The sequence below is a fragment of the Fundulus heteroclitus genome, chromosome 5, assembly GCF_011125445.2.
Source record: "Fundulus heteroclitus isolate FHET01 chromosome 5, MU-UCD_Fhet_4.1, whole genome shotgun sequence".
NCBI classification, from domain to species: domain Eukaryota; kingdom Metazoa; phylum Chordata; class Actinopteri; order Cyprinodontiformes; family Fundulidae; genus Fundulus; species Fundulus heteroclitus.
In genome coordinates, this window is record NC_046365.1 from 14,407,513 (window position 1) to 14,479,601 (window position 72,089).

Sequence of the window (72,089 nt, forward strand, 5' to 3'; positions counted from 1 at the left end):
CATCACTCTATGTGTGAATGATTCTATACAATATGAGAAGCTCTTTCTGAGATGACTGGCAAAATATATTGCACTTTTACACAATATTCCAATTATTGAGCTGTATCTGCATGTATTTTACAGTAATTCTCTAAAATGGCAAACACTCGGTCGATCGTGGAAACATTGCTTTTATCTTGCAGGCTTAATTAATAAACTTGACTGCGTAGTCTTCATCATAACAGTGCTTGGATCATTTAAAAAAAAAAAAAAAAACATTTTTAATGAATGGTGCTGTCTTTGTTTAAAAACGATTATTTCCTAATATTGGAATTTGTATTGCCAATGAAAAAATATACTACAGCTAAAGGTTAGAATGAAACAAAAAAATGTCACTGTGAGGTTATGTTGCTGTAGAAGGAAGAAGAAAATATTTTTAAATAGATTTCCAGACATCTTTATCGGGGCGTGACTGAGGAGAGCCCAGTAGAAAAATCCGTGGGAAAAAAAAAAAGACTGACAAAGAAGCAATCAAACACCAGCTAATAAGAAATACATTTATGCAGACTTATTAGCACAGTTTCTAGCTTGAGAGGAGAAAAAAAATCTGCCTATAGATGCAAGAAGTGCTTGGTTTACGTTAACTGTCAGACTTAGACGTGTAACCCAAAGTAATGCCTGTGTTGCCCTGCAGGATCTGCCGTGAAGAACAACGTGACGGGAGTGGTGGAATACAAAATGCAGGGGCCTCTTCAGTACATGGTGTGGTATCATCTTGTCGGTCTCATCTGGATCAGCGAGTTCATCCTTGCTTTCCAGCAGATGACCATCGCTGGAGCTGTGGTCACCTATTATTTCACAAGGTACTCGGATTAATAGCACAACGTCTGTGTTTTCCATCTAATGTTTGTTTTTCCTCTTTATTTTTCATATTGCACCTGAAATTAGTCAACCTCCACTAATTGGGTTTGTCGGTAAAAGATACAAACTACAAGTTGTTTGCCATAAACACAACCAACAAGTACAACTTAAACAGCTCTGAACTACTTGAAGTACAATTATGCCCCCCCACCCCCCAAAATAAACACAAAAGGAACATTTTAACCGATATTGCAGTCTCAATAGTTAGTCAACCCATTCATGAAAAGGATCTTAGGTAGTTAGCAATGTCACAGCCGCAGAGCTTCACAGAGCCACCACCATGCTTCAGTGTAGGCATCATGTTCAGCAGATGCTTCAAAAGAGTAGCTAAAAGTTTAATTGTGTAAGAAGTGTTCTGCAACAAAAACCGCTACTTTTCCATGTTTGCTGACATATTCATATTTTTTTTTTTAGCTGATACTAATGTCACTTCAGCAGATCAGATGACAAGATGGCGTTCCTTTTATCAAGCCAACATCTGTTTTTTGTCCCTTCGTCAGCCTTTTTTTTTAGCAAACATTTGTGCTACCACAGTATGTCAGCTTCAACTTCTGCCTTCATTTTCTGTAATTACTTCCTTTTTGAAAAATGTGAAACAGCTTTTTCAATGACTTCAGCTTGTTATGCCAGTGTAGCTGTTTTCTGTTGATCAGCTGACAGAACAGCTGTTGTTAATATTTATGCTCATTTTTTATCTATCCATCGGTTTTCTATTTCAGCTTATTTGGGTGGGTTCAATGGGGAAGAGGCGTGGTACATATTTTTCATATTTCACCAAATTCTTTTTGCTGCTAACCTCAGCGTTTTTCTCTCATTTCTCTCATTCAGCTTACAGCATTCCCACTGCATTTTCACAAATTTTCCTAGTTAAACTTATTTGTTTCCCTACGGAATGGAATCCCAAAACTTCTTTGGCTTATTTGTATAATTGTAGACAGATTAGAGCTGATTTATTCTTGTGCTTTTCAGTAGTGATGTATGTCTTGAAGCTCAGGCAGGGAGGCCTTTAGCGTTTAGTATTCGCTTTACAGTTGAAAAAAAAAACCCTTCAGTGACTGCTGCCATCAAGCCTTTTGTTTGAGGGATTGTGACCACCTGCTTTCTCAGGAGTCAGTTTGATAGCTTCAGCTTTCTGCCACCTCCAGCTACTATTCTTCAACCTATACTTCCAACCGTACGTCCAGGAAAATGTCTTTTTGTGACCCTTTTCTTGTTTTTGCAAGGCAGTGATGTCTTTTCTAAACTTTCTAGACTTTCTAGTGAAATGTTTGTGTTTCTGAGGCGTCCTGTCTCAAGGAAACTTGATGCAACAATGAACACCATGATTGGTTACATCCGGTCTGCCTGAGACCAAACCTGATTTGCAAATTGTGCTATAATCAGGATTGAATAATATCGAGACTCCAGTCATCGAAAATATGGTTTAATATTGAATTTGGATAGAGTACTTGTAATTTTACTTTTGTTTTTCGTTTTTTTAACCATTGTTTTTCAAACTGCTTATCGTGAACAGCAAAATGACTTTAGATTTTGCCAGTGAACCTCCTTTGCAGTGCAGGTGGAATTATATTTTTGGAGCATCTGCATGCCACCTGATTTCATTAACGTCCCTTGTTCAACTGAATTCAGGAACAAGTCCCAGATGCCAGCAGCTCCAGTGGTTTGGTCTGCGATTCGTACCATCCGCTACCACCTGGGCACTCTGGCAAAGGGATCCTTCATCATCACGCTTGTTAAGATCCCTCGTCTCATCCTGACATACATCCACACCCAGCTCAAAGGAAAAGTGAGCCATAAACTTAGCTTAATTACATGTAAATCCAGATGATGTAACCTGCCATTATTGGCCTTTGTCATATCTCTAGGGAAGGTAAATGTTTTGTTTTGTTTTGCAGGAAAATGCTTGCGCTCGTTGCATGCTGAAAGCCTGCATCTGCTGTCTGTGGTGTCTTGAAAAGTGTTTAGCATTCCTAAACCAAGTAAGTAGCAACGTAGATGAAGACAGAAGGAGGACGAGCTGTTTTTTTGCTTTCGTACAAAACACGTTTCCAATCGTTTCAGAACGCCTACACTGCCACGGCCATCAACAGCACCAACTTCTGCACGTCGGCTCGCGAGGCTCTGGTCATCATGGTGGAGAACGCGCTCCGAGTGGCAGCCATTAACACAGTGGGCGACTTTGTCCTCTTCTTGGGAAAGGTACCACTCATATACACCGAACATTTTGTTTTAGTTCAGACAGATCCTTCTGTTAAATCTATAACGCATTTTAGAAGCAGTTTGACAATATGCCACACAGAGCTTCAATTTCTTTCTCTAAGTAATTATTTTTTTCAATTTTCCGGTCATTTTTCTAGTTTAAATACTTGTTTTTTTTGTCTAGCTGTGAAAAACCATACTCAATGACCCAGCTGGGTTTGTTATTGCCAGTGTATGTTTGTTAATGTAAAAAAAAAAATAGTTTACCTCACTAAATGCAAATTGAAGAAAGCCGTTTACTACCACTGCATTGGCCCACCGGCTGACTCCCATGGTGTGAGCTGAACAGCATATGCCGCCATCTAGTGGTTATAAATGGTATTTGTTCTGTCTCTGGTGAATAACCTCTGATCAAAACCTGCTCGTCAGGTTTTGATAGTCTCCTGCACAGCTTTTGCAGGCGTCCTGGCTCTGAATTACCATCGGGACTACACCGTCTGGGTGTTACCGCTCCTCATCGCCTGTCTGTTCGCCTTCCTCGTGGCCCACTGCTTCCTCTCTGTGTTTGAGAACGTGGTTGACGTCCTCTTCCTCTGCTTCGCTGTGGACACGAAGTACAACGACGGCAGCCCCGGGCGGGAGTACTACATGGACAAGGCATTGATGGTGAGGCAGCTTGTGGAGTGCCTGCGAGTCGTCTTCGTGATCATTGCAGGGTTTAGTAGTTGGCGCGTTTCAGCTTCAGCTCCCAATGAGTCACGATGGCCCAAGGGGCCCGTTTATGAAAATGCACTGATGAATATGTGACTTTCATTAGGACAAACTGTAATTGGAGCAATTTATTTTTCTTCTATACATTTGAGGCCATTTTGCCTCAGTTTCTCAGTCTTTCTTATACTTTTATTCTATGTACAGCAATGATAGTTAATATGTATGAGACTTAGAAAGAAATCTCAAAAATTAATTCTGGATGAGTGTGGAATTCTGAAATGGAGAGTTGGTATTGACCTTGATTTTATTAAACTGAATGTAATGTAAACATTTGCTTTAACATTTCAGGAGTATGTTGAGAATAGTAAGAAAATGGGTCAGTACAACCCGAACGAGGGATCTGGACGGGAACTGAAGCCCATGGTGAGTTAAAACGTCTCCGCATGTCTGCCTGGGTTGTTTCGTCGTGTTTCTTTCTGTCTATTAAGCAAATAAATTCATCTGTCTTTGTCCGCTTTGCAGACGCGTGGAGAGACTTCAGCTTGACCGAGCAGCTATAGCTACCATGTCATAAATACTACTAAGAAAGTTGCTGAGATGCGCACAGCGTGACCCTGGGTTATCGGTAACCAGCATCCACTACAGAAGCATCAGCAACGTTTATGATGCGTTTTGTACAGAAGCTCTGAACAGTTACAGCTTATAGATTTTACTGTATTTTACATTTATAAGACAGAGAGGGTTTTTTTTTTAGGTAACATTGAAAACTAATAGCATAAGAGCAATTCTCATCAGCGTTAAGTTTGCTGTCATTTGATGGCTGTTGGTTGATTTTTTTTTTTATCTTTTATTTTTATTTTTTTCCAGCCCAGGATTTGTTTTTATTGCTTTTTATAAAAAAAACATGCATTTCACTCCCATGTAACTTGTTTGTTTGTTCTAGCTTTTACATATTGAGGTAAACAGATGTTTTTTAATACTGCTGCCTATTAATGCATCGAGACTGTGTATGTTTTTTATGAGTTTCCTAAATAAATCTTTTTAATATAAAAACTTGTATTATTCTCTTCCACTGTCTTCCATCTGCACAACGGTGATTAAGTTTAGGATTTAAAAAAACAGACTATTTTGTGCAGGGGTGGTGTGTGATCTGCTGGCATCACTATCTCTAAGCGGTCAAAGTGACAAACCCACATAAAGCTTATCTGAACTGCTTGTTGAATTACTTCCTGAAAAGCGACATTTAATTATTGTTCTGAACCACTAGAGGGCAGCAAAGCTATTTAAATGTGACCATATTTTACCAACGGAACAACTTGGAGCTGAAACAATCTAAAGCAGAAACTTCATTTGTGGAAACTACATCTTGTCAGAACGTGGATTAGGAAATATAACACTAATAAAGATATTTCAAATAAGATATCCAAAAATCTCTAAATGTAACTTGGCAGATGTCTATTTTTCCATCTATTTAAATATTGTACATGTTCAAGAGTGTAAATGTACAACATTCTTATTCATAAAGATGAATTGCAACTCTGTGGATTAGACAGGTTGATGCAGGTAAAAGAGCGACTATTTGATCTCGGTCTGTGTCTCCTTGCTGTATTGATCTGTTGGACCCTGCCTCATCCTTTCTAGCTTGTTGAACAGCCAAGGACCAAACCACTGAGCAGTTAGCGGTTATTAATGGGGCAGCTGCCTTTGCACACAGCTGTCCACCTCCATAAAACACAGGAACCAGGAGGAAAACAGCTCGATGGCCAGCTGGTGACTCACCCTCAGCTGATTTCTGTAGAACAGCGCATTGACCGTTCGTGCAACTTCTTTCTCATATGGATGAAAAGGAGGTTGAAGTCAAGTAGCCAAGGCATTAAGTTAACTGCGTTTCATAACATCCAGAAATACATGTTACTGCAAGTGTAGATTGTCTGTGATTAGCACTTTTGGCCTTTAGTCTAATAATTATGTATCTGAATTCTTATGTCTCCTGGGTTTACAGTATAAAAGATGTTTCTTCACAGAAAATTACAATTTGGTTTTGGTAGTGCTGACCCAAGAAATAAAACGGACAAAGATCCTGGTGTCGCTTTTGTGAAAGTTTGACATGACCCACTAAGACTGAGCCTGTTTATCAACGCAAAGTTAATTTATTTCACAAATTCAATTACTCCTGTTGTATGCTATTTCTATCACACTTTTTCCTTCCACTCAACTTTCCATCCCACCGTCACTACATGCTTGCTCAGTATGAGGGATTGCTGCAAAGCCATACACAATGAAGATGACTCTCCCTGTGGCTCTACGCTCTTTCAGGAGGAGTGAATGCTGCCAGTCAAGACTTGAAGCAATCTGCTGGGTTTCCTTAGATTGGAAACTTTTTGACCAATCTGTATAATCTGATTGAATTTGACTTTGTAAAGTGCCTTGAGATGACATGTGTTGTGATGTGATGACATGAGATAAATCAAATAAATAGATTGCAAGTGAATTGAATTACTATGGTTGAATAAAGCAGTCAGTTCACAGCCAGCTTCTTATAAAAATGACTTATTGTGCCTTACACTTATTGTGGGGGATGCCACTTTAAGGGGGCTTTTTGAAGAGTTGCGCAATATCCATATGTGCAATAGCATAGGATATAATTCAACTGCCACGCTTGCAAATTCAGCATGATGGACGTTTCCTGTCCCCATGTCAACTCTGGATGTGAATAAAATGCTAAAGCTCTCAGAGAGAAACAGGGATATTGTTCTTAATGAAAAAAAAAGAAAAAAGAAAACAAAAGAAATAAATTAGTCAAGAAGATGTGGTTTAAGGGTAATATAGATTGTTATCAGAATAGTTTTGCAATATACTACAGAGCGAGGACTTCATGAATGGAACAAAAGGGACTCCAAATTATTTTTTGACAACAACAGAAAACAGTTTTGTCTGTTTCTAACAGGGATATGGTGAATGGATGTGTCACTCGCTGCTTGTTGATGGCACATAAAAGGATGATGTGTACACTAACATGTTCTTGAAAGATCCTCTATGCTGCAAAAAAGGGATTAGCTTAATAATAAAGTCTTTACCTTCCAAAAAGTGTCATTTTCAAAACAGATTGTGTTGCATGATTTTCTATTCAAGGCTTAACCCATTTTTTTTTTCACTCCAGATATAAAAGAAAGCTCCAGTTGGGTCAGCAGGTGAATGACTGAAACCACCACTGGGGCAAGTTTCACAGAAGTGTGAAATTACTTGGTTAAGACACGTGTTGTTTTACCATGGTTTTGCATTGACATGCATTTTGACATTTGCAGATCACATTATAAATAAACCAACAACCACTTTTTTTCACACTTTTCACCTGCATCGTTTTTCCTAGTGAGCCCTTTTTGGTCTGAGGTTTTGGAGGAAAGAGTTTCCCTGCAGCTGCTGTCTCATTAAATATCAGTATTTTAACATCTAACATCCACTTCATGAGTAGCATCAGCTTCAAGTGACTTTTTTTAGACTTTCCTTTGAATACTGTTTTGACTGCGACATTTTTTAGATTTGTGAAAGTGCGACTTTCAGCTGCTTCCATTCACTGTAGCTATGGTTTACGCAAATACTATGGCAATAATTGAATTCTAGAGACACAGGTTTCTGGGAGAAAAAAGGAGCATTGATATAATCCCTGTATGCATTAGCATAACAATGTGTGGTGGAACGCAGAGTGGACAACAAATAATAATGTATACAAGAACTTTTTTCAAGCTCTACGATAAATATTATTTTTATTTAACCAGGAAAGTCACCATTGAGATTAACAATCTCTTTTTCAAGGGAGACCTGGCAAAAAATAACTAAAAATGGTTACAAAACATTACATGCAAAACATATTTTATCAATAGTATCCATAAAAAAAACTATGAAAACAAAAAAAAAAAAACTGTAAAGTGTTACATCAGAGGGAATTAACACTGACAATTTAAAGAAGTCATCTCCAAGACCATGAATCTAGCTTTAAAATCACTCAGGGAGATCAAGCTGCAAGACATTTTACAGAGCGTTCCATATTGTGGGGCTGAGGTTGGCAAAAACCTTTTTTTCCAAGTTCGGTGTGAACATTCGGGACAGAGAGCAAGTGCCGATCACTGGAACGCAGAGTACCATGTAGTGCACTTTCGTATTATCAATTCACACAAATAGATTGGAAGAAGACCTAGAACTGCCTTGTATGTAAAAGTGTACCGATGCTGAAGCTCGCAGGAAGTGAAAGAAGGCCATTCGACCCGAGAATCTAACTCGCAGTGATGAGTCAAATTGTGTCAGTTGGTTATAAATCTTAGGGCAGAATGTTAAACTGTGTTGTTCTTGTGAAGACACTGGGAGGAAGCACACATAAACATAATCCAACACAGGCAAAAAGGTGGCAGCAACAATTCGCTTATTTGCATTAAAAGAAATTCACTGTTTACTGCAATGAAAAAAACAAAAAAACTGTTTCAGTCTCACCTTTTTTAATATAGGTGTATCACATGTGCTCTAATAGTGAGGGAGTCATCAATTAAGGTACCCAGGTATTTATTTTAATTTCTCCCTGCCGTGGAGTCTGAATAATCCCAGTTTAGACTTGGGAGGAAATTCTCAAGGGTGCACTCGTGCTAACAGCTCATTAGACTTTCTGGGGTCTGTTCGAGACCAGATTTCAGCCAACTGAGACAACTCAAATATTAAATATTGCCTATTCAAAGGCTACTGTGCAGGTTTCTTTTCCACTACATTACCTTTGGATTAGATAGTTACTCAGACTGCATATACTGATTGTGAGTAATTACAAAGGCGGAGGCAGGCTCTGGGTCTTTTCACAGCCTTGTTCTCTGATTGCCATCCAGAGTCTGAGGCCGGGAGGAGGAGGAAGCCATCTAGCCGGGGTCTGAGCTGGGGATAGGCATTGGGTCCTGGGGGTCGGCTGTGGCTAGCACTTCTGCTCTCCCCGGGAATAGGGTGTGGGATTCTGGTATGGAGAGTTGGGTTGGGTCGCATCCAGCCTCAGTGGGGAGGCCTGACCGGCCGGTCAGGTCCCCATCCCTGGTCTGGGGGCTGAATGCCCCTCTGGGGTTTTGGTACCTGGACCTAGGAGTATAGGATAAGTGCGAGTGAGAGTGTATTTTCTCATGTGTGGTTCTAAATATTTGCATGTGGGTGCATTAGGGTTGGAACATGTGAATGTGATTGCATACCTGTGTTTGTCTTTTGTCAGGTTGGGTTTGTAGTGCCCCCCCACCCGGGGCATCTCAGGTCTCCACTAAGTGTGAACCCCCCCACCCCCCCGTCCAGCTCCCCTCGATTGGCTGGCAACTTGACCAGCTGGTGAGTTGGAGGTCCTCGGTGTCCAAGGCTGGGTGTGTGCTGACTCACTCCTGGCGGCTGCTTCGCGGAGCCTAGGCTCCATGGCTGTGTTGGGGCCCTGCTGGGGGGGGGGGGGGTGCCCCTGTGTCCTGGGTCTCTGGGCCTATAGCTGGATCTGCTCTGGCATAGCTGGTTGCTGGCGGAGCCTGCGGGCTCGTCGCTGCAGCTCCCTGTAGCACTTTGGCTGCAGGGGGAGTTTCCTGGGGCTCTCCTGTGGGATGGGGGAGGCAGCTATTCCTGTGTTCATCCTTCTTGGGCTTCTTTGCTCTGGGGGCTCCTTCGGGCGTATGGGGTTCTGGTCTCCCCCGTGTCTGCCTCGGTGCTCTGGGGGGGGGGGGGGGGCTCAACCACTATTGAGCCTTTATTCTTATGGAGAAACTTTCCACACACAAGTGCACTCTCAAACACCCACACTGCTAACTAAATACGTCTTGTATTAAACAATCTGCATATTTTTTTCAGTGATGTTATCAAAGGCGTTGGTTGTTTGTGCTTGAGATACTTTTTCAATTGCTTTTGCTGTTGTCTTTATGTGTAGAAGCAGACTAAAGGGGATGTTTTCTTATTTTTTCCTCTCCTCTATTTTTGTCACTTTCTCTCCCTTTTAACATTTTGCCTTATATTATTCTCTTCTTTTCTTTCTCTTTGACCTTTCCGTTTCTATGCCCATTGAACTTGAAATAATCCCCAAATAATATCCAATAAAGTTTTTTGCATATATATTAAGCGGAGCACTATAGCGAAAGTGGTAATGCTCCACTTGTGAAAGTAAATGTGTTGGGCTCTCTTTGGTTTCAAACAAAATGTGCTGTGATGTATAGAATGTTTTTTTTTTCATACATTTCTGTGTATGGAAATAAAAACTTTAGAACTACCTTTAGATTAGATTAGCTTGTTTTTTCCCCGCTACTATAAACTGTTTACCTCTCTCTGTGTCTTTGTCACTGTCACACCCATAATTTCCCATTGTGGGACAATAAAGGATTTATCTGATAAGGATTTTGAGCTTTTCAGGCTTTTCCTAACACGCTGCAATTGTACCATCATTAAAAAAATTTTAACTATATATTAAAAACTGAGTTTTAGGGTGAGATTATTTATCTGTTAATCTCTTGTTTTTTTTTTCTATTAGTTACTAAACTAGAAAAAAAACCTCCAGGTAATTTAAGTAAATATGCAGACTGCATAGCTGGCCGAATGTCTTGGAACAACTAAACCTCATCATTTATCAGAGTAAAAGTGATAAAAGAGGCTGTTGCCACAAAGTTGCTTATCCAAAGAAACCCCATTTCCTGACACGGAAAGTGCTTCCTGCAATTCGAGGCATTTCCCATCAGCTCCTAGTCAGTCCGTCTCCCCCCCCCATCTGCAGGCCGGTCACATTTTATTGTTGTTGAACGGTCTCCAGCCTGCAGGTTCCGGTGTTTGGAAACGAGCCGCAGAGATGGTATCTGCCTTCATTTCTATGGTCAGCACACAAAAGGCCGAGGAAAAGGTGTGTGAAAATGAACGTTTGATATTTACTCAGAGACTTCCTTATCTGCGGCTCCAATGACAGGTCCCCTCTGCCGACACCTTCGCCCATGTGTTCGGCTGTCGTGCCGAGTTCCTGCGCCTCACTTAGGACAGGCAGCTCAGCATAGCCCACATGCAGTTTTCTTTCACATGGAGAATGGAAGTAAATGGGGTTTTCTCCTCATTTGGTTTATCCGGCTATTTTGATCTGCATGCGTTAGCGTGCACCTGACTGAGCGCGGTGCGTGCGGGTGGGGACGATGTGGTCGTCATAAAAAATTCACCTTGTTTCTTCTCGTACATAATGCAATAATGTTCCAGCATGCAAAGACGCAGAGTTTGTCCCACATGCTTACAGTCAGCTTGTCTTTTTTTTTTTCTTCTTACATAGGTACTCGCATATCTTGACCTTTCTGACATTTCAGTCGTGTCGCAACCGCAGAGTTCAGAGTAGGTTATTTGGATTCTATGTGATAGACCTTGACAGCGTAGTCCATAAATGTGAAGTGGAGGAAAAACGATACGCTTTTAAAATAAATGTGCGACTTAGTCTTGGTAAATAAATGAAGGCCTCAGCGGTTTTGTCACACAACGTTATTGAACAAACAGCATCATGGAGAACAGGGCTGTTAAGTTCAGACTGCTAACGCCGAGCTGCCCGCCTAAAAATGACAGGGGGACGGCGAGCCTAAAACTCAGCAGGAACAGCGATGGAACGGTTTACATCAAAGCAAATTCAAGTTTTGGAGTGGCCAAGTCAAAGTCCAGACATAAATTTGACCGAGAATCCGAGGAAAAACTTGAAAACCGACGTCCACAGATGTTCTCCATCCAGTCTGATTGAGAACTCCAAAAAAAATGGACTCTTAAGAAGCTGGTAAATACATACACAAAAAAAAAAAGACTTGCTGTTGTATTTACTAAAAATTAAGATTCTACAGAGTCTGGACTTATGGGTCCAGAATGTAACGCTGTACATCTCACAGTTGTTGCTTCTTTGTGTTAGTCTGTTATATAAAATTCTAAGAAAATAAACTGTGGTTAAACCACGACTAAAATTAGGGTGTGTATAGTTTTGCAAGGCAATGTATCGTATCTTAAATCCAGAGGTGGGTAGTCACTAGCCAGATTTACTTGAATAATTTTTTGGAAAAGTAAAAGTTTACTTCTAGTAGTTTTACTTCTATTTTAGAGCTGTGCTTTTGGAGTAACGATACTATTTCTTTATTTTCTGGCTACTCTATCCACTACTAAGTTACTTCACCGACTGAACAACAAGCATGTCTGAACCCAAACATGAAGCAGAGAAACGGCGGCATACTTAAAATGACACCTGTTGTTTGTGCAGAAGCTTCATGGTTTTAATGGGATTTTCTGTCCAGTGAGCGCACTGTGCCAGATGGGGTTCAAAATGCTAAATATACTGACATGAGTGTATGAAGCTGACAGAAAATTCCTCGTTTGGGCTCACGAACCTGGACAGTGAAGCTGATTTGTGCATAAATCCTGTCGCTGGAAGCATTTTGAATTTCCCTACCATACGTATTGGATTCAGAGGTTTTACGCTGTGAGAAAATTCACTCAGAAACATGCTTCTTCTGCCTTAATTTGTTATGTTGAAACTAAGCTTATTTGTATTCATTTTTTTTGTCGTTGTTATTCCAGAAGTTACAAATAGTTTTAAATGCATGTCTGTTTACTTATTCACAAATTTAAGCGGATATTATGGCCAAACATTTAGTGTTTGAGAAGCGTTTCGACCCACGTTTTCTCTCTCACTTGAGTAAAAATCTGTTGAAGTAACGCTACTCTCACTTGGTGTTAGGGGTTCTACCGACCACTGGTTATTCCATCCATTAATATGCTGCACAATAACAATGTGTAAAACCGCTTGAGTTGTGTCTTTTCTTAGTTCCGATGCACTGGAGACAATCTAAAAAAAAAAAAAAAAAGACAAAACTTCCACGACCACCCCACAAGCCCAGCCACTTCTCTCTTGTTTTCTAAATAAGGTGAGAAATAAGGAACAAAGACGTTTCAGGCAGAACCGAGACCCCGTCACCAGGAAACGAAAACCGCCTGTCTCATTTAGTCATGTCCGAGTAACATCCGTGACAACAAAGCCGTTGGTCAATATAGCTTTTATTTCAGCAAATTATACATACACTGTAAAAAATGCATCTGTATCATAACCTAACGCTATCAGAGCTGTGATGCCAGTGTGGGATTGGTGAAAGAGTGGCTACAGTGTCCGAGGTCATCGAAAAGATTTGCATGTCATCACAGTCAGGAGACGCTTCGAGACTGAAATGTTTTCCAGTTTCTAAGGTGAACTTAAAATCTAAATTACAAACAGTGGAAGGAAAGAAAATTAAAAAAACAAAAAAAACAAAACAGAAAAACGGACACTTAGATGGCACTTTTCAGGACTGAACGTTTTTAGAAAGATTTAAGAATGAAGCCAAAACGGTAGAGTAAATACTGCAGCTTAGCATTAGCTGATCTCAGGTCTGCATTAACGCGTCTTAACAACACACACACACACACATCTGAGATCAGAGAGATCCTTTTCTTGTTTTACCCCGGCAGGTTTACCCTATAAATAGATACGATACAGCAGATCAGATTAAGCTACTGAAACAATGTAAAAGCAAACGCTGATTATCTTCTCCTCGTATAAAGCTGTCTAAACCAAAGCTTCCTCTAGCCTGCGCATAATCTATATAAAACATTTTCATATCCAGCAGAGTGTTTATACGCCCTAACTGCTAAGCCTCTCTCTACATTTCTAGCTACCCTAGGTGTCAACTTAAAAGTCTGATGGAGGCTATGGTATCACCCTCATAAACGAGACCCCTCAGACGCGTGGCAGATCTACGTCGATGTACTGTAAATGCGCGCGTTTCAGAGGAAAGCCACTCCTCGTATGCAATCAGTCCCCCCCCCCCCCCTGCAACCCCCGTCACATGGCCTTACCAGCAAAAAGGCACACCTATCTGTACCGCCACACCCCGTACAGTGCATCTCAGTAGCCGGCACACCGCTGGTGGCATGCCAGGTTTATCTGATGTAAAAAAAAAAAAAAAATCATTTAACAATGTTTTCGGGATGTGGACAGGATATCCTGTGCACTTCAACTGAAAAACGTGCAAACCCGTTAAAAGGGAAAGTGTTAAGGAATTTAAAAAAAAAGAGGGTCTAAAGGAGCAGACAGCAATCCTGAAGCAGTTCAAGGTATTCCTGGTAACTACAGGTTGTGTTCTGCACGTGTAAAAATAACAACAACATAAACTCCTTTATTCTCTGTCTATACTACATGATAGCTTCGGCCTGTGCGGATTGATACGGCTGTGTTTCTTTTCACATTATGCCACCAGAATATTGCTGTTTTTCAGTTGAATTACAAGAATAGCTGCACATTAATGTCAGAAAAGGCTTTGGAGATTATTTACTGTGGTCTTTTTTTTTTTTTTTTTTTTTTTTACATCAGAACCTGGTATTTGAGCGGGGGTGTGTACACTTTTTATATCCACCATATATTTCCAGCAAATTTGCATGTCTCTGTGTTTTATTTTCCTTCTTTATAATGTGCAAGATATTGAATCTGTGATGCGGTGTGCTAAAATCGAGCATCCGTAATATAAAAAACATCAACATCATATATTCTGAACTCTGAGGAGCTTTCATCTGTACACGCTTAAGACGATTTTTCTTCTTTTTTTTTCTCATTACGACTCCGAGCTCTTTTCCTTTTTTTTTTTCTTCTTTTTTTTTTCGTGTTCATCTTCATTTTGAGTTCCTCAAAGGTTTGGCCTCTGCCTCTATAGACGGAAACAACATCACGCAGTATTACCATGCTGAGACAAATCTATTTCATCTCCAGAGCTCGCCCCACAATGGATTAAAAAAATAGATAACAATAATACCCCTCTGCAGCAAAAAAAAAAAAAAAAAAAAACACAAGGCCAAACAGTAAATTTTTTATCCTTTTTATCCTTTCTGAGCCTGTGATGATTTGACTAGATCTACGTCTGACAACAGCTCACGTTCCCGATTTATTTGTTTTTATCACGACTACTTGTTTCGTTTTGCCTTAATTCATCTGACGAAGCATGTCTAATCCTCATCTTGTTTTTTTTTCTTAACCCCACAAAGTTACAGTCACAGTTAAAAAAAAAAAAAAGATCAAAAGAAACCTAACGAGTGCAATATTCTCTTACATCATCAACGTCCCACCTATACACGGGAACGTTGGATAAGGACGAAAAGATCGGACAGATGAAGTGAAGAAGATGGAGGACAGAGGGGAAAGGGAAATCTCTTCGACGTTGTGCCTTCAGGCATCAACACACTCGGGCATCGGAGTGTTCCACAAGGACACGAGACACTGAAAGACATGGACTGTCCACTGAAAGGAAGGTCTTTGCACAAGTGACCAAATCCAAACTAATGGATCGGTTGGTCAATTAGTTATATTCTCTGTTTGGTTGAAATACAAGTGTACAAGTAGATCTTCTAGATAAACAGGAGGAAAAATCTGAAACAGTTTCCTAAAATATAGATTTTTTTTTTCTTTCCTTTAACCGATGGGGGAAACAATACGCAGAGAATAGTCTGTAGGCTGTTAGTATGATGGATTATCTGCCTGGAGGGGAGGGGGGGGGGGGTCACCTAGAAACGTGCAATTTGACCAAACATACAGTTATTTCATTTTTCTTTTTTCTGTTGTTTTATATATTTTTTTCAAAATTATGACAAATATTCATCGTTTTCATCGTCGTCATCGTCCTCGTCTTCGTCGTCCTCGTCGTCCATACCTGCCTGGTCGTTAAGGACGAAAGAGTCTTCGTCGTCGTCGGTGAAGAGCGAGTCACCGCTGCCGAGGTCCCCCGAAGACTCCAGAATTACACCTGAAACAACAAAAAAAGTAAAAAATAAATCAAATAATGACTTTCATGAGGTAGACTTTGGTTTGTTTCTGTTGTATTCGGAGTATTTGAGCTCTGAGTTGGAAAAGTTAACCAGAACAGCTTGAGAGGTCAGAGGTTTCTTATGAACATGGATGGCCAGAATATTTCAACATGGCTGCCTTGTGAATATAACACGGTGGTAATTGCTATATAAAATGAAAAAAATAACTGTTTCTTTGCTCTTATGTTGCAAATATGGTGCGGTGCATGATTGATTTGTGAAAATATTCCTTAAATGTGAATGCCTAAAACGCCTGTAATTGACATTGCTAATAGGTTTTAGCTTGTGAATAAGCACAACAGTTTGCAAACATTTTTTTTTTTAAATCTAAAACTGGAACCTGGTTAAATTGATTGCGATATTATTCCTTTAAGCAATTTCCAATCACCACATAAAAGGAAACGCAGCATAATTAATCGGTCCCTTTATGGGTTATTAGTATTGGGCTCTTGAAACATGCTGTTGGGTGGTTTAGAAATTACTCACAGCATATAACAGTCGGCATTTTATTTCAACTAACTTAGTGTAGACAAAGATGTTCTCCACGGATTGGTTCCTGGGAAACCTTTTATTTGAATAAGAAAACATTTGACTGAACACTGTGAAATATTAACTGCAAATTCTATGTACCCATAAAGCTTGTAAAATGTCTCTAAACAAGCTTTGAAAGATAAAAACCCAACAATGTTCGGTAGTCAGGCATCTGACACCGGATTTGTGTGAGCACAAAGATATTTGGCCTAATATCTTTCTGTAATTAATGCATTTGTTTGTCAGATTTTATTTTATTTACATTTAATCATGGTTTGAGATCATGGATGTATCTTATCTAGCAGTTGGCTAAAGAAGATCAAATGTGGCTTTGATCTTGACAATCAACTCTTTCCTTTCTTTCGACACAAAAACAACTTGCATCTATGACTTTTATGTGGCACGGTAAGGCTATTTTCAGTTAAGACTATGTTGTTTTATTATGTTTCCAGAAAAATGCCTGCCTCATTACCTACCAGAAGCGTACGTCTTTGTTGATACAGATAAAAATACCTTTAAATGCAAAATCTAGTAGCGGTGTGATTGGTTTTGGGCTAAAATGAAACTTTCACGGCTTAAAAAACACGGACAAAACATTGTCATATTTAATAGAAAGAAAAGAAATGTCTCTAGTCGTTCTAGCTCTCTAAATACAAATCCGCCAGCACGCTTTCACTTCTTCCACCGCCTCAGAAACCCGACCCCGTGTCTTCTGGCGTTTTGCATACCGCAGTCTGCGGGGCCGTGGGTGCGGGAGCCCGCCACCTCGTTGCCGAAGCGATCCGCACACCAGCACTGGCCGCTGCTGCTGTGGCACTGGTGTGGCCGGTAGTAACCCTCCTCGTCACAGGAAGGCAGATACTGACCTACAGGTACGGGCGGAAGCACACGCGCTGAGCGGGAGAAGCGAACCTTCCGGGCGAATTTGTTCAACCTGAGCGTGACTTACCGAGCAACTTCTTCCCAGCTTGCTTTTTGCTGATGCCTGAAAGCTCTGCTTTACACGGGGAATCTGAAAGGGAGAGAAAGGGGACTCTGGTAACAAGCTGCAGCGGTACCTTTTGTTTTGATAATGATTTCCCTCCCCATAACACATCTGCTCTTGCAGCTGCGATGAGCCGCCCATTGTTCTGTGATAACAGGAAGCATCGATTCTCTGGTCTTAAACAAATGTGTCTGATGCAGTTTTTTTTTGCAATAGGAAAACTGACGCAGTTGTATGAATTACTGGAGATGTGCTCATGTGTTTTCTACGACCCATTGATCATTTATATGGAAGCAGGTCACAGTTGATAGAGAAATGGATTGAGCTGAATATAGAGTAATACTGTGCTTACTATTTTAAAAAATGTGACAGCATATAAAGAATGTTAAAAAAAAAGAAGTAGAAAAAGAAAAGAATAGGGTAAGGAAAATATTTGTACATTTTTTATACATGTACATATTGCCATGTATGCATTTAGAGACTCCAAAAGATATGAGACATTTTAGGCTTCCTTAGTGAAGGTTCTTTGACACCTAATGAGTCAAAAGTTGGCTCCATCTTTACACAAATGTATAGTTTTATTTGTATTGATCCACGGGGATGTACATGTGGTGGACTGAAGGATGGAAGATTGGGGAAAAAAAGTTACTAGAACAACAGCTCAGATGTTCCCTGTCAGATGTAATGTGAGGGCCTTTGTCTCAGTTCTCTCACTTTCTAGAAATCTATTGTCCCCGGTTGAGTTCCTCATGCAAAGATCCCAGAAACCACAAATGACATGTGCATGGTCAGCTCTGGATGGATTAAACATTCGGTGGTGACGCACCTGTATATCTCTGGAAGCCAGTGCACCACTCAGAGCTGGTTATGACTTTGTCGGGATGCGTATCACACGACTTGAAGAAAGCATCGGAGCATGGCTCGTTCCTGTCCAGATAAAGGCTCTTGATCTCGGACTGGTCGAGCTGCAGGTCAAAGTTCGTGTCCAGGCGGGAGAACATCCAACCCAGAGGGTCCTTACAGATGGGCGATGCCCCGACGTCGAACTCTGTGAGGAGGTTCAAAGACGTGGCGTGAAATGTCTGCCTGAGCAGGCCTGCCATGACTAAACGAAAGATGCTGGGTGTCGTGACTCACTGTTCTTCTCTGGCTTCTGGATCTTGACTCTCTTGTGGTTTCCGTTCTCGTGCAGCACTCTGAACCAGTCTCTCAGGCGACTCACCACCTCCTTCAGATCTGATTCACTGCACACTGTGAAGTGATATTGATTTAAACTTTGGTTTCATTCTGTGAGTCAGAAACTGCAACAGCTGCCTAAAACTTGAGAAAGACTACGAATAAAAACTCTTTGGAAGAAAAAAAAAGAGAAGAAACTTTGGGTAACATTCAGCGTCAAAGAAATCAGTACCTTTCTTCTCTTCAGAACCGTTCTCAGCCTCAGGGGGACAGGGGCACATGCCGGGGCACTTTACGGTAATCTTCTTTCCTGTGATGCATGCCTGGTAGTCGAGCTTACACTGAACAGGGGGAAACGGGAGACAGAAGCAACACCAGGAGGCGTTAAGACAAAATTAACTAATAATGAGGCTTATAGGGGGAGAGTTGAGAGGAGCAAGATGCAGTCTGGTCAAGTTTGTACTTGGGTTTAAGGAACTCAGCGTGACATTTGCAGTAAGCATATCATCAGCAGCTTGCATCTCAAGTGGAGTGACTTGCAAAAACAATATAACTTTTTTTTTTTTTTAAATGTCATGTTCCAGACACAAACTTCGATGTCTTTTTGTTGGAATTCTGTAAATCTGGCAAGACCAGTTGCCTTAAAGTACCAAACTGCTAGATAACATTAGTGGCCGTCCACTTAAACTGAAAGGCTGAGCAAAGAGAGCATTAAAGAAGCTCAGCACATAACCCACCAGTCCACCGTGAAACGTGGCGGTGGCAGAATCATGCTGTGGCAGAGGATTTATTCTGCAGGAACAGGGAATCTGGGTCTGAGAGAACGTTCAGCAGAGACTAAACTTCCTGTGGCAAATCAAGAAGTACGACCTTCCACCAATGACTTGTACAGGTCTAGGGTCAGGAAAAGGGCAGCAAACATATCTTTGACCCCCACACATCCCGCACACAAACAGTCTAGACTTCTACCTGTGCTACAGAGCGCTCTTTACAAAAGCCGGCTGTCATAGAGACAGTTTCTTCCCCCAGGCGGTCGATCTGATGAACACTTAACAGCCAGAGTACCCAGATCGATACCGTGCATTTTTGCACCAGACCAACTTTGTATTTCTCTTTTGTAGAAACATGTATATCCATATATTTACAAACCGTGTCTATTTTTCTTCTTTATTTTTGTATTTTTGTACCTGAACTGACGTTATTGACAGCAAAGTGGAGCTAAAGTAAAATTCCTTGTTTGTATGAACAAATTTGGCAATTAAAGCTGATTCTGAATTGTTGAGAAGATAAATAGAGCTAAATGCAAGACAAACCAGGAAAAAAAGCCTGTTAGAGACTGTTAAGGACTTGACATACAGCTGGGGGTACAACGTAACGATTTACATCATAGAATATTCATGCGTTTAAATGGCCCAGTCAGACTTCAGCACGAAACTTAATTGAGAATGTGAGCCATGGTATAAACATTTCTATTTACAGATGCTCTCCTCTCAGTCAGTATAAACTTGAGCTATCTTACAAAAAAAAAAAATAAACGAGCAATTATGTCAGACTTTGTCTATGAATCTCATAGAGACGTACCCAAATGAACTGCAGAGTATTGATTTGGGGAGTCAGGGTTACTAAATGGCTTCAAACATGGCACTAATCCAAGAAAATGTAAAATAAAAAAATCTATCTATGCCATCTTTGTGCGCCAAACAACAGCAGTCAGCAAAACAACAAACGGCCAATGAGTGTTGACGTGTGAGGGTACCTTGGTGGAGTAGGTGTGGCCATCACTTCCACAAACAGGCGAGGGGTGAACCACAGGACACGGCTTGCATTTCAACCCAGCACTTGGGTGCAAATTGGCATCTTTAAAACTGGAGGTGACATCCAAAAACATAAAAAAAGAGAAACAAAAAATGATCATTTGATCAAGCTCTTGTCAGTATTTTGTATCCGCGTCTTCTTAGCATCGGTTTTAGGATTCAAACACAGATATGGGATTTGTGTACGATTACAATTTTTTATTTTTTTTTCATTGTTGTTATGATTGATTTGCTCTCCCAATGTCCTGGGAATTGTATTGCTGCTAAGAATGAGAAATGAGGTCAGTGTGGTGTTACTGTCCGCTGTCTAGTCTGAGGCGTCCTATACTCAAACACACACACACACACACACACACACACACACACACACACACACACACACACACACACACACACACACACACACACACACACACACAAACAAAGCCCATTCATATCACTTGGCAGCACTTTATGTCCACTGAAAGTTAGTGCCAGTGCCTGGGTAACTGGACCAAGCTGTAATGTCACACAACAGTCCCAAGAGAGCCGGGCAACAAGGAGACCAGCTAGAAAAACCACACAAAAAAAGCAGATTGTTTCCTAATATTGCTGTTTCTCATGGTGTATAATTCAGAACTGAGGGAAAAGAGAAGACTAGCACGGAAAGTCAACTAATACACACATTGTATTTCTTTGTATTTCCTATTTATTTAGAGTTGTGGTTTCATCTGATGAAGATCATAAAACAACATAGAATCCCAGACAGAGATCAAGACAAAGATTTTGGTACGGCCAAGTCAAAGACCCCGACCTTTAATCCACATAAAATCCTGTTGCAGGACGTCAAACTGACCGTTCATGAGTGAAAAAAACGTTCTAAAATGAAATCCTTCTGCAAAGCAGAGTAAACCAAAAGCCCTGCACGCTGACTTAAAAGACTCATTGCCAGATGTCGCAAATTCATGCAGCTAAGATCTTTAACAATGAATGGGTGAATGGGGCTCGGCCATTTGCTGGGTTTAGGGACCAATTACTTTTCCACTTATAGTCAAGTTGGTGTGGATGGCTTTATTAAATGAAATCATCTCTTAAAAAAAAATGTTTTTTGTCATCTACTGAGGTTACGTGTCTGACATGAAAATTTTATTGACGATCTGAAACATTTAAGTGCGACAAAAGAAACCTGGAAGAGGGAAAATACATTTTCACGGCACTGTGAAGGCAACACTGTGTGTGTGTGTGTGTGTGTGTGTGTGTGTGTGTGTGTGTGTTTACCTAACTCTCCTCTGGCTGACACAAGAGGCAGTCTTGTAATCCTCAGCCACACACACCTTGTGGCGGCTGCATTTGATCTTCAGACAGGGGTCTTTGGCTGGATCGAGGGCTACAAGCAGAACAAAGACGCATATGATGAGAACTTGGAAAGGTTCATTTATGTGCGCGCACTGCAACAAATTGGAAACGCGGAGTTTCCTAGACAGCAGCCGACAAAAGCCTGCGAGGGTAAACAAGAGAAAAAGCAAAAGAAAATCCTCCGCGGATTCCACTTTTTCCTTTGGCTCTTTTTAAATCTGCATCAAGGCTTCTTGGTTTAACTGTGTACTTTCTTTCATTTTTTAAAGATCTAAGCAGCATGAATAGATGTGAGAGATCTGTTCATGTTTTTGTTTGCGTATATCAGTCACTGTTTTTTTTTTTTTGTTACTCGCTGCCCCTGCCGCACTGAACTCAGCGCTGTAATACTGCTAAGTATACTTAACAGCTAAAAACAGATGGAACTGGTTTTAGAGGCTACTTCTTATCTTACATCAGCCTGAACAGAGGAGAGTCCTATATGTGTGTCCTCTGGTGGGTCTGATCCTGTGTAATTTGTGAAAACAGGTGAGGCCTGTGGGATGTATATTTTTATTTAAGAAAGAGGCTGATTCTACATCTGATTCCCCAAAAGATGGTTTGATCTTAGCGGATGCTGTTTCTGATCTGATGTCAGCTTTGAGCAACATACCTAAGAGCAAGATCCAAAGCCATTGGCTGCTGTCAGAACAGTTTGCAAATGACCTCTACTCGAAAGAACCTTACTGTAATCTCTGAGCAGCTTTGGCAGATTATCCTGCCTCCATCCTCCAACGCATCTAATGCTATTGTTTCCATGACTGTGTGTGTGTGTGTGTGTGTGTGTGTGTGTGTGTGTGTGTGTGTGTGGGTTCGAGGATACACTGATAAGTGAGAGGATATGTTCCTGTCCTGGTGTGCCTGGATGAGCACAGGAGATTACCACTATGTGTAATACAAATAGAAATGAGATGATCAAAGAATAGAAAATCCTCCTGTTTTTGGCCGGCTGGTGTCGTTAAACGAAAAGAGAAAAGCTCAGATGAAGGATCGTTCTCGCCTAAATGCAACCCCCCCCTCCCAGTACCTGTTGTTGTTGGATTGTCTGCGAGTTCGTGTTTCTTTTTTGTGTGCAACCTCAACTTGAGGTGCCGATTTTTTTTTTTTTTTTTTTTTTTTTTTTTTTTTGACTTTTTATTTTTATTGAACAATTTAAACATATTACAAAAACAGTGCCATTGCCTTTCCACTGGAGAAAAGGGAAATATTAACTGCATGTACATACACATCAATCCACATAATTATCAACACACAGTCCAGCATGTACACATTATGTACACCAATAAACCGTGAGGAGAGGTAGAGGATAAGAGATGATCCGAACTTCAAACATCACACAGGCAGAAAATCCCTTATACACAGGCAAACAATGTTGAGGTGCCGATTTTTAAGATGAACTATTCTATCGTGGAAAAAAGGATATTTGGGAGCCCGACCAGCTTTGCTTGAATCTTCACAAACGTTCATGATGGGGGATTATCATCCAGCGTCTTATCTTTCTATTATAAAACTGACATGGGACTGACACGAATTGAGAAAGCTTTCTGGATGGGAAGTGAAACGTCTACAAACTTCGGAAAAAAGCCCAGTCGTTTTTGTTTTTTTTACTTTTTTGGAATGACCATGACCTGGACGTCAGCAACACTGACATGAGTTTTCAAATCCGGCAAGTTTAATGCACCTACAATCTGAATGATGCTGGTGAGACCTCAGAACAGATAGAAGTCGGCGAGCTGCTCTGGGTGCATTCTCCTTTTTTTTCCTTATTTTATCACAACCAAAAACCTCCAGGCTCTGCTCTTTCTCATTCCCACCCACCTTGATCGAAGGGCTTGGATGGAGTCCATGTTCCGGGCTCCTGAAACACAGTTAGTCAATAAACATAATCAGAAAAAACAATGTTCACAGAATATTCCAAGTAGGTATTGCTGTACACTACAGACACACAGATATAGGTCTTTCAATGAAGGACGCCAACAATAATCATTATACAAACCTCAACTTCCTTTGTGAGAAAGCGTTACAAAGACAGAAAAAGCAGGAATTAATTTTAAAACATACATATTGTCTTGTATGTGGCTATCGAGGAAACAAAAACATAAATGCTATTGCATTATTATTATTTAACTGAGAAAAAAGTGTTGGTTTGCAACATGGTGTTTGCTGCCCTTCATCATCTTATATAACTGATATGGGATATAATTATTTTTTTAACCAGAAAGCCTGTGTAATTACAGTATTGTAACTTTGACATAATCCTGTAAAGTGACGCACATCATAAAGATTTTAATCATTTGGAAACAAATTGCAAAAGCAATTCAGGTAACTTTTCTTTTTATTGACAAAAGAAAATTTGTCTAAAAATATATTTTCTGAAATTCGCAACTGTATACGACAGGTTCAAAGGAATATGAAGTTAAGGGAGTGCCATTTCTAAAAGATACTATGTTTGTTAAATGTTATTTATTTATCAAAAATGATGTCTAGATTTTTAGCAGGCTGTTTGATAGAAATCCCTAAAATTCTATAGGTCTGGACAATATTATAGGGAATATCCTTTGGGGGGGGGGAAAAATGACCACACCTGTTATATTGTCATTTAACTTGAGAAAATGAATGTAGTTACTCATTTAGGCGTATTAGTATTGGCGTAGACTAGTTAGCTCCGTAACATCATCATGCTTTAGGGTTATGTGAATCTGTGTATCATCAGCGAACAGCTGCATGGATACACCGCTAAAGCTTTGTATGAGACGGAGGAAAAGGAACCCTGTAGAAAGAAAAAAAAGGAAAGTCTCAGAGTAAATTAAATTGTTTGATTGTTTTTTCTTCTTTTACAAGACAATCAGGACATTCAGTAAATGAATGTTCTTAGGAAGTAACTCAGTAAGTCGCTTCCTGTTGCTAAAAACAGTGAAGCTGCCACGGCACTGATACTTAACGCTGACATCGATGTGCAGACAAATACAAGCAGACGGAATGACACAATCCTGCAGACGGTGACCAAGAACCGTTTTCTTGTAAATTTCCGAGAGGAACCCCGTAGAACTTTTGAACGGGAGCTTTATAGCGGAACCGAAAGTGCAGTGTGAGCTGCCCCTCTGTCGGATGCACTGGATTTTATTGTACCTGTTTGTATTTGCAGGCTGGTGCTCATGTGGCGTCCCGGAGTTTCTGTGTCAGATGCTTCGGCTGATAAACTTGTTTTTAAGCTTGTTTCTGAGCACTACTTGGTCTCACAGCGGCAGTCTGAGATGGAGCAGATAAAGACTACTCCGGAGTCATTTGGTGTGGGGCTACATTATTGGTTGTGCCCACTGAAGACAATGGCCATATGTTGGGTTCTAGGTTGTTTTTATAGGGTCCAATTTAAAAGGCTGACCTTGCATGCTGCAACATAAAAGCTAGAAACAGATTGAAGTCTGGAGTGATCAGCTGGAGGCAACTTTTTTTTTGTCCTCCTTGGAAACAGCACTCTGTGGCTGAAAAAAGCCTTCAACGAAGTGAGGGATAAGAACAGAGTCAGCACTGCTCTGACTTTCACAAGATGGAGAGCCCTTGATCTGAAATCCCATTGCTACGCTGTAAAATTCAAGGATTCTTAGCTTTGCTCTTTAATACACACATGTAAACACACACAGTGGGTTTCTGGAGTGTACAGAAGGCTGTAAAATTGCCAGGCTTTTGTGAACCGAAAAAAAAAAAAGAAAGGGAGATTATGATAAATTAACCGAAAGAAAACTCCCTAGTGAATGATCCGGAACATTCAAATACAAATCCTTGTGCTTAAACGTGCACACCCTTAAACTAATACAATGAATTAGGCACGCTTTGATCCAATTACAACATATTGTGACTTCATACCTAACATTAACTGATTAACCTGAAAAAAAATTCATGCCATTCTATTAATATTTTCATGGCATTTGCTCATTAGCCTCTTTCAGCTATAGCAATAGATTTTAGAAAAGCTGCAAAGGATGAGAAATGTCATTGTACAAAGTTATCAGTCAGGAGAAGCATGCAAAAAAATTCCACTCAATTGTATGTATATATAGAGGAGTGTGCAGGGCTTTTGAGAGCCAATATAAGACTCATCCTCTCACAAGGAAATACAAACTTTAAGAAGAGTCTTTTCCTCCATGTGGGTGCTCCTATATTCTTTTAAAACTCTTCGGAATAACTGTAAAACCTAACTTTCTTTCAGGTAACACATTTGAAGAACTAGACACTTCACATAAGTCCTCCCCCAGGTAGTGACTCAGTTCATTACCCTGTGACTGCGGCTCCGCGGTCTAAATCTGGAATGCGTCAAGATGAGAGATTTGCTGGCTTTTAAATAGAGGGACGAGCTAAAGAGAATCCCAGCAGGTGCGGGCTTATGATTCAAATATAAAAGAAGATTACCAAATAGTGAGCTGTGAGTCGTTTAGCTCAGGGTGAGTTTAGATGTCTAAGTCCCCTCTGTCTGAGGCCTTGTGTATGCGACAACAGTCCATTGAAAATGGGATTGTTCCATGTCTGTTAACACAGCTAAGTTTCTATTACCATCTCCGGTCACACAACACTATTAGAGACGTTTTAAAAAAAAAGCTGTCATTTCCCTGCCCGCTACTAGGTGACAGTATGTTTTTGACTATACTTTGCCTGTTTGCATTGCATGTGCTTTCAGGACTGACATCAAGGCTACAATCAGTGTGTTTGCTCATATTAAGGGGGTCCGACTTTGGGGGTTAAGCACTTTCAGTTTTAGTTCAACACTGGGACGAGAGTAGCATACGACCCAAGGTATACTTCAGAACATAAATATGGGCCAAACTGTGTATAAGGGGGTTTGAATGTTTGCAGGCTGAATAACTTAGTTCTGTATTTTATTGACTGGTCTACTTATCAGAATAATGCACAATTTTTATCTAAGTTTAGCAGCTGCAAAGATTTTGACTAGAGGCAAGGAAAGTGTGAAAAACCCATGCCCCCACTAACAAACAAAAGACCAGAAAAGCTCCATTTGCTTATCTTAAGATAACACTTAAAGGTAGCCAAGTGAAAGTACTGTATTCTGCTACACAGTTGCCTTTGAAAAGGTAAAACAGTGGCATCTAAGGAATTGGAAATAAAAGATTTAAAATGTGAGGAGGGTTTGAAATCATGGTGTATTACTTGACTAAAATTCTCTGCTTCAAATAACCCAGTTATGCACGAGTTTTTTATTTCTACAAAATCATGGCAGCAAAATTATTTCTGCAGAATAATGTTTAGACAAGAACTCGTTTCATCTAAACTGTCCAAGTTACTTTTTTAGGGCTTTTCTTGTCTTAAGATGGTGACATTAGTGGTCCAGTGCAGGTGAAATTCATCTGCTGCAGCAGAAAGTCCCTCTAACATCTCCCCTAAATATCTGGATAGCCTACCTTTAACTTGCAGATACTGTTGTGTTCCAGCCTTCATTGCGCTGATTGTGTTTTGGTTCGGTAAGTTACTGCAGGTGTTAGTTGTGAAATTTGATCATAAGAGGAAGGAAAAGGTACCTCAATCATTTTTGTTTATTACTTCTCAAATTTACTGCAGGTAACAACTTTGAACCTTGCTGATTGGAAGCCATGAAATCTTTGATCTGTAAGAGTATTAAATGTCTTACTGGCCAGTTTTACCAGAAGTGCCAAACTTAAATTATAATATTATGTTTATATTGGCTGCCAGCTAGTACCTGGAACTGGATGAACAGGTCAACCTTACATTGTCGCTCTTCATTTCTAAAAGAAGACCCATGTAGCTATTTTCAGTCTTAGTAAGGGGTTTAAAATGACATCAACAGAAGAACAACAGGGTGTAAGAAGCTAATTACATGAGGACTAAATTTCAAAGGACCTTCTAGAGATCATGACTGTGAAAAAACTCATAATACACACGGAAGCCTTGGGTGACTTTGCAGAAGGCCACCTAAAGTAGATTACATTTGTTTGCTAAATATAGCTGCAGATCTTTATATCAAAACGTTTCGCAGCGGACCTCTCGTGCCCATTTATTGTGGAGATGAGATTTATTTGAGACTTCTGATGCTTAACAAATTTCTGGAAAAAAAAGCATGCACTACAAGATCTGTGGAATTTATCAACAATTTTATTATTTTCTGGGAGAAACAGACATCTCTTCAACAAAGACGGCGTCTCTCTAAACGGACCAGGTGCAAAACGCCTAATTTCCAACATGTTTCTCTCTGTGAACCATGCGCCATCAGCTCTGTCCTTGGACAAGGGACAACCAATGCATGAACAGACGACGAGGCCTGCGCAGCCCGCAACAGCCAAGATAAAGATTGCCAAGAAGATGATGCAGGAAGTGACTTCACCACCAGGACTCACCCCAAACCTCAACAGGCCAAAAAGACCAGCAACAAACTCAAAATCTACCACCTCCCAGACTGCACCCACCTCCCCTCCATCCCCATTAAGCCCAGAAGTGACTTTTCTCGCCTTTACCAACAATATGGAAAAAGTTCGTAAGATTGGTTTACAAGCGTCATCTTCTCCGTACAGACACCCTGATAAGCGACCTCTTAACCTATCTTCTACACATATAAAGGATTATGAACATGCCTGTGCACAGGACCTTCAGATCTCTTTGCTGTGATGTACAGTGGGCCCTAGTGGTAAATTTATCAGACACAATGACATCCAGCACAAGCTTGGGCCCCTGATGGGAGATAGTTGCAATATATCTGTGAGGGGATATACAAAGCTAAAAGGGTAAAAAAAACCCGAAATAAACAATCCTACTTAGAAGTCATAAATAGCCAGATACAGTCAGTCAGAAAGATAATATCAACCACTAAGTCATATAAACTGGCTATATTAAACATTAAATCTCTGTCAGGAAAATAATTTTTAATTAATGACTTCATTACCGACCATAATCTTGATGTTATGTTTTTAACAGAAACATGGTTACATGAATTTAATGAAGAACCTATTCTAATAGAGTCGACTCCTCCAAACTACAATTATCTTTGTGGCAGACAGCAAAGGAAAGGTGAAGAACTGGCAACATTGTTTAGTGATTCACTAAAATGTAAAAAGGTGTTTCTGGGAAAATTTTACTCTTGAATATTTGGATCTCCAGGTAAAGAGCTACAAACTATGTTTTTGAATGTTTACAGGCCTCCTAAGTCCACATCAAACTTTTTTATTAATGAATTTAATTACCTCTTATATGTGATATGTGTTGATTATGACTGTTTAATTATTGTGAGATATTTTAACATTTACGTTGACAACCCTGAAGACAGAGGTGCAAAAGAACTGTGTGACACACTTTGGTTTAACTCAGCATGTTAAACAGCCAACACACAGGGACATACTTTAGACTTAATAAGTCATTTCAAATGACTCAGTTAGCCCAACAGACATAATAAGAAAACACACCTTTAAAGACAATGTCACTGAAACCTTTAATCAAGCTTACTTTTCTACTTCCACTTTGTCCTGCAGCTCAGTAGATGAGCTAGTAGATAACTTTCATTCTAAAGTCTCAGACATCATTGACTGCATTGCTCCAGTTAAAGTGAAGGTTGTTTCTGGGAAGAAAAAAATCTCCTTGGAGAAATGCTCTAGCAGTTAGAAGTGAAAAAAGGGAATGTTGAAAAGCTGAACGCTGGTGGAGAAAGACTAGAGTACGGGTTCAATACGACATTTATAAATAGTCTTTAAAGATATAACTTAAAACTGAAAAATGCAAGTACTCTTTCTTCTCTGAGATTATCAACAAAAACAGTAATGATGCTTCTGCCTTATTTGCCACGTTCAACAGGTTAACAAATCCTCCTGAGTCTGCGGCATCTGATCCTCACTCCACCAGAGCCTGTAATGAATTTGCTAACTTCTTTAATGAGAAAACCCAAAAGATTAGAGGATCAGTCTGTACATCCATATCAAATTCAGTACCACAGCTGTCTCCAACTAGAACTTATCTTGACAAAATGTCCCAATTCAGCCACATAAAACACAAAAGCTTCGAGGAAATCGTTTACCAGCTAACTTCCACCTCCTGCTGCCTTGATGTTCTACCCACAGCTTTCTATAAGAAAGTTTTGCCTGTCATAGCGTCTGATTTGACTCAGATAATAAACACACTTCATCTGTCAGGTGTTTTCCCCCAGTCCCTAAAAACAGCAGTTATCACACTACTGTTGAAATAGAACAATTTAGATAAACTACTACTGCAGAACTACAGGCCCATCTGAAACCTCCCCTTTATCATAGGATTATTGAAAAATCTATGTTTTAACAATTAAACACCTTTTTAACAACGACCAGCCGCTTTGACGTTTTCCAGTCAGGCTTCCGTGCTCACCACAGTACAGAGACCGCCCTTATCAAGGTATTTAATGACATCCATATAAATAAAGACTGTGGAAGAACCACAGTGCTGGTACTATTGGACCTCAGTGCATCATTCAATACTGTTGATCACTTCATACTGTTAGAGCGCATTTGAAAACTGTATCTTTCTGGTACAGCTCTCGACTGGTTTAAATCCTACTTAAAGGACAGTAGGTAACTTTACATCAGAGGCGACAAAAATCACATGTGGGGTTCCCCAAGGGTCCATCCTGGGTCCCCTCCTATCCAATATCTACATGCTCGCTCTAGCTCAGATAATAAAAAATAACAACATCAGCTACCATAACTATGCAGACGACACACAGCTCTACATCCCCATGTCACCAGGTGACTATGAACCAGTTCAAGCACTGAGGAAATGCTCAGAATAACTCAATGCATGGATCCGGCAACATTTTCTCCGACTGAATAAAAACAAAACTGAAGTTTATTTTTGGAACAATAGAGAAGAGACCAAGAGTTAGTGCACAGCTTCAGTTGCTTGAGATGGAAACCACTGATCAGGCCCAAAATCTGGGTGTAGTAATGGACTCAATCAGACAGCTGCAGCTGATCCAGAACGCTGCTGCCCGTGTCCTCACTAAGACTAAGAAAGTAGAGCACATAACCCCAGTTCTAAACTCCTTACGCTGGCTCCCTGTATCTCAGACAATAGACTTTAAAATACTTCTGTTAGTCTATAAATCACTGAATAGCCTAGCATATAAATATATCAAGGACTTGTTATCAGTGTATCAACCTTCCAGACCATTCAGGTCTTCTGACTCCAGCCTACTCTGCATACACAGAACCAGAACCAAACATGGAGAAGCAGCATTTAGTTCCTATGCTCAACTTATGTGTAACAAACTCCCAGAGTACTGTAAAAATGCTGAAACCCAGAGTTTATTTAATTGAAGGTTGTTCAAGGTGTTTAGAATTTCCTTTAACTATTAATGTTGAAGTTTGTAGTCCAACTTGTCTTATATTGTATCACACCTGCTGCTACTATTACAGTGCAATGGGCTTGCATTTGCACTGTTTCCTGTCTCTGTAATGCTTTCATTCTAGCTTTATTTAAACCAGTAAGGCTAGACATTTATTTTAAATGTTGTTTGTGACTGAAATTGGAATCAATTCAAATCAATATTGATGTGTCAAACATTTATAGACCTGCACATCCAAAGTTACAACATTGAATGAAGTAATTTTTTCCCCCTCTTTGCTTATTTTTTTTATGAGTATGACTTTATAAGGGTGTCTCCCTTTCTGTTACTTCCTTTCTTGCCATAAGGAGCACAGGGTTTACTCCTTTTCTTCCACGGTTCAAATTAATTTTTTCCTATCAGTACTGCATTGTTGATTATCTAACCCTCCACCTATTCTCAGCAGACTCCTCTGCACCTGTCACGTTCTTCCCTTTCTTAATGTTAACCTATATAATAAAATCCAAAGAAAACGTCTGTTGGTTTCTTTCTAGCTCTGCAGACTGAGACAGAATAATGAGAACATTGCATTAAGGAAACCAAGCCCTCCAGAGCGGCGAATATAGCAAAAAGACAACAGAAGTGCTTGCGGTCTGATTCCTTTATAGTATCAGCAAATACATCTGAACAGAACAACGCAAACATAAAGGGACATCAAAACAAACAAATAAACGCGAAAGCCCTTCATCCGCACAAATATGGTCCGATAAACAAACCACAACACCGTATGTAAGTGTTGGAATCTGACAGCATTAGAAAACATTAAATAATTGAGAGGTCACTACCCGGCAAATTCAATGAGCAATTTGATTTTATTAATATAATTCAACAGCAGATGCAATTTATTATATATGGTGAATTGCGCAAGTATTCATACCCCTGACCTTTCACATGTTTTCACAAACATCAACGTATTCTCTTAATACGCCAAAGTAAAATCTAATCTTGAATTGGAGCAAAAAGGATATGTGGATGTTTCTACACATAAACTCTGACACGGGTGTGTATTTAAATTCAGCTCCCTTCAAGCAAAAACTGTGTTGAATCACCCTTCATATCTGGGGTATATGTCTACTACTTTTACAAAAATGGAGATTATTTTTTCTCTCCCTTTGTTCTATACACAATTGGTTTAATGGAAAGCATCCGTATTTTCACTGTGATGCAAATTTTGAAACGACTCAAAAAAAGAATAATGCGAATTAGCCGTGTTTCCATCCACTGGTTTGTAGCGAATTAACCAGGCTACGCAAAGCGTAATTTCCTCAGAACTTGACGTCACACATGGCTGTAATAAACAGGAAGTAAATTAGCATAAAAAGGAGAGAGGTTTTCACGGATGTGTTGCTATCGGGCAAGTTGTAATTGCTCGATCATATCAACTAGTATTGGCGATGTCACTTGCAGTCCAGAGACATAGAGAAAGAAATGCACTTCTATTTGCGTTAGAGGATCATCCGGGAAGGCGGCAACAGCGTAAACAGCTGATCAGTCACGTGAGGTAAATGTTCGCTGTATCAGAACTTATTCGAGAAATGTGTTTCAATCTCCTGTTTTCTGCATTAATCTTTAAGTCCAAAAGCCAAAAACCATCTCAAGCGAACGTAAAAACGTTTTGGCCAAATTGAGGAAGTTATTTCAAATTTGACCGTTTCCTCCAACCCTTTGTAATGCAATACTTCAAAATGCGCATAAAAAAATGTTGATGGACACTCGACTATTCTGACACATATAGATTCCACTGTATGTTTGGAGAGGTTGAATTGCGGTCTCGTCTGACCAGAACATCTTCTTCCACTTGTTTCCTCTGTTCCTTATTCGGCTTGTGGTAAATTGGGGATTCCTATATTTCACATCATAATTCCACATAAACATGCAACCATGATGCCTCCCATTAGAGATCACCTTGTGTGAGCCATGGAAGCATTCACATCATGCAGATGGGATTGCAGAAGAGGCGTGGCTTACAAATCCCATCTAGGATCTCACCAGGGCTCAGTTCTGTGCCCTGTTCCTCATTCACACTAAGTGCTATAAATGCAAAGTAGTTGAGCACAAATTTAAGCATGTTATTATCTTTCTCTAATTCTGCCCATCAGCATATTTCTCACATCAGACAGCCACTGCACCATAATACAATGGACCTGCTGTGAGCGGAGCAGCAAACTGTGCTGCTGCAGCTGTCTATGCTTCGCACTACATCACACTCATTCTGCAACCCAACATAACGAGTTCACAGTGGTTATGGGTCTGCTATTACATCCTAGGGTGGATCATGGGTATAATGTTGGTGGATTTACTTCAACGACCCACCAATCATTATTGGGACCGGTTACAACGCGTGATAAACACTTGTAGTACGAAAAAAACAAATATTTTAAAGTGGCTAATGGTTTTCTTCTTGCCTTGCTTCACTAGTAGGGTTTCCATCAACGTTTTTTAATGTGCATTTTGAAATATCGCATTAGAAGGGGTTGATGGAAACCTACCAAAGTAACTTACTAAATGTAGCAAAAAAAGAGCTTTTTTTTGCTACATTTAGTAAAGTCCAGGTTTTCTGGACTTTTTCAAAAATCAGTAAATGTGCAAAAGAGGAGATGGAAACATGTTTGTCGAATCAGTTCTGATGTAGCCAACGTTTACCTCACATGAATGATCAGCTCTTTCTGTTGCGTCTTTCGGATATTCCCATAACAAGTCTGGAAGCAACGGCAGGTACGTGTGGACCGACGAAGAGACGCAACCATTTCTAAGTCTCATCCATAGAAAAAAATTACTCTGCACATTCATTAAAGCCTCGCTCCATTACTGATCTATAGTCCATGCTGGTTAGCAACATCCACTTCCTGTTTATTGCAGGCAATGTCCCACGTATGGCGACGTTATGCTGTGCGTCTCCTGGTTAATTCGCTATAAACCAGTAAAGGGAAACACGTCTGATTCATATTTTTTCCCCCCAAAATTTAACAATTTCGCTCAAAATTTACTTAAAAAATTGGATGGAAACACAACTAATAAAGGCCAAATTTGAATGGTGGTACTCTTAACAGAATCTCCCACCTAAGCTCCGGATCTTGCGGCTCCTCCAGAATTACCATGGGCTTCTTGATTGGCCTCCCAGATTAATGCTCTCCCTCCTTGGCCTGTCCGTTTGGGTGGAAGGCCACGTTTTGGCAGGTTCTTATATTTTCAGATGATGGATTGAACAGAACTCAGCGAGATGTTCAAAGCTTGGGATGTTGTTTTAATACCTCACACTGCTTTACACAACAACCTTTCTTTTCTGATTATGAGCATTCAAGTAAGGAACAGAAACATTCAAAGTGAAACCCAAACAGCGTGACATGTCCGCTTGTTGACGTTTGAGCTCCCAACATTACCAAACGTGGAAAAAATAGTCAAGGGAAGTGAGTACGTGCAAATGAGGGAAGCACAACCGAGGGAACATTGGGAGAACAATCGAGGTGTTTCTCACCTTTGCGGAGCTGATTATAGCTTTTCTAAATCTGCCCTAATTGTTTCTTGTGTGTCCGCAGTATGTCGCCTTTTCACCGACATCCAACAGGAGACTTGCATTGTAAGCTCTAATGGCTCTGTTTTTCTTGTTTAAGCTTGTGGCATGCGTGCTCACACAAATACACACCCAGGTGCTCTGAAGTGGAAAGGGCCTCAGGCTCTGTACCTTCCCAACATCATTCCCTTTCCCCAAAACAAAAACAACACAGCAAACACACAAAACGCTAAAAAAAAAAAAATACATAGAGTGGGGAAATAAAAAAAAGTGTAATCTCTTCTATTGAGACTCGCCAAAGACATTGTTTTGTTGTCACGATAAACCATGCGATCACGTATCTGGCATCGCAAATCACTCATCACCTTTTTTTCCCCCTATCGTTGTTACAATAATGATTGCTGAGTTTATCTCACTCTGTGGCAGAATTGTATGGCAGCGAAGGGCCAGCAAGGGGGAAAATAATGTTTGAGATGGCACACCAAAGACAGCCCCATGTCTCTTCAGCCATCCTAACAGGGCTTACAGTAAGTCCGCAGCCAGGCGTCTTTCCTGGGCACTTAATGTGAGACCTGATGATGCCTTTTAGTGCAAGATGAAAGCAACATTGCATTACATGCCCAGCATATAAAATTCAAACAGAGGTATAGTTTTTGCACCGAATGTGTTGTTTAGGCAAACGATGGGCGAATTTGTGATTTTGAGCACCGTGTGCATTGGTTATAGGATCATCTTCAGTAGCACCTATGGGGATTAAGAGCTTCATGCCGAGCAAAGACACCTGCACGTCAGCATTAAAATAATCCCACGGTAGGACGAAACTGAAATCAGAAGTTATTTTAAGCGGGACATCTGGGAATCACCTAGCTCTGCCCAGATCCGCTCTGTCTCCTAGATTGGAAAGTCGTTGCAGAGTTTATGTGTGGATTCCCTCATAAGGTCGAGGAAAAACAACAACAACAACAAAAAAAATACGTTAAATGCAGATGCAGAGTTAATGGGTAATTAAACATATTTACATAAAATAATTCAAAACTTTTGCTTCTTTGATGTGACATTCATCCTGTAAATTTCAGCAGTAAAACAATACAAAAAGAGGCCTTCAGGGGCTCGATGGGTTGAGTAGTCGTCTTGCAGTCGAAATGTTGTGTGTTCGATTCCAGCTTTCCCTTGTCACGTATCGGTGTGCCCCTGGGCAAGGCACTTTACCCCAAGTTAAGTGCCTTGCCTGATCTGCGTGTTGGTGTATGAATACAAGTGCGATTGGGTGAATGTGGCTCTAGTGTACAGCGCTTTGAGTGGTCAGTATAACTGGAAAAAGGCTATATGACTTCAGGCACACTGAAGGAGCTGCAGCACTTTCCAACATGTTCTGGTTGTGTTTTACTTCTGATAAAAGTCTGCTATTTTCTCTATATCTCTGGATTAAGAAGTGGCATTGCTGGAGATAATAAGCTTTTCTAACAGCACTTTTCCACTGCTGCAGCCACGCACCAGTGGGCTGCTTTACTTGACGCAATGTCTTGTCAGATGTCAATAGATGGAAAATAAAAAAGCTGATGCCTCGTCATTGAGACCCCGAACAGAAAACGGTAAGTAGTCAGCTTGTCGCAGGAGTACAGCTTGCATCGTGTCTGTGTTTAAAGGTTGTGTCACTCCGATCAGCTCCGGCTTTTCCGTGCCAGCAGCGCCTCGAGCCTCAACCTCTGCAGAGCGTGCAATGTACAACTTGGCCGTGTTGTGACTGGAGAGGATGCATTCGTTCCATTATGCATAAAATCTGACTCGCATCACTTCCAAGTTTGGTCTGTCACACATGCATCTGGACAGGAAAATCAACATATGCACTAGCCATAACAATACATTTGCCCCACAGAGTGTTAAAACAATTATCCTGTAGGTTTTGTTCGGGCTCTGTTTGTAAAGAATGTTCGGTCTCAGCTGCAAGCCGTTGCTACCAGCCCAAGTGTCTGCAATGCTTTGCGAAACAGAAAAGCAAATATATTCAAAACTGCTGGCATTTCCACGACTACCTTCAACAATAAACTGATACGCTGCTGGCTGAAAGAAGAAGAAGGGGAAGGGAAAAAAAAGCTCAGCCTAAGACGCAGCACCTGAAACAGGAAATGAAAGACACCAAATATATACAGAGCTCCACTTCTATAGCTGAAATTCAAGCCTCAAGGTTAAAGCAAGAAAATGAACAAATTACCATATCTACATGCAGTGGCTAGCAAAAGTACTTTCAAGTCTTGCCAAGGAGAAAGGGTTTTATTTTAACAAACAGCAGTCTCTCTTTTCAAAATAGCTCAAGCCCGTTCAGATTTTCAGCGCACGTCGACCTTCACAGATGCTCAGATAGATTTAACTCTAGACTTTGGACCATTCTAAAACACATGCCATTTCATTGTAGCCCTGGCTGTCTGTTTAAAGTTGGCACCCTGCTGCAAAAAGGAACCTCTGCTAATGTTTCGAGTCTTTCGCAGCCTCAAATACTCGATTGTCCTGTAATTCGCGTCATTCGTCTTCCCATCGACTCGGAGCAGCTTTCATGTAACCTGGCCAACCAGATTGATAATGTGTAGCAATTCACGTTCTGCACGTTATCAATCTGGGACCGCTCCCGTCGAATCCGTTCGAAGAAAGGAGGGGGCATTCAGCAGAACTTTCCAAGCTGATTGGGCCAAGCGACGCCTAGTGCCCGCCTACCAAAGGAATACAAGTTAGGCTGGTCGAAGGCGCTTCTTGCTGTTTTTTGTGTTTTTGTGTGTTTTGAAATTGTGTTTTTTGACGGAACAGATGTGATAGCAGCAGCTACGCGTGCCGTGTTTATTTTGGTCCAGCTGTGGGTTCTGCAGCTCTTGGTTCCCACCTCAACTGTTTGAGGTGGGAGCGGGACAAGATGGATTGTCGTGTGTTCGCAAACGCACGAATACCGTGAGAATTCAGCTTGCAGGCGAGGTTATCTTTCATGTCCCTGTTGTAGAATAGCAACCCCACAGCATTATGCTGTCGACGCCGTGTATCAATGTGGGGGTGGCCTTTGTAAAGAAGATTGTGGATCATTTGATGCCCTCGGCTTCTCCAAATGACATTATCCCGCCGCGACTTTTTAAGAGGAGGTCTTTCCCACTGTTGGGCCACTTTGTCTCATGGTTGTGTTTGTCGTGTGCGGCCAGTGCCTTTTACTTGCTCAACTATTTTATTTCATTTTACTGCTTTTATCTTTCTATTATCTACTTCATCATTTTACTGCTTTTATCTTTCTATTATCTACTTCATCTTTTATTGTGTTTTTATGGTGTTTTATTTAGTTGTGCAGCTGTATCAATAAAGCGGATTCGATTGGTATGTTCACAAGTCTTTGTTTAGGAGGCTGATTATGTATCCATGTCACACTATTCAAATGTGTGTTTCTTTATTGAACCATGCATACTTTTTCTTTGAGTCCAAGCTACGCTCTGCTTTTTGTTCGTCGACAACACAGAATGACGTTGAAATCTGCGGTTGTAATGTGACGAAATGTGGAAGCGTTCAAGAGGTGTGAATACTTTTGCAAGGGACTATTTTTTTTTTTTCTGTCAGGCTGTCTGTCTCCCGTATTCTAAAAAAAAAAGAAAAGAAAAAAAGATAACCCTAAATAGAACAGGCACATGGCCAGTAAAATTTACTCTCCAACCTTTTGTTCCTAAATGCGTATTTGCATAATCCAATTCAGGACCTGAGGCGTATCACATGGGTCCACCTGTACTGAAGGGCTTTGGCGGGGCTAAGCAGAGAAAACGTGTGTCCCGGCAGTAAAGAAGACGGAAAATTTAACAAAAACACAAATAGAAAGAAGGCCACTGCTGCTCTGCTCCCCTCTCTCTCTCTCTCTTTCTGACTTCAAGGCTATAAATCCCACATTTGTACCAAACAGGAAATGACCTTCTATTGAGGTTGGAGTGTAGATTTTTCACCGCAGTGCTTTAATGTGATGTTTCTCGGACAAATCTTTCTCCAAAAGATGGTTTCCAGGCTTCGCGCGCATGCCGATCCTTTTGATGCACATGCGGTTTATTTTGGTGAGTGCGCGTGTTTGTAAGTAGAAGTTCAAGCATGCACTCTGTTCTGCTTGTGGTGCCATTAGATGCGTGGCCAGAGGCATGATGTCTTTTTTTAGCTGAAGACAGACCATGTGTAGCATAGAGCAGTAATTTCAACAATTTTCAACAGCAGCAGCTAGCCGCTGGAAACATCTTAAAAAGCAGCATTCAAGTCTACAGTGCATGAAAGAAGGACCCCGTCATTGCTAAAAAAAAAAAAAAGTGCTGCATTTTCCTACCAAATAGTTGGTTAATTGATATAGGAATTAGTACGCAGGAGGTCGATTGATTGCAGGAACCTGGGCAACAGGACCTCATGATCAGAGGTATTACCCTCCATAGTCTGCAGTGGCATTGCCGCTTTCACTGGCCTTAACATAACAGGTTAACGGAGGCTGACATATAGTCTGCTGCTGAGGGCTTTCAGCAGCAGCACAATCAGCCAGATCACTTCACAGTAAATCACTGTTATGCTGAGAGGAGCAAATCACTGGGGAAACATATGTAGGCTACAGGTAGAGCTAATCAGACAGACAGCGTGTAATATTCCTTTAATGATCCCATAAGAATACCATCTCCAGGAGGACATGCTCCACTTTATGGCGACTTTATATATATATATATATCTATCTATATATATATATATAGAGAGAGAGAGAGAGAGATCTATCTATCTATCTATCTATCTATCTATCTATATATATATATATATATATATATATATATATATATATATATATATATATATATAGAGAGAGAGAGAGAGAGAGAGAGAGAGAGAGAGAGAGAGAGAGAGATTGGTTTGCTTTATTAAATTGGCTTCAACAAAAAAAACAACTGAACGTTTTGCTTCGAATTTAACAAAAAATATTTGCTGTGATAAGCGTTTGCTTTTGTCACTTATCGTCTGTTGGGTCTAGCAGAGAGCGTGAGCTGACATGTTCACATGGTTTGTATTACGAGTGAACAGATCAACCTTGTAAAAGTTAAGAACTATAATGGAACCAACCACAATGACTTGTGGTCGGGAAAGTTTCTGTGTTGCATCAACACAGAAACGCAAGTTTGGCTCCAAGCTTTAAGAAAGCTAATCCAAAAGACAAAGCTGCCGGTGAGCCAAGCTTATCAGCCCTGAGGCGGTCGTTACCAATGAGCGACACATCTGAGATTTTCAGGAAGGTTTTAAAAGATATTTATAAATGAAACTTATAACACCAACATTTATTTGCATATTAATCTTATATTGGGACCTGAACTCGGGCCTACTTGGTAACCTGAAAATCTTTCCTGGTGTTTGTTGCTGTATTCCAACAGAGAACCCAGAAAATCTGACTAGTGCAGATAGAACAAATTATAATACCCAGTTCGGGGCCCCCTGAACAGAAGAAATCCCAAAGAGCCCCAAAATTATTACAGAATATATTTCAGAACTTGTTTTTTTTTTGTTTTAATTAGCTCTCTTAAAATCTATGTGTTCTCCTTTTGTTCCATCCTACATCTAATTTGTACCTATCTGCCTAAACCGTTGTGTAGTAGTATGTTTACCTTGGTAATCAATCATTTCTGAGTAATTATGGAGCCCCACAGTCATACATTTGGTCAGATCCCATTGTTTTGTTTTCTTCTGTTTATCTAAAGACTACAGATCTCTATTGGTAAATGAGGACAAGAGTAGTACACCTTGGGCAGGTTGGCGCTCCATCTCAGGGAAACAGAAACACAGAACAGAAAGTCACACACTCACTGCACCAAGCGGCAACTTAGAGAGCCAAGTTCACCTAGCATACATGTTGGGAGGAAGCGGGAGAGCCTGGAGAGAACCAATGTGCACAGAACAAAGCAACGATGTGAGCAGAGGTGCTATCCTGCAGCCCTTCAAACCTCGTGTATATTTGTGGTTTCGGAAATCTAACTAAAAGCTTGTACTACACCCCATTTCTAATTGTTTTCATTGTGATCCATTGGGCTAACTGACTCTTAAAAAATTATGACTCCTTCTTATAGATAATTATGTTAAATCCCAGACTATCAACGTGCACACAAAAAGCCTGCCTTCAAGGTGCAAATTGAGGCACAGTTAGTACCCAAAAAGGTCGGGTACCAAACTAGCCAAACAACCACCAAACCCTCAACAGAGATGATGCTCGTAGATTGCAAAATGTAGTTTGAAACAGCATAACACACCACAACTCCCAGTTTTTGACAGCAATTATTTCCAAAAGCAAAGTTTGGTTGTCTTATTAGCCAAGTGGGAGCACAGGAGGCATCGTTATAACAGCGGAAGCAGCAGTGTGCAGCTGGGGGAGAGGCGGCGCTTTACTCTATCCTCTACAAAGCTTTTAGCAGCTCGTTGAATAGGCTTTAAAGTGAATGCTATGATCATATCAGTCATAAATCCTTAAAAAAAATCTCAGTAAGCAATACCCTGCAACTTAAAACACCGCCTCGTGCCGAATCTGACGCGAAAACAAGTGTTATCTGAAAGCGGGGCTCCCAGATCGTATTCTGCTCAGGGCCCCAGTCAGCCATGGTCCGGCCCTGCGCGTACCTGTCCCGTAATTATGGACCTCTACTAGCACACACGGACAGCTTCGTGCCTCTGAGGCCTTGGTTATCTCTGTTAAGCACACAGCTTTCACAGCAACACAAACACGCGCGCACGCACACAGACAAGCAAGGATCCTCCCTGCGTGGATGTGGTTCAGAGCCTGAGTGGAAAGGCTGATAATAAACGCGTGGCAAACATCGCAGAGCAACCCGTGACGCGTCGCAGAGACACAACGAGACGAAAACGAGAAGCGCATGATCTCAAACCAATGAATGAGGGGCGGTGAGAAGGTAGGGGGTGGGGGGGTACTTGGAAGGATGGGGGGTGTTGTGGTGGGGGGCGTGTAAATGAGATAACGTGGAGGGAGGGAGGGAGGAGGGGGGGGGGGGATTATCTGCAAATGCAATCCTGAAACGTTACTTACATCTCTGAATTTATCCCATCTGCCGGTGAGCCACTTATCGTCCAGAAAATTGCCGCTGTCCGAGCGAGCGGAGACGCGTCCGAGGGCGACGGCGCACACACACAGCACGGCGACGCTCAGCATCTGCGGATACAACAACATAGCACGAAGAGGGGGACGCTGGATCAGGCTGGAGGACATGGCAACTGCTCTGAAAACAAAAGCGCTCCACGTTTGCTGGGAGAAAAGACGCCAAACTGAATCTCGGTGTGGATATAATAAAAAATTACTGTTTATCTTTTTCAACCCACCTTGTCGTAGCAGCGGCTCCTCAGACTGTATGTGCTCGGTGCCGTTTTCTGTCACAAGTAATAGCTCTCCCCTCTCTCTTTTTCTCTCTCTCGCTCGCTCTCTCTCTCCCTCCTCTCTCTGTGCGCAGCAGCGGGCGGGAGCGCGCATCATCGCACCGTGCACGAGCCCGGCGCTCCGTCTGTCTCCAGCGCGGAGGCCGCCGCTACAGTAATCCGGGCTGGTTATTGGTTATTCCTTATCGGAAAAAAAACTAAAGTTAAGAAGAAAAAGTGCCATATCTCAATCAGACAAATTTGGAGTTTCCCTTTGTTATTGTTTTACCCCCCTACATTTTGCTTCAATAATCCCGGCAGGCAGGCGCTGAGCGGGCTTGGTTTGCGTCAGAAGTGACTCACAGAGATTCACTCACATTCCCGACAGAGATCAGGAGCAGCCAGGATCTAACCTGATGCCATAAATCAGCGCGGTTTCCACGCTCCTAATAGCCCACCCTGATTGATTTGTGATCCTGGGCGGAGCCGCCCCCTGTGGGGGGGTTATTGGGTTCTGGGACATGCAAAGTTCAACACACAGCTCGGAGTCTCTGTCTCTGTTTAGGCTGATGGCTTTGTAGTCTTTTAGACAGACATACAAGAGTTTCCCTTTGTGCTCCACCTGGTTCCCTTGGACCGAAAAAGCTCTTTTAAAGATTGCCATAGTTTTGCTTCGACACATTTTATTATTATTTTGTACATGGAGTATCATTTTCAACACTCATCATAAATAACAAATAGTTATTAAGTCTTCAGAAACTTTAACCTAATAGTTTCTAGCTTTTGATGTAAAGAAAAGACAAAAAGTAAACATACCTTTTAAATGGGTTGAATTTATATGGTGCCTTTCTAGTCATAATGACTCAAAGCACTTTACACCATATTCACCCAACTGGACTCACTGACACACGTTGGTGCTGGGCTCACACTGAGTAGGGTCTGGCTATGGCACAGATGTGGTGCGGTCGCTGCAAGCAATCCAAATCATTCAAATCAGCATGTGCACTCACATCAGCCACGGTGCGGTCGGGTTACCAAGGCCGTGCGGTGCTGCGGAACATGCTGCAAGGTTTTGATTTTTGCCGGGCCTTCGGCAGTCCCGTGTCAAGCTCCTGAATTTCATGGGCCAAACAGGAAAAGTCAGGCAGCAGACAGGAGAGAGTTCGGGTGAATTTCAGGATAAAATCAACTCACCAACATACACTAGCCTGACTAATGTAGGCTAAACTGCTAAACAGAAACCAGAAAAAGCAAGGGGGCTTTTGGAGGATGAAATAGGGCCGAAATGAGCATGGATAATGAGTTTCGCCCTAGAAAACGAAAACCATTGCTGCTTTGTAATCTTTTATGAGGGATAGGAACAGAAAGGACCGCATGAACTTCTGTTCACCGTTCCTGCGGCCAGGGCCGTAGCTGGACACTGTTTCCGTGTTAGCAGTGTGAGTGGGGGTTTGTGGAGAAGCCACATTGGATCAGGACCACAACCCACTCCTTAGTCAGTGTAAGCCCAGTATCGCAACATCTACGGTGCAGATACGCCGCGGGCGCCGCAAGGAACCCAAAGCCATTAAAGTCAATGTGTACACTCACAGTAGCCACGGTGCGGGTCCAGTTACAGAGGCCGGACGGCGCTGCGGAAAATTGCGCGATGTTTTGATTTTAGCCGGACGCCGCAGCAGTCCCGTGTCAAGCGCCAGGGAATTACTTGAGCCAAAAAGGAAGTCAGTTGCTGCATTGTAAATAACTTCTTGTTCGTTTCAAAACATAAATAATTCTGCTAACTCTACACTTTCACTCTTTCTTTGCGTGAATGCATGCGTTCACTCGGAAATGTGAACATTACGTCAAAACCGGTGGCACGGGGTCAAAAGTGACGGGTAGAGCATCACTTCACACATTTTAAACAATGGACAAAAAGGCAGTGCTTGTACAGACAAATACGACTTTTATTTACGAGCCATTTCCTAGATATTGCACTAGTTATTGGGTGAACTCCTGACAAGCGTATGAACCCACATGAACCTCTGTTCTCGCGAGTGCCATTTCCTCATCTGGTGCCGCAGCTGGCTGCTGTTTCCCCAGGAGCAATGTGAGTGGGGTTTTGCGGAAAAGCCAAACTGGATCAGAACCGTACTCGCACTATAGTAAATGGGAGCCCGCCGTCATACACCGATACGCAGATCAGTAGACAACTTGGGGTTAAGTGCCTTTTGCCCAGGAGCACAGAATACAACCCACAACCTTCTGGTTGCCAGATGACTACTCTACCCACTGAGCTACACTCACCTCATAAAACTAAAATCTAAATTGTAGATTTATAGTAAGTTAGATAGAAAAATATCTTGTGGAAGATGATAAAACATTGACTTCGAAGGGGGATTTTAACAGCAGGGAATCACGAGAAAAGTAGGAAAAAGAAACCAATCTGCAAAGGTAGTGTATTTAAAAAAATACATTATGATTTAGAGTAAGTGGAACAAAAAGCTCAGAATGGGACACAACTTGTTCTGTCTTATGATTAGTAACAATTGTTAAATTCACCTTAAAATACACAACCAGGGTAATCCTTATGTTATTCACATGAACATAACCAAAGTTATCCAAAAATTAAACAAAAACAAATACAATTTCCAGGGACCCAGGAGGGTTAGAGTTGTGAAACAGATTGATAAAAAAAAAAAAACACTCTGATTCTGTGTCCTAAAAACTGACGTGAATAGTCGGCCCATGTCTAATAAAGTATGCAAATGAAACACAAAGGGATTCACTTATTTTCCCCGTAATTAAACTATCCAGTGAACCATTGCCTCATGAAGGAATAATTGAGGGCTCCATCTCCTGCTGTTTAGACGGCCTCTCAGTGGCCAGTTCTTTCAGTTGTAATCCAGGTTTTGCAGGTACATAAAACCCCTTAGGATCTGCCATTCCAAACCATTTGAAGCCATTTAACTTTACATTTTTTTATTATTGACAGTTTACCACACCACTCTGATATGCCATTTTAGTCCTTTCCTGGATTAATCCTGCTGAGAAATTAGATATTTTTTGCCTTTATGTAGAAAACCAATTTGAGGTTGCCAGAGACCCAAGACACAACGTAAAAGCAAAGTGTAATGTTTGTTCTACAATGAGACGATTTAGATCAATTAATTTTCAATGTTTTAGAAGGGTTATGATACAACCTTGAATAGTAAGATCTACAAATTGATTTTCAAAGATCTGCTGCATCCAGTCTGATCTATCTTTAGCTCTTTTGCAAAAAAATAATGGGCAAGTCTGCACTTTTAAAGGGTAACTCGCCCCTGTACCAGACCCTGACTCTTCCAACATCTAATGTTTTAAAAATGTGCCTAATGGAGGCAGTACCCAGTGGACCATGTGGTGGATGAGGGCTGGACTACTAGTACAATGTAAATGAATGCTAAATAAACTAAGTGAAGGATCAGCTAATAAATCACTAATATGAAAATCAATAGAAAGATCTCAAAGCTAACTATTCCTACGAGATGTACGAGATGGAGTCCCTTTTTTCTACCTCTATCAGCAGAGTTTCTGCCGTCAGTTTTTCTGAGTGACGTCACAATGTCTTTTGGGGCAATACCAATATTGATTCAAAATTCAAATGAAGTACACTCATTCAACGTGAAGTTGTCACCAAACAGGCAGTTTTAGACACAATACCAGGATTTCACCCCTCCCTGGGCTGCCACCTTACCGTGGTGGAGGGGAATGAGTGTCCCAATGATCCTAGGAGCTCTGCTGTCAGGGGCTTTATGCCCCTAGTAGGGTCACCCAAGGCAGACAGGTCCTAGGTGAAGGACCAGACAAAGAGCAGCCCAAAACCCCCTTATGATGAATATGAACAATGGACGTTGTGTTTCCTCACCCGGACGCGGGTCACCGGGGCCCCACTCTGGAGCCAGGCCTGGAGGTGGAGCACGTTGGCGAGCGCCTGGTGGCCGGGCTTTTGCCCATGGAGCCTGGCCGGGCTCAGCCCGAAGAGCAAACATGGGTCCCCCTTCAAATGGGCTCACCACCTGTCGGAGGGACCAAAGGGGTCGGGTGCATTGTATAACAGGTGGCAGTAGAGAGTGGGGACCTTGGCGTTCCAATCCCCGGCTGCAAAAGCTGGCTCTTGGGACGTGGAATGTCACCTCTCTGGTGGGGAAGGAGCCGGAGCTAGTGCGCGAGGTTGAGACGTTCCGACTAGAGATAGTCGGACTTACCTCGATGCATTGCTCTGGCTTTGGAACCAGTCTCCTTGAGAGGGGCTGGACATTCTTCCACTCTGGAGTTGCCCCTGGTGAGAGGCGGCGAGCTGGGGTGGGCATACTTGTTGCCCCTTATCTCGGTGCCTGCACGTTGGGGTTCACCCCGGTGAACGAGAGGGTGGCCTCCCTCCGCATACGTGTGGGCGGACAGGTTCTGACTGTTGTTTGTGCTTATGCGCCAAACAGCAGTTCAGATTACCCACCCTTTTTGGAGTCCTTGGAGGGGGTACTGGAGAGTTCCCCTCCTGGGGACTCCCTAGTTTTGCTGGGGGACTTCAACGCTTACGTGGTCAATGACAGTGAGACCTGGAGAGGCGTGGTTGGGAGGAATGGCCCACCTGATCTGAACTCGAGTGGTGTTCTGTTGTTGGACTTCTGTGTGGATTGTCCATCATGAACATTATGTTCAAGCATAAGGGTGTCCACATGTGCTCCTGGCACCAGGACACCCTAGGCCGCAGTTCAATGATCGACTTTGTTGTCGTTTCATCTGACCTGCGGTCCCTCTCTTCACTCGGGTGAAGAGAGGGACGGAGCTCTCCACCGACCACTACCTGGTGGTGAGTTGGCTCCGATGGTGGGGGAGGAAGCGGGTCAGACCTGGCAGGCCCAAATGTATTGTGAGGGTTTGCTGGGAACGTCTGGCAGAGTCCCCCATTAGACGGAGCTTTAACTCCCACCTCCGGAAGAGCTTTGAACACGTCCCGAGGAAGCGGGGTACATTCAGTCCGAGTTGACCATGTTCCGTGCCTCTATTGTTGAGGCGGCTAGTCTGAGCTGTGGCCGAAAGATTGTCGGTGCATGTCGCGGTGGCAACCCTCGAACACGCTGGTGGACACCAACGGTGAGGGAAGCTGTCAAGCTGAATAAGGAGTCCTACTGGGCTTTATTGGCCTGTGGGACTCTGGAAGCAGCTGACGTGTACCGGCAGTTGGAGCGGCGGGCGGCTCGGCTGGTCGCAGAGGCAAAACTGGGGGGGGGTGAGGTGGTTCGGAGATGCCATGGAGAAAGATTTCCGTACGGCTTCGAAGTGATTCTGGTCCACCATCCGGCGTCTCAGGAGGGGGAAGCAGTGCAGTACCCCTCTAAGACTGTTTGCAGTGGGGGTGGTGTGTTGCTGACCTTGACACGGGACGTCGTGCGTTGGTTGGCGAAATACTTCGAAGACCTCCTTAATCCCACCAACACGTCTTCCATTGTGGAAGCAGAGCCTGAGGACTCTGGGTCGGGTTCTCCCATCTCTGGTGCTGAGGTTGCCGAGGTTGTTAAAAAGCTCCTCGGTGGCAAGGCAAGGGGTGGATGTGATTCGCCCTGAGTACCTTAAGGCTCTGGATGTTGTGGGGCTGTGTTGGTTAATGCGGCTCTTCAGCATCGCATGGACATCGGGGGCAGTTCCCCTGGATTGGCAGACTGGGGTGGTGGTCCCCCTATTTAAAAAGGGGGACCGGAGGGTGTGTTCCAAATACAGAGGAATCACACTCTTAAGCCTCCCTGGTAAGGTCTATTTAGTGGTTCTGGAAAGGAGGGTCCGTTGGATAATCGAATCTCGGCTTCAGGAAGAGCAGTTTGGTTTTCGTCCTAGCCATGGAACACTGGATCAGTTCTATACCTTCAGCAGGATTCTGGAAGGGGCATGGGAGTTTGCCCAACCAGTCTACATGTGTTTTGTGGCTCTGGAGAAGGCATTCGACCGTGTCCCCAGAGGGATCCTGTGGGGGGTACTCCGGGAGTATGGAATACCAGACCCTTTAATAAGGGCTGTCAGGTCTCTGTATGACCGGTGTCACAGTCTGGTCCGCATTGCCGGCAGTAAGTCTGACTCGTTTCCGGTCAGAGTTGGACTCCGCCAAAGTTGCCCTTTGTCACCAATTCTGTTCATAACTTTTATGGACAGAATTTCTAGGCGCAGCCAAGGTGTTGTGGGGCCTTAGGATTGCGTCTCTGCTATTCGCACTCGGAGCGGTTCGCAGCCGAGTGCGAAGCGGCCAGGATGAAAATCAGTGCCTCCAAATCCGAGATCATGGTCTTGAACCGGAAAAGGGTAGAGTGCCTCCTCTGGGTTGGGGAGGATGTGCTGCCGCTAGTGGAGTAGTTCAAGTATCTTGGTGTCTTGTTCATGAATGAGGGGAAGATGGAGCGGGAGATCGACAGGCGGATTGGTGCGGCATATGCTGTGAAGCTGGCGCTATACCGATCCGTTGTGGTGAAGAGAGAGCTGAGCCAAAAGGCGAAGCTCTCGATTTACCGGTCGATCTATGTTCCTACCCTCATCTATGGTCATGAGCTTTGGGTTGTGACCGAAAGAACGAGATCCCGGATACAAGCAGCCAAAATGAGTTTTCTTCGTAGTGTGTCTGGGCTCTCCCTTAGAGATAGGGTGAGGAGCTCAATCATACAGGGAGGACTCAGAGTAGAGCTGCTGCTCCTCCACGTCGAGAGGAGTCAGTTGAGGTGGCTCGGGCATCTGGTTAAGATGCCCCCTGGACGCCTCCCTGGTGAGGTGTTCCGGGCACATCCCAGCGGGAGGAGGCCCAGGGGAAGACCCAGGACACGCTGGAGGGACTTTGTCTCTCGGCTGGCCTGGGAATGCCTTGGGATTCCCCAATAATGACCAGGACATGTAGATTGCACTGCAAGACATCCATGTATACAGTTTATTAGAAATAAATAAATAAAGAGTCACCCTTAGAAGCTGATAGAGACATACCACAAAAATTTTGCAGCACTAATTACAGTGAAACACGGCTGTAAAAGGCAATGACTCGAGTGGGCTGAAAATGTCTTATTATTCTGTTTATTAACCATCAAAAGTAATTAAAACCACCGTCCACCTATCCACCCATCCACCCACCCATCCATCCATCCATCCATCCATCCATCCATCCATCCATCCATTTCCTCATTTTTAATACTCACCTTTCCATGCAGGGTTTGTAAAATGTCCTTAAAGGGAACCAGTCATGTACTATGACTTAACACATTTCTACGGCAATAGCTCACTATGGTTGCATACAAAGGTTTCCGGATTAAATGATCTCACCCTGTTGGCTTATTATATTTTAGTTCTGTGTTTTACACTTTGTTTTTCACAATTTGTTTGTAAATATAGCGCTTTGGGGTATATTTAGCCTAACGAGACCATAGAGGTACGATATTGTGCATGCACACAATGAGTAAACAAGGAGAAGCAATGGAGTCGAGCAAATCAGCATCGTCCAGCACAGGAGTGAAAAGAAAGAGGTCAAGTAACCCAACCCCGTAGAACTGATTGGTCTCCTTCCAGCTGAGCTGTCACTTTACTGCGAGGCATTGCAGGACGGTCTAATGGCTCTTACAGGAGCTGCGTCAATTGTTGCCATCTTCCGCAACGCTGCCAAAAGATGATACAACGATGTTTACAGTCATATTCAATACATTTTTATATTTTTTGAAAATGTTATTTTCAGTAACCTTGATGGATACACATTACATAAATTAACACAGACTGAGGATGTTTTAAAGTCTTTATTTCTGTTGTGATTTTTTTCCCACCTCCATCTTATAAAAAAGCATTTGGGATTAGAATATTACATCAGACTTATTAACCAAAATCTTTCATGGAGAAATGGGTCTTGAGAAATAAAGGTTTAATGCCGGTTTAAAGGTGTTTTGTTTTTTCAAATGGTACTTTTAATTTCAAAAGCAAGCATCTTAGAAATGCATATTCAAATTTATTAAATATGACTGCATGCCTGCTGATCATCGTGGACTAAAGACTAGTATTTCTTTTTATGCTAAAAAATGCTTTAATTGGCTACTTTTGTTTGTCATGGATTGCGGTGATTGTGTTCATAATCATGTCTCAACACCATTTATACACAACCTTTGAATCCACATACCACGTGAGACATGCAAAAATAATCACTTTGATATACAGCAGAAGTAAAAAGTCCTCATACCCCTTTTACGATGCCTGTAAAAATCCAAAAAATAATTTCTATGGGAAAAATAAAAATGAAACAGCTAAAACAAGAGTGAGTACACACCTGGCACTTATTGAAAAACCCTCTGATCAGCCCTGAATACAGTTTAGGTGGACTTCATTGGGCTTTTCCTGACATTTTCACAGTGCCATCTCCAAACAAAAGCAAGAGAGCTTTCACCGCATCACAGGGATCTCTTCAAAAAGGTACCTGTCAAAACAAGAGATATTCACAGTGACATCATTCAGAATGCACCTGCAAAACTATTGAAAACACAAGAGAACTGGTGATTGAGTAAAGTTAGGCTATTAATTGTTGTGGAAAAAAAAAGAAAGTATTTTGGCACATTTCATTTTGCAGGTATTGTTGTTTGTAACATCTCTGATTGATGTCCCTTTTGAAGCGATGAGCCCATCTGTGTTAGTTGTTGTTTGGAAAATACAAAAGCAAGTAAGGATGACAGAAACAAGAGTGGAAGACAGGGGTGGAAGGGGTGTGCACAGGAGATGCTTGGAGTGTTTTTGGAAAGATCAAAGTGTGCCATGCTGAAAGTCTCCTATTGAAGGCTGTAAAATCCTAAGGTGCTTCCAACGAATTGTTTGTTTAATGGTGGGTGCAATTAAGCGACTGGATAATTTTTTTCACCAAAAATATTCCAGCTAAACCTGAACTAAACTTAAAACTAACATGCTATATCCTCTACATTATAATTTGGATTTAGTAAGCATTGTTATGATGGCAGCAATTGCAGGAGCTCACACTCCAAAACAAAACCAACTGAAAAACAAATGTACATTCTGTGGTATTTGAATTCTTAGAAACCTGACAACCCAGCATTGTATTGTTGTGTTTAAACAAAGAGAAAACTGAAATCAGTTGCTGCTCTGCGGACGGTTGCTAATTTCAACACTCTTCATACAAAGCAGCAGAGGAGAGAGGCATGCTGGTCAGGTGGGTCATGCCATCATTATGCACAGTTGCTGTGGAAACCAACCTTGACCTCAGCTTCACATCTTCATCTTCATAAGAGGCCGGGGCAAAGCCTAGTGTGTGTGGGTATGCTGAAAAGATGACAGAGTGCAGACATTTGAAAGGCAAATGAGAACTTTAAAGCGTCCACGACTGGAGAAAGAAACAACACGAGAGAGCAATATGAGGCGAGTGATCGGCTGAATGGTCAGCTGTTAGCACAGGTGCAGACAGGAAAGAAACATATTTTATGTGAAGCCTGAATTCATGTCGAGAGGAAATCTGCAGCATGTAAACAGGAAGCTGGTTGTAGAAAAGCCGCTGTGACTAAAAAGAACAGGAAGCATTGGCCTATTCTGAACTTGGCTTTGCTCTCTTTGATCCACGCAAGGCGATTTTATCTTAAAGCGAAACATTTGGTTTGAAGTTTTTTTTGTTTTTTTTTGTGGCTCAGCATCCAGTTGTACTTTCTCCGTTTGTGCCGGGGTAAACTGTGTCTGAGCGTCTTCCAGCCCACAGGGTTCATCCATTATTCAGTCGGAGGCATTAAAGATGTAGATGTGGTCAGAGACATACGCAGCCGAGGCTGCGCACACACACATGCATGGGTGTACAAACAAAGATTTCTGCTGTTGCTAATGAAACCCTGCAAACATTTTTCATCCCACTGGAGTTAGATTTTTTTTTTCAACCTTCTTCGTCAAAATAGTCGAATCTTCACGTTGTTTTCTAAATCTTTGATCAGGCTATGAGTGAAGGATAAGGCAGAAGAGAGAGGAAAATGGAAAAAGAAATAGGACAAAAAATGAGCGGTTTGCATGGGTAAGTCGGTGTGTGTGTGTGTGTGTGTGTGTGTGTGTGTCCAAGTAGGGGAGGCAAGAAACGTGTCGAGGAGGAGAGATTTCACAGCTCAGTGACTCTGTCACTGTGCACCTGCTCACCGGGATGGAGGGAGGGCGAAAATAAGATAAAAATGGGTGGTGAGGTAAGTAAGAAGTGAAAGTAAGTGAAATCTCTAAAAACTGAAAAGTTTACAGTAAGCACACTATATACTGTATGCCATATAGTCATGTTCAATAAATCAAAACATAATAGAGAACTTATTTCAGTAACACCGTTCACTCAGAGAAACGCATTCTGTAAATTAATTACACAGAAACATACAATCAAGCCTTTTTTTCTTTATAAAAAAGAAGAGAAATATCCTTTATTGTCCTTCAGTGGAGAAATTCAGATTTACCAGAAGCAAAGTGTTTGGCAAATGGAGGCATACATTCATTTTCTATACCCGCTTATCTGTACAGGGGGGTCAGGGGTGCTGGTGCCTATCTCCGGCAGTCATTGGGCTACAGGCGGGGTACACCCTGGACAGGTCCATCACAGGCCAGCACAGAGATGTACAGGACAAACAACTATGCATGCACACACTCACACCTAAGGGCAATTTAGAGAGACCAGTTAACCTAACAGACGTGTTTTTGGACTGTGGGAGAGAACCCACGCATGCACGGGGAGAACATGCAAAGTCCATGCAGAAAAGACCCGGAAAAAAGAGAGAGGAAAATTCAGTATTGTGGTGTTTAACAAACCTTCATGCTGCAAGGCAACAGTATTACCAACTGCACCACTGTGCAGACCCCAAATGGAAGCATACATGTTCAAACACATGCAAGCAATTTAAAAACAGAAGATAAGAACGAGAGACTGCACAGTAAGGGAACATTTACAGCAAAAGGAAAGAAATTCTGATAAATGTGCAACAAGTGCATGTATATTTGTGCACGAAGAACAACAAAAGACTATTTACAAGAAATGAAAGTACTGCGCAGGAACAGCAGGGATTGAAAAAATGTATTGAGTCAATTGGGAGCAGTGATGGTTATAAAGTCTAAAAGCTGCTGAGAGGAAAAGATTCTGACAATTCTCCTTTGTGCATTTAGGATGCAGCAGTCTGTCACTTAAGGAGCTCTCCAGCTCTGCAACAGCCCCATTAATGGGGTGGGAGACAATGTCCAACAGTAATGTTATTTCTGCTGGAGTCCTTCTGTCTCCCGCCACCTGCATTAGGTCAAGGGGGCATCTTAAAACAGAGCTGGCCCTCCTGATGAGTTCATCTGACTGCTTCCTGTCAGCTACAGATAAGTTGCCGCTCCGACAAAGTAAAGCATAGAGGATGGTGGATTCTACTAGAGTGAATAAAGGTCTTCAGGAGCACCCCCTACTCTCCGACAGACATCAGCCTGTGGGGTTCTGAGCTTTGACTCATCCTGTAAAGAGTATCCGTGTGACTCTAGTTCAGTTTATTGTTTGGGTGAACATCCAGGTACTTGCAGGTGTCCACTATCTTAATAGCTGTTCCCTGGATGTTCACAGATATCATCGTTGTATGCCTGCACCTGCAGAAGTCCACTAATATGACTCCTGGGGGGCTTCAGATGCGGGATCTTCGGCACTTGAATCACACGGGAGGTCTTCCACAGCTGTGGTACTTTCCCCAGCTTTCAGCTCATGTTGAACACCTCTCTCATGATGCCACACAGTCGAACGGCACCGCACCCTAGGAGCCTAGAGCTCATGCGGACCTGCAGCCTTTCACACCTCGATCTTTCGCAGCTCCTTCCTCATCTGAAGCGTTGAAAGGGACAGGGTGGTAGAGGGGTGCTGTGGTCGTGGGATGCAGGCCTCTGATGCAGAGGGGGTGGTTGGTGGCTGACAGGTGTGAGGTTCTGGTATAAAAACAGGCAGTCGTCAAAGATCAGGGCGGTGGGGGGTTGGTAACTGCAGAAAGGGTGACTGTGCTGGGTGAGGGTGCGTGTCTGATAAGAACCTGTTGAAGAATCGACTCACCCAGCCCAGCCTAAATCTCCTACAGCCTGGGAATTTGGTTTGTGACCTGAAATTGTTTTCAGGCTCTTCCAAACCCCACTGATGTTTTTTCTTCTACAGCTAGCCCTCCATACTCTTCCTGTAGATGTTATTTCCATCGTTGATCCTTCTTTACAGTCCCCTCTGCACAACTCTCAGCTCTTCCTTTGTTTCTTGATCCAACGCACTCTTCTTCCTCCTAGAGCCTGTATATCAGCTTTGATCAAAGGGCTTGTTATCGGAGAAACACGGTGCTTTCATGAGAAGCACAGTGTTGTCCACACAGAAGTTCATGTGCAGAGCTTTTCCCACACAGTGAAGCTGAAACATCCCCTCAGAGCTTATTCGGCATCCTCACCCCATCTCTTCACAGCAAGTGTCACAGCTGGTTCTCGGTGTACAAAGGGTTTTTACACAGGCTGCAGACAAACCACTTAATGTTCAATTACGAGGATTTACTGCTCAAAGCCAATGAAAACACAACATTTGAGATTAAAACATTACATGAGTGTCATGATGTGGCAAAGGGAGGACCCAAGCGGAGAGCAATGAACTGAGGAGGGACTCAGGAAGTACAACAAAATGTGCATAGAATAAGATCAGAACAGAATCCACTAGCTAATCCACAAAAAGTAAGAACTAAAAGGTAAACAAACGCTTAAAGATAGTAAACTAAAGAAAGCTAAATCTAGTAAAATTAAAGAACCAGTCAAAATACATACACAATCAAACCAATTAAAAAACATGTTTTTAATTAAATGTTTAATACTTGCCTAAAGGTTATTTCTAAAGGTAATCTGATTAATGAGCCTTGTCACAACACATTGAATGTGACTACATAACCAAACTGAGCCATTTGCCGGTTTTACTGAGAAATGCTTTTGCTCAGACAACCCTACCTTACCAAATTATTTGGAAATCCTAATGGGAGTTTCTTTTGCATGTATTTTAAAGAAGAAATAACCTACAGTTAAACTGAAATATTTATGTACGCTTTGTGGAATGACACAAAACCTTTTTTGTCTTTGGTTTTGGTACCCAAAAGCAGAAACGAGGAGGACAGCAGGAGCTACTGGATATAGAGTAAGGCACTGGGGAAAAGTACTAATTAAATCAGTGAACAAAAAAACAATTCAATGAACAGTGATGAAAACATAGGAAAATCGTAAAGAAAATAAACCTCAAACAAACCAGAATTAGACAACTGAACTGGAAGTGCAGCCTAATGTCACAGAAGAAAGTTACGGACCTCCACAGGTCTGGTTCGCACTTGGGTATGACTTCTGGACACCTGAAGGTGCCACTCTCATCTGTTCAAACAATTTTAAGGAAGCTTAAACACCAGGGAATGTCCATCTATCATACTGTTCAGGGAAGAGAGTGATTCTGTTTTGACAAGAAGCGTGAGTCTCGAAACCGGGAAGCTTGCAAGACAGAGAGCGTTATTCTAACAGCAGCTGTTGTTGGTGGTTTACTGCAGGAGGGATTGGTGTACTTCACAAAATAGACAACAGCACAAATAAGTACCCACAAAATCCCTTACAAAACTTACCACAACTAAAAAAGGAGACATGTGAATCTCTCTCTCTCTCTCTCTCTCTCTCTCTCTCTCTCTCTCTCTCTCTCTCTCTCTCTCTCACACACACACACGCACACACACACACACACACATTTGCTATGTTTTGACAAATCAATAGCATTACGGTTGGTGGTTAACCTTTGTGTAAGGACAGCTAGAATCAACACTCATATCTGACATGCTAGATTTGCAGAGTGAACAAAACAGAAAAAAACACAGTCTACCACTTTAGGACTACTTTAGCTTAATCAGTCCTTGTCATCATTCTAGGAAAGGATGTTTAAAATTAAAACACATCCACAGAGGCGCCTCCAAGACTCCACGCAGTGACGTCATCATCTGAACTATCCTAAATTGGTAAATGCACAGTAACTACAGCGTAAACTTCTGACTGTGAACACATTAAGACAAATATCTAAAAATTCAGTATTGTGGTGTTTAACAAACATAAATATTTTTTGAGACTCAAACAGAAGTAAAAGAGCAAAAGTTTAGTTTCATTTCATGTTAGCCTGTAAAAAAAGGTTGTTTTTTTAATACGCAAATGGATGGTTTCCACATTATGTTCTTTCTCCTCTCAGCCATATCCTTGCTCTTTTGTCCTTCACTCTTTCTCTCCCAACCTCGTTATCCTCTCTTTCTTTTCCTTCCTTCACTTTATGGCAGCACACTTACTCTGTCATCAACCTTTTCAGCCATGCCCATTTGGTTTTATCTCTTGTTTCCAGTTTCCCACTCTGTCATTACTCTGCTGTTAGCCTTTCATCCTGAGGCTAAAACACTGACCTTATAGTCACAAACAAGCTCAAAATGGCTGCTCTGGAGGACAGCAGTCCTCTTAAACCTCTGTCTCAAGTCCATGTCCACACTAATAAACCCAAAGCGCTGCACAGAACACGTTCACTCTGGTGAAACCTAAATTATATGTGCTTATACAACGATGGAGCAGAGTTGAAAAACAAGTTACGTGTCTTATACCATCTGATTAACAGATGAAACAAAGAGAATATTGTTTTCTACCAAGGAGTGGGGTGCTTTACTTCTGGTTAATCAAATTAAGTATGATAAATGATTGTTTTGTACAAAAGAAGACCCTTTTGAGGTTTAATCCACAGGTGGTTCAACAACGTATTATCTAAAGGAAGGGAACTCTTGTGCAACTAGGACAATAACTTCTTTTTTATTCTTTGCTTTTTTTTAAATTAAACAGATTTAGTTTATTTAGTTGAATTTTGCGGGATGATGCATTTTAAAAGTAGGGGGTAGATGGGAAACGCTTCATTGTGCTCACTTTCTGTATGTCAGACAAACTTCCCGTTTTATCAGGGTTGTGTACCTTTTTATATCCCCTGTATCAAGTCTTTTTTTTTAACAGGATGTGCATCAGTGACTGTGAGAATCATGTGTTGTTGACAAATTTAAATCTGTAGCAGTGAAGTCAGTGAAGAAATGTTGATACGTTTGTGAAAAGATTTGTAGAAAAGTTAATACATGGTTTCTTGACTCACTTTACACTCATGTGTACTAACGTGTAGGAAATGTCTCGATCGAGACTACCTGTATAAACTAAGTTTTAATCATCATCATCATCATCATCATCATCATCATCATCATCATCATCATCATCATCATCATCATCATCATCATCATCATCATCATCATCATCATCATCAGTTGCTTAGAGGAGACAGGGCCTATTGGGGCCCCGAAGCTATGGAACGCTCTACCCATGCACATACGACAGGCCTACTCATTGTCCATTTTTAAAACTTATTGAAATACATGCTTTTACTCAAACAACTGAGATTTGATTTTATTTAATTTTACTGGTATGGTTTTAATCTGTATCTCCACTGTTTTATTGTGATTTGTAGCAAGTTTCTTTATTTATTGTTGTGTGCTTAGTTTTTTTTGTCCATTTTATCCCTTGGTATCATTTTATTGTTGTTAATGTTCCGCACTTTGTGCCAGCTGTGGCTGGTGATAAAGCACTTTATAAATAAAGTTGATGATGATGATCATGAAAGTACCATTCTGACATTTGGGCAATGGGGTTTGTTTGCCACCTTGTGGACACTGTCAGACATTACACCTGTTGTTCCCCAACCGTGGGACCACAGGAGCCGTCCCGGATTCTGCAGCTCCTCTGCACAAACAACAACAAAAAGACAGGGAGGCGATCGAGGCCTTCAGTTCATTTTGATCTTATTGGGATGTAAAGAAAAAAACTACAGAACAGCTGGATAGTTTTTATGATGCCTGGCTGCAGCCCATTCCTGAAATCCCCAGCCCTCCTCTCTATCAAATAAGTAAGCACCGTGGATGAAGGTAAAAGGGAATATTCTCTTATTCTGTGTGCTATCACATAGGATACAGTGAGGAAGTCTCTGCAGCAGGTTCTCTGTGCCAGAGCAATTATAATTCTTATTGTTTCTATGTTGTTTATGCATGATATGATATAAGCATGCAGAAGGCCCAGAAAGACACAAACACGTTTTTTTGGCTCCCCTGATGAAGATGTGTAAAAACCATCAATTCATTTTTATTGCAGTTGCATAACCTCCTCTTGAATTTACTTTGCCGCCACACACAGTCAGAAAAATGATAAGGAAGGTCAAGAAAATCACCAAAGCTCCCTGGCATCATGGCAAAATCTCCATAACACAACCATCAGATGCTGTCTACATGCCCGGCTGTTTGGGAGTCAGACCAGAGACAAACACAAGCATTAAGATGTGGAGTCTTAATTGGAGTTAAACTGGAGCAGTGTGTAATGGTAAAATCAGACCAAGAATTATATTTTTAGCAACAAACATTCCAGGCAAGTCTAGCACGAAACAAGGGACGAATATATGGAGAGCAATGCTGTGGACTAGTTTATTCTCCAGAGGTTTTGAAAAATCTTTGAGTGTGGCATGACCAAGCTGATTTTATTTGTTGCCTCTGTGATCAATTGCACTAATCAGGTTAAACATAAAACGGAGAAAACAGAAATAACTGCAAGAGGAGCAGAGAAATTCTTGCAAATGAAAGATCTTTCATGGGAACATGTTACTAAAAAGCTTGAAGCAGATGGAAAGCCGGGTGAACCAGGTGAGAGGACCAACTGATTATTTTACAATGAATGCAAGAAGTCTTATAGCAAACCAACATGAGTTTAAAGGAAATTTTGAAAATCTTAAAGAGAAACCAGATGTTATTTGCGTTCAGGAAACTTGGCTGCAACCCACACTGGATTTTGCTGTTAAAGGTAATGTCAGCTTAAGGAAAGACAGAGTGGAAGGAAATGGAGGGGGATCTATAGCACTTATTAAAGAAGGAATGCAATACAGCTTATTACGAACAGGTATTGACTTGGAATACATAATAGTTGGAATTTGGACTGAAGATGGGAAAATTAAGATGTTCTGCTCATTTATGACGTTAAATGAAGCTTCCTGTGGATAGCGTAAGTGTGATTCAGATTTAGATGAAAAGGTTATTTGTTGTGGAGAGTTTAATGCACATAGTACACTATGTGTGGGGGGGGGATCATAATGATGAAAAAATAAGGAAAAACCTATGGAGAATAAAAAACTGTGTGTGTGTGTGTGTTAATGATGCAAATGGAACAAGGATTAATGTTCAAAATGGTTTAGAGTCAGCTGTTGATCTTACTTTACTTTCTGATACATTAGCAGCTAAGTGCACATGGGGGGTTATTTCAGACATAACAGTAGGAAGGGATTATTATCCCATGATTACAATAAAGAATTTGACCTTGGCAAGTTGCAAAAGAGAAGTAGCACACAGATGGTTATTTAATAAGGCCAACTGGGATATGTTTACACATATCAGTGATCAGCGAATGAGGAACATAAATATTAATCAGGATATTGTTGATAATTTAAACGGTTGTATTTGTGAAGCAGTAACAGAGGCAGCAAAGCAGGCTATTCCAAGATCACGTTGTTGAAATAAGAATAAAGGTTGTTCCATGGTAGAATGTGACAAAGTCATTAAGTCTTGAAACAAAACGTTCATATAGCTAAAAATACTCAAACTTTTAGGATTTAATAGCATAGAATATTACAGGCTGGCATTAGGAGAACAGTTAAAAGAACACAGAAGGAGTTCTGAACATCCTTTTCTTATTCGGTTGGAAGGGAAACTCCTCTTAGTAAAGTTTGGGGAATAATTAAAAAGATGAAAAGACAGTATTGATATCCAGCTTTTTAAATCTTAATGATAGAACAGCAGTTTCAAACCAAAAAAAAAGAAGCAAAACAGCGAATGAACTCTGGCAAGATTTATAATTGAGAAAACATTAGCAAAGAAGGGCAGTGGAGGGGACAGATTACTTTAGTTGAAAATGAACATTTGTTAACCCAATATTGCGAAGCTACAGACTTGCTAAACGTGGCATTTTTGAAACCAGAACTGATTTGGGCAATAAATAAGTTTTAATGAATCTGGACAAGAGAATGATCAGATCTTCTATACAATGAGCTATCATCTTGGTGAGCCATCTCTTGCTGAAGCTCTATAGAAAAGTGTGGGAGAAAGGGGAAATACCACAAAGGAGCTTTTTTTTTTTTCGTTTTTTTATTTTAGTTTTTTTTACTTATGTTGGATTGAAAGATTCTTCTTTAGAAGTATACAGAAATATTAGCGTTCAAAAACTCCCCGTCCAACTTAAGGAAGCATATAGTGTGGTAGGTTTCTATTTTTTTCAATAATATTAATACCAAATAAATGAAACTGCATTTGGTGTTATTTAACATTACTAAGAAGGATGTTAAGAAATCGATTATGAGAAAACAAGGCCATATACGGCTGTTTATTTATGTAGAGGCTTGCTGTCTTGCCAACGATTCTGATGAGCTTGCATGTTTAAACTGCGCCAGTGGTCTGCCCCACATATTGCAAGTAAATCCACAACAGAAACTATTCAAGACATATTGATCATGAGTCGTGCAAGAAGCTGTGCAAAACAGTTCTCTCTCAAGGTTCTGAAGCTCCTCCCCTAGTTGCAAGCAGGATGTAAGACACTAGAATGACCTGGGAATTTTAAATAACACTTTTCCAGGCCTTTTAAAAACTGTGTATGCATGTGTAAGCTCAGCACGCAAAAAATATGAATAAATTGTTGTTGTTGTGTAGAGAAGGCTCAGGATTGTACATGTGATAGAGTGAAATAAATGTAAATGTACAATCCAACTTTTTTCTTTCTTAAAATATAAAATGTATTAATTTGTACATTTATTAACTTGTAATACCACATTTCTATTTGTTTAAAAGAAAAAAGTATTTCAGCATGAACGCACGTGTTTATTTACATATTTAATAATATGCCATACCATATGTATCTCTGTTAAAGACCATAAATTTATGAAATTGGTTGTTTGAACAATGTATTTCAGCATTAAAAAACGTTTTTTATATACGACAGCATAACCACATCTCTGCCGTTTGTACAAACTAAATCTGGCAAAAATTCAGGGAGCTATGATTTATTCTAGTTGGGCAAACATCTTCTTTCCTCAGTAAAAATAAATGCCCTGGGGCCATGTGAGAGACCCATCCAAGATGGCGCCGCGCTTCAGTAGACTAGTTAATACATCTAAATAAACATATTTGTTAGATTCTCACATTCATATAATTTTACATTTATTCCAATTTTGGAGACTATAAATGAAGACCATGTAAACATGGATGAAGTAACTGACGACTTACATTCTTAATCTAAGTCTACATCAACGTTTCCACACATGATGGTGGAAATTATTTTGATGATTAGCAAGTAACTCAGCAAAAGTCAATACGACACAGTACATGTTACACAACAATCGACTGGGTGGGAGTGCCTGGGATTTTTGCAAACGCGTGACTATAACGTCACTTAATGGTAATTTCACCATTGGTATTGAGTATCTTTAAACCCTGCAGCTGAAGTTGCTTTAATTCTAAAATGTCTCTCCGTTTCAGAGAATACACGGAGGCCACCTAATGAAATATGAAGAGCTAACAGCAAGAAAGAGAAAAAATGGCTTCCCACAGCCTCCGCTATCAGGCGGCCCACATTGATAAGCCCCCGTACTGTGTCTGTTGATAAAGCTATCTTGAAGTATGTGGTTCAAGGGCTCCAGCCTTTCCACGTTGTTGATCGGCGGCCGCTTCGAGACTTTGTGACGGAACTGCAGCCTCAATGCAACAGCCACGTCACGCATGACCCTGTGCGCCATGACCAGTGAACCCTCCGTGGCAATGAAGAAGGCGGTGATGGAGGCCATGAGGGGAGTCGACCATCTAGCCACCACTACCGATTGCTGGTCCATCAGAGGGCGGAGCTTCGTAGGGGTCACTGCCCACTCGATTGACCCCATCAGCCTCAAAAGATACTCTGCGGCTCTGGCCTAAAAACGACTGAGGGGTGTGCACACATTTGATTTGCTGGCAGGAGCCTTAAACGACATCCACTGCGAGTTTGAAATCCGGGGGTAGGTTGTGCGAATGACAACAAACAGTGGCCCCAACTTCCTCAAGGCATTCCAAGTTTTTTTGGTAAGGATAAGAATAATAACGCAGTCGGAAGCGACCCCGGTAACGCATCTCAAGCCGGCACGGATGAAGAGGACCAAGAGGCGTACAAAGGAATGGAGTTTGTCGACGTGTCGGCACTTCTGAGCGAAGGCGACGGTTTTAAGTTCCGGCTCCCGCAGCACCAGCGCTCCCTCTGTCATCTGCTCGACCCGGTGGCTACGATTGACATCACGAAGGCAACGTCCAACAAGGCGTACAAGAAGCTGCACCATTAAAAATTTGGCAAGTGTTCTGCTCTTTGGGACAAATGTGGAAGGTCCAGCAATAGGATGATTGATTTGACAGAGGAAATAATAGAATTAATACAAAAAAATAAATGTAAAATTCTCAGTGTTTAGCCCTGAACTGAACTTGCCTCTGAGCGGAGTACGCTGCCGCTGTGACCCCTGTCGCCCAGAACACCAACGTCTTGCAAGCGGAAGCAAACGGCACGATGGGGTGGTTCCTTCCAATCATCTACTTGCTCTCCACCAAACTTGACCGAGACAAGCAGTTACTGAAACACTGCTAGCCTCTGGTGAACGCTTTACAGGTGACTTTAGATTCTTGTTCTGATTTCACATAGTCCTGATGTCCTTTTCATAATTCGTCCTTTTAGCTCTCTCTCTCTCTCTCATTGCTTTCCATGTCTTATGTAAAGCATGTTGTAAATTGCCTCCTTGCTGAAATGTACTATGCAAAATGCACTCGGCCTGCAAGCGGGGATCAAGAAACGTTTTGGCCCTACGTTTGGAGACGGCATGCAGGCCGCAGCCGCAGTTCTTCTCCCAACATTCCGAGCAACGTGGGCAAAGTGGATGAGTCCACGATCAGAACAGGTAAGGCGTCACGCAGCGGCATGGGTAATTGTAGACCCATGGCCAGTACATGAAAGCGAAACTTCAAACCTTCAACTAGAACTTAAGTGTGGGGCCACGTCTTGCTTCAATTTATGTAATTTCATACTTTCCTCCATATTTAAGGAACCAACTACATCAGACAACGCATTAGCGGGTGGAGTGCGACCGGCCCAGCTCGTCTGAAGATGAAGATGACTTCTTCTCAGCCCTACAGCTGTCTCAAGCACCAGGTGGTGCCAAACAGCTGGATGGATACTTGACCTGTTCAGCTGATAGCGTGGACGTACTCAGATCCTTTCCAGTGGTGTTCAAGCTGTCTTCAAAGCTGAACAGTCAGCATCCTGCAAAAGGCTCTCCAGTGTTGCAGGAGTCGTCTTCGGTCCAACAGGAGAGAGACTGAATTCTTTGAAAACCAACTTCTTCTGAAGATGAACACCTTCATAGCATCAGTTAATAACTGAATTAATACCTCAGCTTGTCTATATAACACACTACTATTGTTAAATTCAAAATGTTCAAATGTTCAAAATGTTATTGGATATTGCAGCCAATAAATGTCCTTTTGGAAATTCTAACTGCTCGCTTTTACTTTAAGTACATTTTAAATGAGAAATTTATTTTTCATACTTAAGCACAGAAAATGTCAGATGTTGTAAGACATTTACTTATGTGACATTCTTAAAGGAGACTAACTTTTCCCCAGGTTAGTTCATGGTAAGATGCTTGTACTTTCACTCAGGTATCACTCTGAGGTACTTCATGCAAGACTGGGTCTGGACCTGGAGAACTTGCCCTAAGGGATGGAACCATGAATCGTCTGCAGCAGAAAGTCCTAAGCGACACCGTCTAACCATCGGTTTGGATTTTTGAGCCAGATGCAAAAAAAACAGCAAACTAAAATCTGATTGAGATTCTTCAACCATCCTGCTGTGTGACTAAACCAAAACAATTCAGCAAAGAAGATCATACCAAAATTCCTCCCCCAGCGATAACTCAGTGCCAGCTGCTGCTGCCTAGGGTGCCCCATCCAGTTATTAGGTGTTTCATATGGGGCCAGATTGGAGAGTTTGATTTTTCCTTAATAATTGAAATCGTCAATAGAAAACACCTATTTGTATTTACCCAGGTTCTCTTTATCTTATATTAAAGTTGCTTTGATGCTCTGAAACATGAAAGTGTAACCAAAAAGGAAAGTAGATGGGTAAGAGAAAATTCCAACTTGTGCAGGTGTCATTTTAGGCATTTATTGAAGTTGTTCTTTGGTGTCATCATTCCGCTCTGAAAAAATGCAGCCTTAAAAGTCCAAAATAAATGTTTACTCAACATGAGTGTTTGCGAGCTTTTCGACAACGTTCTTGGTTGTGGTCATTTTTAACGACATATTTAAAAAATTCCACCAATACCTAATTTTCACAGTTAACTTCCCTTGTTTGACCATGAAATTAGATAGCGTTGTTTCCACTAGTCGTGTCAAGGCAACTCTGTTTCCTTACTTTTTATCTTTTTGGCACTTATTTCCTTGAATTGACAGTTCACTGAGAGGAAATGCAGTTTAGAGAGAGGGGCCGGAACACGAACGCGCGCGCTCTGGCCCTGCATATACATGTCCTCTAGATGCCAGCACAGTACAGTAAAAGTCTCCATTGATTTATCATCATTTTCACTTTAAATGAGAAAATAGTAGAAATTAGGTGCTGTATATAAAAAAAAATTCTGTTTAATTTTCTGCACAGAAAGTCACAAATTTTCAGCATTCAAGCTAAGTTTTCTACCTGAGATGTTTATTTATTGGCCTACATCAAAACTTTGACCCCTCAAGTCACTCTTCCTAACCGGTCTAGTACAATCCAAACTCATTGTTGTCGTTTTTTTGGGTTTTTTTGCTCCCCCCCTCCGACCTTTCACATTTTTCTCTTTGCCGTCCCACACACACAGATGTGACCACCGCGACTCTCCACGGGAGACTCCTGCCGAGCTCTGTGGATTGGATGTCCCAGGGTGATAAACTATTGATACTGGGCTCAGGTGGCACACCTGATATCTGAGGGGGTTGTGGGGGGAGAGAAGGCGGGGAGAAAGACAATAGCATTGAAGGAGAAATAAAATAGTAAGAGAGAGAAAAATGCGAGGCACATTATGCAGTCACATCTGCTAAAAAGTTCACATATAGGCAGTTTTTTTTTTTTTTTTTTTTTTTTACCATTGGAGGACCAAGTGGACGCTGAGGCGTTGCTGTCGGCCAATAGCTGAAGTGCATTATGTGATGACTCAGGGCATTGCTGAGGAGCTGGGATGGAGAGGCCAGTGAATGCATCGAAAAGAGATGGCCGGACTGTCTGTGTGTGTGTGTGTGTGTGTGTGTGTGGCCGATAACAAGTGGATTAGTGTTGCAGAAGAAACCTGCATTTGTGTTTTAACTACACACACCATCACGGCCCCCGCTCTCAGAGGCATCCAACCCCCTCTCCTCTTCCCCCCCGAATTGCTCTGCAGTCCCCTTTGCTGTTCTGCCGCTTGCCTACAAGTATTTGTCATGTAAACAGAGCGACAGTTGAGTTTTAGTGTCAGCACTCTGACAAAGAAGCCAGTCTTTAGATTTGTCATCTTCGCCGCCTTTCTGCCTGATAAGCATTTTCCCCAGGTGGGAGGTTAACCCAGCCCTCCCGTTTTCTTCCGTAAAGGCCGCGTCCCTTGCCTGGTGCGGTATGTGATATCCTTGAATAAAAATAACGCAGACTCACTGAGTTTCCACACAAAGCTAAAACAGGAATGTGCAACATGATCCGACCGCATTTTTATTAATAATGAAACAAAACTAATTCCCCCTGCTCACAAATGACACTACACATTAACAAGCACAGTAAGAATCACATTTATTTATTGTTGTTCTGACTTTGACACACAATTAAGTAAAGGTGACAGAATAAAAGCCCAGTGACGTTAGGAATTTATGACTGCTTATTCCACAGAACATCCTATAAGTTGTTAAATTTTGTTAAAGTACAATAAGTTTATATTAGCTGATCAATTTGTCAACCTTTCAGTCCTTTTACTTCTTATTTTACTGTATTCTTATTTTTTTGTCTGCGCCATAAATACCAAGTCAAATTCCTTGCAAGTGCAAACCTACTTGGCGATTAAACTTGATTCTGATTTTGACTCTGATTTAGGTGACTGGCCTGCAGTCGACTGCTTGATGGACATCCTGCTTCTAGCCTACCAATGGTAGTTTTAACAGTGTTACCTTAAAAAGAGTAATTACGGGCGATCCTTTAGTTTCCACAGCATGTTTGCAACCAGACATAATTTGCGGCTGTTTTTCCTGTAACCTGTTTTACCGGCTGACAGGCAGTGCTGGCCACCCTGTTTCCCATTGTCCTGATATTATGGAGAATAGGGTAGAGTAGAGATGCACTTTCCTCAGCAGCTCATAAAAGATCTCATTCAGGACTTTAAATCGACAGAAAACATTTGTGATTTTTTTCTTTTTTCTTTTTGGAACTGCAACTTTTTAAAACGTTGGGAGTACCTTTGGTATAATAAACCGGGCCGATGCGTCGACACAACACACCATCTTTTTTTGAATGCTGAAAATGGGCTGTTTGACGGCTTGGATATTCTAATCAATAACTGTTACATTTTATGGAAGATTCAAAGATGAAGAACTTGTACAACAAAAACAACATAATGAAACACTTTAGCACAACTTCACAGGCACAGAATACCCTGATGGTTAATGAAGCAATGAAAATGAAACATTTTACAGTGCCCATTTCAAAACATCTTTTTTATGAGACGAATAAGCCCATCAACATCTTTATCTTCCGCCCGTTTGTAATCAATGCAACAGAAACACAACACGGGACAATATTAGGCATACAAAATGGCATAAAGCCTCAGAAAATGTAGTTGTAATTGGTGTAGATTTCATTCAGACAGTCTATAGTAATTATTTACATTAAAAGACGCCTCTCCTTCGGTCATCGGCTGTGTCCGGAGCCACCAGCCTGGAGGTGTGTCGTCAGACGGTTACCAATAATCATCGAGTGTTTTGACCCTTAACCGTTTCGCTCCCCTGATGGCATGCCAGCAGTGGCAGTCCAGCCACTACTCACTCCTTCCTGGCTGCCCCATAATTATGATGCAAATTCTTCACAATCCGACAAACAATATGAATTAGTGCTCCAAAGTAGCGTGCTATTGCAAAGCAGTGTTGTGCGAAAAAAAAAAATCGGAACCGGTCCGAATTTTTTCATCCATTGCTTTCAGTAAGCCAGGCTTTATTGTCATATACACTATAAAAATGAGTTTGAAAGATTTTTTTTTTAAATAGTTATTTGTGATTTGTTTGCTTTTTCACACGTCTTTTCAAATTGTGTTCAAATTAAGAGTGTAAAATCAGCAGCGAGCGTCAGAATATTATCTGATGGTGAAGAGTTTCCAAACGACTTTTTATTTAAAGAAAACGGGAAGAGTTTCCGCAAGGTCCTGACCTCGGACATGTCAGATACTATGGAGTGGCAGAAATTTATCTCCATAAGATACATCTTCCTGATAGCTCCCGTGTTAGGCGCCTGTCCAGCATGAACAGACGCATTAAATGCGACGTGGCACGGAGGCAATCAGCCTGCGGCACTGCTGTGCCGTCAGAAAAGCCCAGATGGCCTTGTTTCTGGCCTTCAGCTCATCTCTACTGTCGGGTCTGGTGTCTCTCGTCCTTCTCTTGACAACAACACGGAGAATCTGTGTGTTTCAAGTCAGTAGAGTTTGCTATAGCCAGGGGCCCAATCAAGCCCGGTGACACTGTGATCATTAAACCAGGTATTGGTACGTTTGGTAGTGTGAGCAGGTACCAAGTCCAGCTGGAAAATGAATATATAAAACTTGTCAGGAAAGGGGCAAAGACGAAGGAATCTATGATTTCCCGGAAGATATCTGTGCTGACTTAAAAAAAAAAAAAAAACAGAGAAATGTTTAGTACAGCACAGAGTATTTGTCTTTCATTGACAATGCTATTTGCTTCCTTTGTATTCCCCAGTAAACAGAACCTCAAACGTTCGGGGCTTTCATTGAGAAGCAGACTTTGGCACAGGCAATCATTAAGCTTGTTTAAATACAGCAAGAGTTTCCAGAGATAGCAGGTCCCGCCGTATAACATTCTTGTTGCCCAAGAACAGACTCACAAATTGTCACTGTATGTCCTTCCTTTTAATAAAAGGCACATGTATTTTGGATCTACAGTGTTTGCAGATCCAATTAATCAAAATGCTTCTATCAACTCATTAAAATATTGGGTTTATTTTACTGTTGGTAAAAATAAATTTAAAAGATATTACAACACTTTTTGCATTTTTAATAAAACAAACAAACAAACAAACAATATTTGATGGCACACTTGTTTCAACTTGATGATTTCAGCTAACAAACAGGCAAACAGGTTGAACCCCACCAAGCTAAATAATGAGTCTCAATTTTTGAATTGAGGACATAAATACCAATTTTTTTACTATACCTATTGAAAGGCATGCATATCTCTAAATTGGAGTAAGCTTGTTTGATCTAAAAAACAAGGCCATGTATTAGAATGAAAAATAAACCAAAAAACACTGAAAGTTAAGACAAATTTTAAACCCAAAAGAATGGCTCAGGACTGTTTCATGGGGTTGTGTTTCTTGAACTACTATTTTGATCCCGTGTGACAAAAAAAAGAAAAAAGAAAAAAAAAAGGCAGAAACGAAGCACTTTTTGGACCTTCTCTGTCAAAGGAACTTGTGACCTTTAAATGAATCCCAACATCAGCAGCAGCAGCAGCAGCAGCAGCCATGGAGTGGGTTATTGCATAAAGCAGCCTACCTGTGCGGGCTCTACACCCCGCCCTTATTGAACACAAGTCACCTAACCACTCAGTAAGTGCGCTTTTTTTCCTTCTGCCACTCCCTGTGTTTCCATCTTGCAACACCGCGAAGCCCCGCCCTCCACCTCCCCCGTGAAAGGAATAGCGAGTTTCAAGCTTCCCTGCTCCGCCGTAGTTGATTCTTGGGGACCCATTTGAACTTCAGCCGGTCCCCTCTTTTTTCCCCCCCACCCAGAGTCTGTTCTTTGGGTCTGACGCTTGAAATCCCGTTCAGCGGAGTGGGGTCCCGTGCGGTGTAACTTCTTCTCTCCCTCCCGACCTGCACGTCTTAAAGGTAAGGGCAGCTGAAAGCGCGTTTAACAACAGGTGTAACAAGCAGAGCTTTGCCCTGGGTTACGCAGCGAAACCTGCTGGCTGCCGTCCGTTCTTCTCCTGACGGGTCGAGTTTTAGCATTCACGCACTTTATGCCGTCGAGGACGAGACATTATTCACCATTTCCACTTTTTTAATTCATTTATTTGAACTTAATTGCAGCTGAACCCTCACAGCTGACGCTCAGGTGGAGTCGGGTTGGAGTGCTGCGTTCAGGAACTCTGCGAATTTTCAGTATCAAATAAATGTCACCGTCAACAACTGTGAAACGCGTCTGTGTTTTTCGCACTTATTAACGTTTAATAGTCTATAACGGTCACTGCCCTAAACACGTATTTATAGTTGTAGTTTTACTTAAATTAAGAAAAAAAAAGCCCTATGCAATTTATCTGCAATTACACAAAGCTAGTTGGAGTTTTTTTCTCCTTAGGCGCATTGAATGTTGTACCTAAACGTCTCTGGATTGATGGCTTAGTTTTACCATCACCTGTATGCGTTTCAGGTTTCACTGTAGGTGTTTGAGTTTTATAAAAAAACTGATTGTAAATGCAGCATTTTTGTACAGCCACAGCAGGTCTTTAAAACCATTCGGAAAGCTACGATAGTGATCGCCTCATGGTACAAAACAGTTGTTACTTTCAGTCTGACAGTCTTATAATTGAGTATGTAAGCAGCGATTTCTTAACCTGACTCCGCCAGATAGATTTGCTCCGCATAGTGAAACCTTGAAAGCTTGCGAGATCAGGGTGGTCTCACGAGGCTAGCGATTTCTAGCATAGAGCAAAACTTGCAAGTCAAATCAAATTGGCACTAAAGTAATTTCAATCATAAGGATAAAAAAAACAACAACTAAATTTGAGGTAAATTTTAGGCCTTTAATTTATATTAAAACCTGTGAAAATTCAGTTCAAAAATTTAATCGTGAACGTCAGCAAAAAAAAGTTCCTTAAGTTTAATAGCGTTTGACAACATTAAATACAGGAACTGAAAATGTTCTGCTTTAAAGCAAATGGACATATGGCTTGCATTCTTGTTCAGCTGAAATGTTAAAGCTTGATCTTTTTGATTCATTTGTTATAAAAGGTGATCTTTCGTGATTAATATAACCTTTTCGTGGTTAGAATAAATGTCAGTTAATTGACACATAACAGACATTTTAAAGCAGCCCAAAAGGTCACATTCTTTACTGAAGATGATATTTTCCCCATTAACAACTATGGAACAAGAGGGTACCCCGCTTGCATTATTTTTTTTTAAGGGAAACGTTATAGTTAAATCCTGACAGTAAGTTATACATTATTTACTGTGTTTGATGGAAAGCAGACCATGCTTGTGCTAATGAAGCGTGTGCTCACGTATCAAATCCATTGTCTTTGTGTTTTAGTACAGAAAAAAAAAAGAACATGAAAGCAATAATTAACAGGCTAGTTAGTTGATCAAAGACGATCAGTTAATCTTTAGGTAAATTAGATATGGTTATGTTAATCCAGATCTTCAGCAATAAACCCCAGCTACATTATGACTGGAACAAAGCAAAAGGTTGATCCGCCATATTCTGATATGTTTACGTTATCGTGAGAAATTCTCAAATGGCAAATAAAAGTAGTGTTTTTAGGGGACGCTGCAATCGCCAATCATACAACTTGAGGGGGAAAAAAAAATATTCCACTGCGGGCTCTCTAATAACCCATTACCTACCTCATGGTGACCTACATTTAACATTTATAGGTACAGAATACTGGACCTCTTTGGAAGTCGCTACTAAGTAGTAAATGTAGCGTTTTTGACTGCCTTCAGTCACTGAGGTATTGCGAGAGCTATGGTAGTATTCATCATCTGGTGTGTTACTTTTCAGTCTTTTTAGGCCTCAAATGTCTTCACGCTGACAGGATTTTCAGTTTGCTTGCCTGTGCAAAACGTGTAATCCACCTGAAAAGACTTTCATCCTTTAGTTATTCTTTGTGGCATTGCTTCAGCGTTCAAAAAAAAATGTCTGACTGAGTGCCTTTACGCAAAGCCAATAATTGTGTAAGACGATGAGATTTAAAGCCACCTTGACGAGGCGTGGGTCTGGATGGATTGTTTTCCGGCACCTATACAAAAAGAGCAGCACAGCATCGTGGCTATGGCACAATGAAGCAAACACATGTTGCATCACTTGAACTTATCGGCTTGTTTTTACAACAACTTGCCAGTGTCTCACGGCTTGCCAGATGCAGTGATTCAACAGTTGCCCCAATAAGAACGACGGGCGGTGCTCGTCTAGCAACCAGAAAGGTCCTCGGGCAGCCATATTGATGGTGTGAGGGGGAAACGTGTAGCAGCAGGATTACTTCTGCCTGCTCGGCACAGCAACAGGTGGAGGAGAGGCAGCGCTGCCTAAACCGCCAGAGAACGCGCTGGCACATTTACTGTGATTGCTTTGAAAGGACTTTAAGATGTAGGAGAAGCATGTTGGACAGTTTTGGGTTTTTAAAACTGTAATTTATTTAAAAAAAAAAAGGAAAAAAAAAACCCTAACCTGATTGACGGACCTTCTGCAGACAAGTTTTGTGAAGACTCTTTTTATGATTACAAAGTCATCAGAGATTTTAGTGTTGTGCACCTTCATCCTGTATGCCCAACTTCTTCTTTTAATCTTGCATTTGAAAGTAATCTGGGTTATTTTTGCTAACCCTGGCCTGGGTGGGTTTAACGCAGCAACTAACAGTGTACTAAATGTTGCTTTGTGCCATTGACTGTGTGACTCTTTGGTCTTCTGTAACCCTACAGACCGGTAACCTGACTCCGCCAGATAGATTTGCTTCGCATATCCATCTGGAAACCTTCCGTTGAAGTAATTTTGGGAAGGGGCGAAAATACTGGTTAGCTGATTGGCCTATGATGGTGATAGACAAGCCAAATAAACCAATCAGATCAACAAAGCATATGACGTACTCGTCAACATGCTTCGTCGTCGCTCGTAACAGAGCGACGACGAAA

The 72,089-nt window shown here is 41.5% G+C and overlaps 3 protein-coding genes and 1 long non-coding RNA gene across 5 annotated transcripts in view; 3 read left to right on the forward strand and 1 right to left on the reverse strand.

Moving 5' to 3' along the window:
- The window catches only part of LOC105928279 (choline transporter-like protein 1), a 17,450-nt gene extending 12,583 nt beyond the window's left edge, over positions 1–4,867 (forward strand). Inside the window, exons 10-16 of the mRNA XM_036136983.1 lie at positions 674–842; positions 2,530–2,686; positions 2,796–2,879; positions 2,962–3,099; positions 3,529–3,765; positions 4,159–4,233; positions 4,333–4,867. Coding sequence (XP_035992876.1) covers positions 674–842; positions 2,530–2,686; positions 2,796–2,879; positions 2,962–3,099; positions 3,529–3,765; positions 4,159–4,233; positions 4,333–4,356 — 884 coding nt within the window. The 3' untranslated portion in view covers positions 4,357–4,867. The remainder of the gene's footprint in view (positions 1–673; positions 843–2,529; positions 2,687–2,795; positions 2,880–2,961; positions 3,100–3,528; positions 3,766–4,158; positions 4,234–4,332) is intronic.
- Positions 4,868–12,830: 7,963 nt separating this feature from the next.
- On the reverse strand, positions 12,831–41,897 carry spock3 (SPARC (osteonectin), cwcv and kazal like domains proteoglycan 3). 2 transcript variants are annotated; one of them, XM_036136984.1, is made up of 12 exons: positions 41,781–41,897; positions 41,491–41,613; positions 23,555–23,563; positions 23,377–23,416; positions 21,442–21,550; positions 20,127–20,235; positions 18,603–18,711; positions 18,332–18,445; positions 18,021–18,242; positions 17,159–17,221; positions 16,938–17,075; positions 12,831–15,617 (listed from the first exon to the last, which is right to left on the reverse strand). In XM_036136984.1, the coding sequence occupies exons 2-12, from the start codon at positions 41,611–41,613 to the stop codon at positions 15,457–15,459; spliced, it is 1,197 nt and encodes a 398-aa protein (XP_035992877.1). In that variant the 5' UTR covers positions 41,781–41,897; the 3' UTR covers positions 12,831–15,456. The 2 variants fall into 2 exon arrangements, with proteins under 2 accessions (XP_035992877.1, XP_035992878.1); XM_036136985.1 differs by lacking the exon at positions 23,555–23,563.
- LOC118563131 lies at positions 41,599–42,641 on the forward strand. Its single transcript, XR_004931039.1, has 2 exons — positions 41,599–41,736; positions 41,909–42,641. It is a non-coding gene; the product is annotated as an uncharacterized LOC118563131 (long non-coding RNA).
- Positions 42,642–68,798: 26,157 nt separating this feature from the next.
- The window catches only part of ugt8 (UDP glycosyltransferase 8), a gene marked incomplete at its 3' end in the record, with an annotated part of 9,695 nt that continues 6,404 nt past the window's right edge, over positions 68,799–72,089 (forward strand). The window contains 1 exon segment of the mRNA XM_036136986.1: positions 68,799–69,068.

What these genes read in the sequence shown, in the direction of transcription:
- spock3 (XM_036136984.1), bottom strand. Translation starts at nt 41,613, where the DNA reads ATGCTGAGCGTCGCCGTGCTGTGTGTGTGCGCCGTCGCCCTCGGACGC. An exon ending in TGGCTTCCAGAGATATACAG is followed by an intron (nt 17,222 to 18,020) that starts GTGCGTCACCAC and finishes TCTCCCTTTCAG; the next exon opens with ATTCCCCGTGTAAAGCAGAG. An exon ending in CCACGGCCCCGCAGACTGCG is followed by an intron (nt 15,618 to 16,937) that starts GTATGCAAAACG and finishes TTGTTGTTTCAG; the next exon opens with GTGTAATTCTGGAGTCTTCG.